The sequence below is a fragment of the Spea bombifrons genome, chromosome 12 (assembly GCF_027358695.1).
Source record: "Spea bombifrons isolate aSpeBom1 chromosome 12, aSpeBom1.2.pri, whole genome shotgun sequence".
In the NCBI taxonomy this organism is placed as follows: Eukaryota; Metazoa; Chordata; class Amphibia; order Anura; family Pelobatidae; genus Spea; species Spea bombifrons.
Window position 1 is genome coordinate 29,187,252 of NC_071098.1, and position 72,089 is coordinate 29,259,340.

Sequence of the window (72,089 nt, forward strand, 5' to 3'; positions counted from 1 at the left end):
TGATTAAAGGGCACTGGCACTTTAAGGCCAATGGACACCAAATAACACATGGCATGTGCCCAGAACCTACACCTAGCTGCGTCCTCGGAGCACCGGAAAAGGCCATCTCTGATCTCCCCAACCAGCCCACAGGGTATGTGGCGCAAAGTGGCCGATTGCCCAACAAGACTATCTGCCCCTCCAAAATGTGACATGGTGGCTATAGCCATCCTCCCTGACCTCCTGCCCTAGGATTGGTCAGTCTAGCCCAGACTACTCCAAATATTCCTGATACATTTATGCAAAACCAGAATTCCATTAAATCATCTCTATTTTTACACACGTCAGCTTCGGTGTAATTAGTAAAGATCTGAAAAAATGTGAAAATCCTAAAAGTCCAAATCCCAACGTTCCGTGGCTATGGTTAGAACGTTACGTTGGATTTACATATTTCACACACGACTAACTGCATTTATTGCCACGCGGTGATGGCAAAGAACATACAATACATTTGCTGTCACGTGTCTGTACAGGTCGATGTCTTCCTTGCTTTGGGAAGCGATTCGCAGACTTTGAGTCAACTGTCGACGAGAAGCACGGACTGTTCTAAAAGAGACTACAACGTGTAATGCACAACTGGTCTCTGCACTGAAAGAACGTAAAATGAAAAATAATATAAAATAATGTAAAATAATATAAAATAATAAAAATAATATAAAATAATAAAATAATATTAAATAATACAAATAATATAAAATAATAAAATGAATATTGCATAATAAAAATAATATTAAATAATACAAAACATATAAAACATTAAATCATACTAAATAATACAAATAATATAAAATAAAATTAATATTGAATAATAAAAATAATATTAAATAACACAAATAATATAAAATGATAAAAAATAATATTAAATCATACAAATAATATTAAATAATAATATTAAAATTGCATTTAAATGTCATTACAATTAAAACAAAAATAATTGTTAAAGGGATGGCAATCACTGTATAGGCGCAGCTGATTGGATTTGTATACGTTGAGCTACGCAAATTCCTTTGGGAGTATGTAAAGATCGATGCATAGCTTCATCAGGCATTTGCACTGTCCTCTTTATATATTATAAGATCCCAAATGGAATCATTTCCGAGCGTTACTAAATTACTAAAAATTTACTGTAATTTGATCCCAATGGTTATTAGTATTATTGATTGTTTTATATATAGCACCGTTATATTCCGTAGCGCTGTACAATGGGTAGAGAGGACAAGTAGTATATAACATAACAACTTGTAACCAGGATGCCTTACAGGCACACCAGGTGCCCTCACTGTATTAACCTCTATCACTTCAGCTGGGAGGCTGTTCCTCTCATCCATCACCCCCTGACCTTATTTAAAAAGGACATTTAGAGAGATTTTTAAATCCTTTGGCACGTAACTTTTATAACGCAATATTTCATATAGTAGCTCCCAGCGCAGCTGGATGACCAAACCCTTTCCAGACATAATTCTTGATTCACCCCGCTGCCATCAGGGGTAGATTGGAGAGCCCAGGAGGGATCTGGCAGGAGGCATCAGCGCCTTCTCCTGGACACCACAAACAGTGGTAGAGAGCGATTTGCTCAACGCCGAGAACCCAGTAATCGCTGGCAGTCGTAGAATATTGTTTTTCTTCCAGATAAAGTAGTTCTAGAACATTCTGTTCACATCTAATGGAGATAGTTGTTCCAGTGGATTAATTCATGGCAGGAATTCGGGTTTCCTGGAGAACAGGATGCTGACAACTTGGCCCGAATTTTATTAGTTGGCACGGTAAACACTTTTATTTTTTGTCTTGTGGCGTCTACGTTAAATAATCATTTTTTAAGGATTCATCACACTTTATGGAAACATCAAGGAACCCGACCAACTTCCTTCAATGGGTTTAACATTCTAAACGAAAACATTAAGCGCATCCCTCTGTTTTTGGGGCTATTTTTTTCCTTGGAAATCTTTCAGTATTTTTTAAAAATTATTAGAAATCAGTTTCATTTTTTTCTTGGAAATCTTTCAATATATTTTTTTAAATTATTATAAATCAGTTTCATTTTGTTTGGGGGGGCTATTGGAAATCTTTCAATATTTTTTTTTTAATTATTGAAAATCAGTTTCATTTTTGGTGGGGGGGTCTTGGAAACAATTCAGTTTTTTTTTCTTGCCTGGCAATTTTTGTACGCGTCCTAACCATTTATATTGGTTAAGAAAGGCTCCAGTCCCTCTTGCCAGCTTGTATACGTACCTATAAAGATAATGCTGGCCCTGCCACAGGCTGCCTTCCATCTCCAAACTTTTTAATTATCACTGATTGAGAAAAGGGAAAGCACGGTCTGTAGGCAGTAACCCAAAGATAAATTACGGGAGATGTGGGTTCCAAAAAGGGACTGTCTCTCTTTAAAAGGGACACTTTGGAGGTATGCATGCCCCTTTAAATAATAAAATGCCTCTTTTTAAAGTCTTTGCTCATATGTGTTCTTTCGACCTTGTGAACGAGCTCCACGTTCCATCTATAATTGTGAGAGGTCGCCACTAATTGGGGAGTGTGTACCCTTTGGCTTCGAGGCAGATGATTAAACATATCACATGCACGGCGGTGTTACCTTGGTAAGCACGTACCTGTCACTGCTTGTCTCAAATTCCCTCCAACCTCCACCCCGAATGCGAAGAGACTCATTAACCAACCCGCCGGCGCTACTACAAACATTCCTCTCGCGCGGTTTGGCAGGACAGTGAATGTCATGCTGGCTCCGTTCGGCGGGTCGGTAGTTCTAGTTCGCAACATGAAAGATTACACTTCAGATCTTGCTTGATATGGAACTGGGTCAAGAGAACAATTTTAATTAACAGGGGGGGTACTTAAATATTATAGGGGTTGGTGAGATAAAGGTAGATATAGGAATGCGGAGGGGTAAAAAGGGTTGTACTGTCAGCTCACGTGGTTTGGGTTGTGGGTCAACAAAGCAGTTATGGCTGACCTGGGTGTTCTGAGGGGTGGCAGGACCACCCGAGCAGAGACTTGGATGTCAGAGATCGGTGCGAGGTGCGTCGGGCAGCCCAAAGGTCAGGGGCGGGCGGTTTTAGGTTCTACCGACAAAGGTCAGGGCAGGAGGTGAGTTAGGAAACGTACTGTTGGCATGCGTGCATATCGCTCACGTCTGCCCGACGGGGGGGGGGGTGCAGGTGGTGTGTAGACTGCACCGGTTCCTCCCGGTACCCGGAGGGAAGACGCAACGGCGGCCACAACAGTTACATTGGATTGTTTACTTGTCTTACTTGGAGTTGGGTTCATCCATGACTGGGTTGATCTCAATGGGGACAGGAAGACAGGAAGTGCATTAGAGATAGTATTGGGACGAATAAAATGGAATAAATTCGTGCAGAGAAGAACTTTATTCTTACAACAGGGTGATAAGGGAGCCATAAACCTCGGTTATAAGAAACAAAATGTAACAATGCATCGTGCCAGCCCGTAGTTACACGTACATTCGATTTAATACGTTGTTGTTGATAGCATACCTTTAATCTACTTATAAACATTTTATTGTGTAGCTGGTACAAGGTCACAAATTCCCAACCATAAACAAATTGTGTATTACAGAGGAACAACACCAGGGGGCGCACCTGAGCAATAATAGATAAATCATTTGATACAAAGTAGTTACATTTTATTCAATAATCGTTTATGGTTAATATGATATTCAGATTCATATAAAATATACACAATACTATTAAAAAAAGGATATATATATTATTAAGTGACAAATAAATACAGGGATATCCATTAAAATAAAGGAGACGCGCCTCGCTGCCCAGTCCATTAGAAAGCTATAGCGATAATGATAAAAATGTCAGCGGGTTAATAACCTGGCAGGCATGAAAAGAAGAAACGTAATAAGTGTTTTTTCTCCTTCTTCTAGTGCTCTTTCACCTACTTTAGTGAGTTTAACACTTTAACAGCTAATATACAGTATAACATTCTACTTGTTTCTAGGGGGACTCTATCGCTTGTCTCACCCAAAGGGAATGCGTCTCCCATGGGTGTCATTGACATTCAAAGCACTGTGTCTCCATGGAAACCATGGAACAGCCAGACTATATAAAAAAGTAATTACTGTCCTGTTTTAAAGAAAATGATGTCCCGTAAACGTAAAGGCATGAAAACCTTTAACATTTAAACATTAATGTATGTGTAAATAGTGCCCACCATTCCCCCCCCCCAAAACTTGCACACATTTCTTTCGAGACTTAAAAATGTTAAATATCCGACGTGAATGACTTAAAATGTGCTTTTCTCACGAGAATCTTAAAAGAATGTCATGTAAGCATTCTGATGAGATCGTTTGCCTTTGATGATGTCATATTCCCACGGCCTGAGTCACTAATGCCTTGGAGACATGTGAGGGATGTTTTAGGTAACATCGGCTTTCTCTTGTGTTTAGGACATAATATGGTAACATTTTATAAATGGTGCCGGAATCAGTTTAAGGGATTCCGCAGTATCCTCGGTATTATACCTGGAGTCCGGTTTTCAAACTGGAGGCTGAAGAGATCAGTTGTGACAGAAACCAGTGATTGAATACTGGAAATTGCATTAAGGTTTTCTTTTTTAGGGACTCCCTAAAAAAGATTTCTTATGTTTTTGGGGTAAATATTTTTACCGACTTTCTAGTTATGATAATATCTGTAATACAGCAGGGTTTTAGTAGGATGCTCGCTAAAACACTCTGATTGCATCAGGTTATGACATCATAACCTCAAGGCTGAAGCAGGACAGGACTGGCAAGGGTGCCAGGGGGGCAATTGCAACCTGGGCCGCTTTGATTAAATTATTTTGTGCCACTGACATGTGTTTTACCTGCAATTCCACATAGAGCCACCAGGGGGTCTGAAGTAAAAGGGTTCCAAATACTCACGGAATGAATCCCTTCTGTGTGTTCTTTATGGGTTTTTATGTATTCTCTCTTTGCTGATCTGTTCTAGATGAGTCTGGAAAGCATACTTTAGGCATTTTGTTTCCAAATGTGCTTTAGGTTGCTTTTTAGCTGAGCCACCAGGCTAGAATTACCCCCCCCCCAGGCTGAATGTTACCAGCCCTTCCTCCGATTCCAGAACATGGAGGGTGATGGGAGAGACAGACGTGGGGCTCCCCAAATATTTCATGTTACTGCAGAATCCAGGAAACCCATTTTTACAAGAAACACCTTTATCGTCTGCGCTCTGGATTCACGTAGCGATATTAAACAACAAAGGATTGTGAGACGCAACCAGCACGATACAAACCATCAAGTTTATCCTCCATCTGCCGATCCTTGTTGGCCGGGCAGGGACCTGACTGTAGCAACAGCTGTGACCCAGATATACGCTTCGCTGCCAAACATAGTCCGATGTTTATTAGCAACGCAATAAACAAGCAAAGAAGAAAAAAGAGAGAGAGAGATTCACATATTTATTATTGTCAACCGGAGAGGGGCAAGGGACCAGTTCATGCACCTGCTAAAAAACAGAACTATTATGTACCTGCGCATGGAGAAAAACAACTGAGGGAACATCATCGTACAAATAAATATCTCCATTAATTTATTCAAAATGGCCTCGGTGTCAGACAGATATAGCTGAACCAGGGGCCCCTATAGCCTTCTCTAGGACCACTTTATGTCAGTGGGCACTATGGGCACCACCCCGTGGATTACTAATACCCGGGGGGGGCCGGTTACAGATTTTGTTTAGAGGATATGATCTAGTAAGCTGTATAGATTCAGAGGCCTTAACTGCAGAAAAATATTTTTTCTAATTTTGATTAAAGTAAAGGAACGCACGTTTTACGTATTCTGCCCAAAAGCCTATAAATGCTTTAAAATGACCCTGCCCCATCCTGGAACATTAACGTTATCATAAAACATATGTAGTTATGTACCTATATCCATATGTATTTATGGCTGTATATAGTTTGCAGAAGGTCAAACAAAAATGGTGGCGGCACTAGGCAAGGTTGACCGCTCTTCAGCTCTAAAGAACTTCAAAATTTCATTTAAAGAACAAGACTGTAAAGACTGTACGTTCAACTAATAAAGAAGAGAAAAAAGAAAGTAGAGTGCAAAATGGCCGCCTAGATGTTTCTTGGCAACTGTTTTGGAACTTTTCAACTTTTCTTTCTCTGTTTTGGACGCTAAGAGTTTAACGATATAACAGCCCGGCTCTTTTCTGTTTAACTCGTAAAAGGAAACTATGTCTTGTAATTCAATGGTTCTTTGTAAACATGTAAGTCGTTTTGATGTATCCCCATCACGGAGTGATCCTCTTCCAAACAGTACCTTTAGGAGTTTGGTCCTTTTCTTTGGGTATGATTGATGTCATATCATTGATGTCATATCCTGGTGCTCCCCTTTAGGTCATACACTGGAGGGGATACTATGGGTGTCTGAGCTGGCTCAGCATCGACCTCTACAGTATCAAATGTCTATTGAGCTGGGACCCATTGGGTGATCTATTGGGTGATCTGCCCCTGTAATGCCGCGGAGGGGTTGCTGCCCCTGGACCCGCCAGCCCATGGCAGAATATGCTGCTTGGTGAGTGTGTTGATGTATGTTTGTAAGAGCATGAATGGAATGACTGGGCATGGTGAATATGGCAATGCATTGAACACTAAGGAAAGAAGGTAACATCAGCGTCACACGAAAAGCTGAAACGGATATATAATATATATTAAACTCTGAGCGGAAGCAGTCTCGCCGTGATGCCAGTTTATATTATTTTTATATTATTTTTTTTTAATTATTTATTATTATTTAAAATATTTAGAATTACTGTTCTTCATTAAAACAAAAATTTGAAAATAAAAAAACCCAAACCCTAATAAAAAAATGTATATGTAAATACCGGAACTCCCAGCCCGGGGCACATAATGTATTGTTCAGTCTATACCAGCAGGCAGCCATCTTTGACTGCAGGATTTATGCGCCTCTATAAAAATGTAATGCTTATCACAAAAACAAAAAGCATATGATAAGTGTGGACCGCGTGTATATACGCGGTAGAAAAATAACAACGTGAAACAAAGATATCAAAGTTTCTGTTCTTTTATTATTATTATTTACAGATACCAGATCGGGGTACAGGATGTTTAAATGTATATAGCATCTCTTTCATATTTCTGTATGTTTTTTTTCCTCCCCTTTTGGGAAGTACTCATTTTTTTTTAACTACTGAAATAAATAAATAAATTAACAAACAAACCGAGGCTTTGCAAAGGAGTCCTTTTAGCAGGTATCGGAGTCTGGGTGCAGTAACTCGAACTTGTCATCACAACAGAAATACTAGCAGCTTCGATGGGCATTGACAGAAGCGAGAGGAAATTAAAATACATTTATAAATAAATAATGAACCAAAAACAAGTCAAAGTACAATATTTTACCACCTGTTTGTGACGAGGACGGTAATGGCGTCCTTTTGTGTTTAAAAGTTTTTTGTTTATTTTTATCCTGAGAGGTGGGTCATGTACGGCGCTGCCTAATGGAGCAACCCCCAACATGCGCGGTTATCATTAAATAATATCACAGCAATAACAGAAGAAAAGATATAAAGGTGGTAACGTATAGTCACAGACATAGCTTAGCTTCTAAGGCATCCCTTTTCGCAGGGCCTAGAGGCAAAGGGCCACCAGGTTCACCCCTAATCTCGTTGTACAATAACAGGGATCAAGATGGGATGACAGTTTGTTGCAATAATCCAGGTATCCCGGTGGGTAAGGAGCGGGCCAGATTTCCTAAAAGGATCGTCGTATCACTCGATAAAAAGAAGAAGAAACAAAAGTGAAGTAGAAGGTATTGGGGTACACAAAGCTTTTGCTGTCTCTGCTTATTTGACCATCTTATCCAAATCTTAATAAGTCAAATAAAATGCAGGCGTATCCGTATCCAGCCTACGAGGGTCACTGGAACAGGAGAGAGTCAGCGCGGAGGCCTAAACACCTTCTAAAAGGTCTGTAACCGAAAATGAGGGCAACAAACATTAAGCCCCAAGAGACGGCGGACCTCTGATCCTGCCTCGCTGATGATTCGCAGGTCACCACAAACCGAATTCTGGTCGCCACCATCAACCGTCAAATCGTTCAGTTTTGTTCATTCAATATGAAGAAACAATTAACGTGGTTATTCCTCAGCCTGCTACTGGAGCATCGCTCTGGGATCTTTAGCATGCGGAAAAGGAAAGGTTTTGGGCAAGAAAACCAGCAGGTTCTTCAAATATTTCTTCATGGATCCCTAATATGCTTTCCTGTCTACACACAAGCAGCCTTTGAGATGTGGAGCTTTTGAAGAAGGCGACCTTGTGTGTCCCTCACAGAGGCACAGGGGAAATAGTTCTCGCTCTTGGACTGACGTCCAAGTTCTTCTCCTTTAAAAAGGTTTGGCTTTTGCAGTTGGGAATGTTTAGCGTAAACGGGCGCTGAGGTCCATCGTCGAGCTTCTTTGTGTTTGCCCGTCGTTTTTTAAAATTTTCTGGGCTATGTTGTTGCTCCCAGTTTTCCTTTGGCCTTTCTTTCTGTCCCATCTTTGGTTGAGCCTCTTCCTCTTCCGAATAGTAATACAAGAAGTTAAGTCCAAAGCCCAAAAAGCGATCCCACAAACCCATCGGCTTGGAGGAGAGCGACTGGGACGGCACCAGCTGTGACATGGACGGCGTGCGAAAGTTGTTGTGCGTTTCGACGGAGGCGCATAGAGGTGTGTATACGGATTTAATGTCCAGAGAGAAGGAGCGCTTCAAACTACTAATCTCACGTCGATGGTCTGAGGAGATCCCCATGGAGGTAAACCGGCTCTCCAGAGTCGTTCCGGACTCCATTTTTGTGCAGGAACCATCTAGTTTGGTAGCCTCGATCGCTACCTCTACTTCCTGAGAGTTAGCACTGAGATTGCTGTTGCTTTGGCAAGGCTGTTCCCCAAACGTCTGCTCTTGGGCACACGGGCGATCGAAGCTCCTTCTGTCTGTAGGACTGACTTCAGGAGATGGATCGTCGGCTCCGGTGGGTGGAGAAGCGGCTATACTCATTTCGTATTCAAGGAGTTGTCCGAGGAAGTTAAAGTTGGGGGAAATGGTAGGTCGCTTCTCTTTAACAAACCTACGGAATAAATTGTAAATGTGCATCTGTGCTTCATTCATTGCCACGGTTTCAAGTGTTGTTCAAAAGATAAAGAACTAGCTCAAGAAGCAAATTCTGCACCTAATATGTTTTTACCTGTAGGCATCATCCAGAGAGAGTCCCATGGACCTCATAATATAGGCAATCGCGACAGCTGCCGAGCGGGAGATTCCAGCTAGACAATGGACCAACACTTTACCATTTACCAATTCCACTTTTTCTGGAGAGAAAAAAAGACAAAGAAGAGTGAGCTCTTGTTAATAATGTAACACATGCATACGAGCCTGGCTCTTATCCGCTAGGGTAAGACAATGAGAGTTACGTACCTATAAACTCAACGGCTGCGCTGAGCCAGGGCAGGATCTTCTCACAGTAGCTGTCGTTGATGGGGATTCGTAGGAAGTGGTTGTCGGGAATGAAGAGGGGCTTTGGACAGCTGTAACTGACGTTCAGCACATGAGTGATGCCGTTCTGACTAATCACCTCCTGCGAAGACATTAAAGAAGAGATAGAAATTAATGCGAGTTATGAACGATGAATCGCAAGAACATATCTCCATGACTCCATGTTTTAACTAATATTAGTATAAAAGTCCCATTTGTCTGTTCAGTAATGCTCCTTAACCATTGGGTTCCGCTTCTTTTTGATTTTCGACAATGGTAACAGTGTAACACCAGCAATCACAGACAGCTGAGACCTGATTGCACTCGTCTTTCACACATTCTGGGAATGAAAGAAGCATTTGTTCTATTTAAATTATTACGACACCGGATTAGGTGTTTGTATCCTTATCATCCGTCATCTGGCATTAACAAGCACGTGTTCCATGAACGTCGATCGAATCGACCAATCCCCTCTCGTTTCATGCACCATGTGACACAACAAAAGAAGCCTGAACGGACCGGTTTAACAGAGCTACGAGAAAATAAACCATGGCCTATATTCAGTTGGAAAAACAGAGTATTTGGCTCCAAAGTAACAATAAAAATTCTTCCAGAGGCTGAACCGAGAGGCTCCGGGAACTCCTAGCAGAGACCACACAATTTAATGATTTGCTTCACCAGAGAGTGCCAGGCGTGAGATATATTGACCACGGAAAGCAATTACGCGGCTCCAGCCTGCGATCTGTTTGGCGAATTCCCCGCCACCCACTTATATTGATGACGTCGTACCTGGTTCATGACATCATTTTGCGAGCCAAGGTAGAGGTGCGGTAGGATGCGCGTTACGGAGACGGTGGAGGTGGAGAGACAGGGCTGGGATATGCTTGTGTGCAGTATGTTGGTGGTCGTCCTTCCTTCGCACAGATTTGGGAACTGAGACGAGAATTCTGCAAATCCGCCTGGAAAACATAAAACCCAGATAGTTAGAAAAACTAAAAAGGGTTATTTTTGATAACATTTATAACGTCTTTGGACGTAACAACCTGGCGTGTACCTGAATTCTGCTCATTTTATATACTTTTAACTCTTTGTAACATTTCTTTATAACTAGAAGAAGTGGCGTTATATACAACCCCCAAATGTCCCTTGTATAAGGGGTTCCATGTCAGCCAACTAAGTTAGTTGATGACATTTGCAATGGAGGTCAAGCACAGGGTGGTTCATATTATATTCTAAGTAAAACAGTAGGGTTCAAAAGTTATCTAGTGATCAAGATTCATGTGAAGGAGTCGGGAACAAAATCAGCCGCCGATATCCAGCTGCAAATCCCATCACACCCGGTTTAATTTGGAGGCTCTGGTTCAACGCCGGTTAAAGGGACAAAGCTGATCCACTTTCAACACGCATAACGCATGCCTTCTGCTCCCTATTTTTGGCAAGCTACCCAATTTGGATGGGGCATAGCGATGCGATCACGGCATTTACCATTTAAAGCGGGATGACTGCATTGATAACCCAGCGTTTCTCAGGGACAAGTTGATTTGTGTGCGTGAGAAAATTGGATTCTGTCCTGGGAGATGGCGCAAAGCCAACTCATAATATACAGTACATATCCCGCTAAGGAGGAAAGCTCCATACCCCCCCATATATATATATATATATATATATATATATACTGTATATATGTGTAGTATATGTGAAGTCATACATAAAGCACAACGGAACACTAGTTTCACTGAATGATAAATATTTAATTCCCTCTCTCTGGGGCTTCATTGAAGGCTTTCTCCGCAGCGATGACCTCAGTCAGAAATGGATTACGGATTACGTATCACAGAATGAAATCCTATAAGAGGTTCATCCGCTGACTACCGACTCTTAAAACCTGATATCACTCGGAAAAAAAGATAAATTTAGTCAATCGGATGTTTCTGGACTGAATGGGGGGTAAAGAATCAATGAAAGCGTCAGCAACATTTTTTTTTGTCAATGACCTGCGTGCGGCTTTATCTTATTTTATGATAAACCAGGGGCCTTCAACAAGAAACCTCCAGCTGTTAAGCCAATGGACAACACTCACAGCCAGCCACATTTCTAAATGATTTAGGACTCCGACTCCCAACTTACCGCTACAGTTACCGAGAACACATAAGGTGGGATGGAGTATAGGAATACCTTTATAATTCAATAATTAAAGGAAATTTATTCTGAATTTCACTTACCTTCTAGTAAAGAAACAGACGTGTACTTCTTCTCCAGCTTTCCCACAACCAAGGACACAAAATGTCCCGCTAATATTTCATGGTTACCCTGATCATAAACCACCACCTGCTTCTCGAAGGAAGGGTCGATCTGCAAGTGAAACCATAAGGGAGAACCATAAGCTTTATTATACAGTAGAAAGGGTATGGCTCTTATAGAAGTATTGGGGTAAATTTGGAGAATCCACATTTTGAAGGAATCTGGGGCTCTACTCTATTGAACTGTGGTGGTGGTTCCTAATTGCCTGAGGACCTTCAGTGTTCTAATTCTGTTAACGGCATAGAACCCGCTATAAAAAGGTTAAATGTAGCAATTCTTGAATTCTACATTCTGTCCATATGGTCCAACTAACTCTACAATTCCTAGATGTCCAGGTTTTTTTAATTGGCCAAACTAATCTAAGGTTCCAGACAGGCTGGAGAACACACGTTCAGTGCGGTGGGGAGTTGCGCACCCCATTGACAGCAAAGGGGTTAAAGTAGGGGCTTTTGGGGCAGCTGAGTCATTCAGAGGCCATATTGATTAATCTGACTCACCAGAGTTCAAGCAGCTCTTTCCCAACTAACTTCTCGGTTGACGTGAAGCTAATTGGGAACGGCCGACCAAGTAAGATCAGCGCGTGACTCAGACTGGGGAAAAACCCAATTTGGCATAACGTAGGCATATCAGTGCTTAAACAGAGCGCAGGTTGGGGGTGTTTTACACTTTCACGATGAAGGAAGTAACGTGATCTTGTCTACTAGAAAGAGCTTTTCATTACTATATAGACTAGTTAAGCCATATTAATGATCATAATACCTGAAGCTCGCAAGCAGCTGCCATATTACTAATCCTATAACCCTGGACAAGGATAATTACCCCTAAAATGCCTCAGATTGGTATATGATCACCCCAAAACAGGATAGGTAGCAACAGGCCAGGGAGGACATTTCTTCCCAAGCACCATAGGCGCCAATGACTTCCACCATCTTTGACACTTGCTTATCCCTAACCAGAGCTCCTAGGAGCCCCCAAGGGTTGGAGACAGCATCTCGAAGGGGCATCAACCAGTGGAGCTCTTCCTAACACTCATCGATCTCCTATAGTCCCTTTCTAAGAATGATGAAACATTGTAATAGGACTAATCTAGACATTTCTATGAATTTAAGTTTAAGACTGGATATCCCGGCGTGTTTGCAGCTCACCTTTGGATGGCGTGGCAAAACAAGTAACTCTTTCAGGAGACGTTTCCGAGCCAGCTTGGAGCCACAGAGGTTCACCGAACCCACCACATGGAGGTTATTGTACTCGCTAAAGGAGCGGCAGTCAATCACCAGGACCCCTTCGCTGTCCTCTCGCAAAATCCCGGCCAGTTTTTGTGCCTGCATAGCTTGAGGTGGCTTCCTCTCTCCACCCATTATGGACGGTCTGTGGGAACACAACAACATTAAATACGTAGATTCGTGGCTGCCGCCTTCGTACGTCAGATGCACGGTATATATTTCTTACAACAACAAGAGCTCTCGGTGAGAAACACCAGCAGAGGTTGATTCTTATGGGATTCTTATGTCCCCTGACAATTCTTTTTAAAGAACCAGCAGCTTCTACTGGGTATCCGCCATATAAACAAAGATACGGCTTAGAGCGTGATAACTTAAAAATACAATGTTTCTATATGGAAAAACAGTTAAATATGTAAATATATACAAATTTTCCAATATCCTTTTCTTTTATTTCAAATGTAACGTTATTTTTAGATCGTTAGCTCTAATGGCCAGAGCTATACGCTAGCTTTGGGCAAAATATTGAAAATCGCTTCCACGGTACTATTATGGGCTCTAATGTGATCGGGAACCAAATGTTACACTTCCTGAAACGTCTCATGAGCCAAGAGTGGTCAAGTGACATAGGTCACAACGTATGTGACGTATAAATTGCCGGGAACGAGGTATTTCCTGGTGTAGAAAGCGCTACTTTCTGCCTATTTTCCACCGAGCCATTCCCTACACGTGTCTCTGATCCAACATGTCCCAAACATTATTTTCCCCGTTGTAAAGCTCTGTTAAAGCCTCATTAATAAATGATAATTATATCAGTGCTTCTTCTTTAAGTAGGCAGGAGGAATGTTCCCTGTTGCACTTCTTATCTTGAGTAAGACTAAGTAGGACACAACAGGAAGTACACAGTGCAAAGGAAATATGCTTCCCCCAGCTCATTAAAAAAAAAACCCACAAGCAATCTAAAATATCTTTAGGGATTTCAAGGCTTTAAAACCATTCACACATCTCTACGCAACCAGGCCTCGACCGGCCACAGAGCAAATTCTCATATATCTACACAGATTCTTGCAAGAGTGAGCCCGCCATCTCGGAAAACAATTTAAATGCCTGAGATAATTCGTGCCCGTTTGGTCTGTGACCATTATAATAATAATTATATTAAATAATGTTCATTAAGGGCATATATTCTGATAATAATTCATGGCAGGATCCTTCAGGGAGAAGATCTTCTAAACATAACGACCGATGCTTTCATCGTGAATGTTTCTTTTAAATACGTCTACCTACAGAGGAACAAAGACTTCAAAGACCCCAAAGAGACAAAGCATTTAATATGAACCTTCCGCAACAAAAGCGTATACATTAATCAGAATTCTGGTATATATACTGGGGTTGGCCTGATGAAGCTCATTACGGCGGCATCATTAAAAGCCTCCTCCGCTTTCCTGGTTCATTCACTGATAATGAAACAAATATGAAGGGGCTTTAAAAAAAAGACATTACGTTGCCAATCAGGAGGGCAGATGTTGGTATATATTTTGTTCTGTTTAGCCCATTTCAGCTTTTTGAGCCATTAAGATTAAAAAAACAAAAATAAGCGTACAATTTCTGCTTTTTTACTGTATATTTTTATGGGTAATGTTGCACGGTAGAAACAAAGGCAGAAAAAGGTGGGTTAAAAAAAAGGAGACGGGTTTTAACAGGGGAAGAAAGACAATGGAGGAACGACAAAGAGACAAAAACTGACATCAGATGGCAACATTCTGTTATTGTTCTATTTTTGCATCTATTTATCTTGATATAATAATGAAACGCATTCTTCTATGTAAAGGCCATCTTCAGTGCCATGCAGGACATCAGCTTGGCCTTGTAGTCAGGAAAGCACGACTGACCCAACGAATGACATCATTAATCAAACGATCTGTGACCTCGTACAAAATAGGCATTTGATTATTTCTGCCTTCTTCTGCCGAGGGATGGTAAACATTGTAACAGCGACGTCCCCTCTGCTCTGCTCTGCACTAAAAAGGGTTAAGGCAGGACCCTCCCCTTCATAAAGCCCGTTCGTAAGATAAACGGGGGTAATTGGGGCAGCGTGAGGCATTGGGTGCCGAGTAATGCCCCTTTAATTCACAGGAAAGCTATTTCCAGCAGCGGGAGTTAATGGAAGTACTTAATCATGGTGTATTTCTGCAAGGGTGGACGTAGGCCTGGTATAGCTCACCGCGCATACACAATAGATCGCGTGTTAGGTCTCTAATTCAGAGCACACTCTTCTAATTGTAACACGCAACGGCATTTATTATAAGCCAATAAAAATAATGCGGGTCTCCTTAAAGAAAATATTTCAGGATGGATTCCAAGACAGGGTTGCGAGTCGGGGAGCTTTGGCGAAAAGAACCCTAAAATATATCACAATGAATCTAGAGTGTAAGCTTATGAGTCGAGCCCTGTTTCCCTAATGTATCGGCTGGTCTTAGTCGGTCGGTTCTAGTTCTGTCGGACCCTTTAAATGTAGAGACTGTGAGAATCTAAATCTAAAATTGTAAATTTTTTCCCCATAAACGCGGATAGAAAGATTCACCAGAACACAACTTTATCCATAAAACATTCAAAGTACAGACACGAGCATAAAACATCACATATGGACGGATTACACTCATTACATAAACAAAACATCCATGGGCCAACTTATAAAAACTCAAGTTTTATTAACTTTGACCTATTTCCGAGAAATCAAAGAGGTCGAGCAAAAAAGGGATTAAAAATCCAAATTTTAGGTCTGTCATTCATTCCTTCTAGAATTCATCCTACATAAAAAAAGGACCATTGATTTTTGTTTTCATGGAAAATGTGAATGCAATTGAATTAGTCTCTGTTCGGTCTGGGTGATGAAAGATGGAAGCAATGAAAGTGGAACTGTTAATATTTTATAAGTGAAATACTCTCTCCTCGCTCAGCGTGTTCTGCAGGAAGCGCAGGGAGGACGGACTCGGGGATTTTCCCCACGCAGGAACTTTAAATAATTAAAGTCACCAACGACAGGCGGTAACCTGGTTTAAATTCTTTCATTTAAAAGGAGCCTTAAAACCGACCAGCTACAAAACAGAACATATATTATTCACTTATAAGGGAATTCCCAACATATGTATCTATAAGTCTCTATAGAGATCTGGATGATATATAGAATATCTAAATTATTATATATTTTTATAGGGTTTTTAAAAGAAAAGAAAACAGTCTGTTTTGACAGTTTAGTGAAAACATATCTTGGTAAGAGTTTCCAGTAGAAAATTAAAAGAAAAGGATGCAAAAATAGGGGTAATGTGATAAAAACTAATATTTACCCCAAAATAATGTATAAAAAAAAGGTACATAGATATCTCAATAATAAGACGCATATTTTGTATTGAGTATGTAAACTTGAAATATATATATAAGTAAAAATATATATAAAATGTCTAAATATGTATTTTTTTTTTATCTGATTTCACTTTAGAAAATCTCAGTGGAAAAAAAAAATTCTAAAAAGAAAAAAAAAATCCCATTTTCAAAATAGTGCATTATTATGTATTTGTATTTGAGATCCCATCAAAGTGTTAAATTTATTTCCTAGAATTATGAGCTATTTTATAACATATGATGTCTGAGACTATAGATAACTCGCTAACCAGCAACAGCCTTGTTTGGTATAAGCATTAGGTCATAAGTGAAAGAAAAAAAAAAAAATTAGGCGATGAGGTCATCCAAAAAACATGGACGCTTATTTTGTGATGTAATGGGATACCAGAGAGATGAGTTATTGGCTCTGAAATAATGTTTCACTGGGGCAGTTATATCTGGATTGAAGCTTCACCCTGTTACACGGGTCTGCAGGCGTTACATTGTACAGCGCTGCAGAATACGATGGCGCTATATAAACCAATAAATAATAATAATATGTTCCCATAAATCAGATTCTGCACTGCTTCGCTATGGATTCAAAATATTTAAATAAATATTTAAAATATGATTTTCTTTAAATGTCTAAATCTTAAATAATAATGGGGATAATAAGAGTTCTTGCTCCTGCATTTTAGAAGGTTTTTCTCAAATCATGAAATGAAAAACAGGCCCGGTTTCAAAATGATTAAACTCGGCAATATATCCCTGATTTACAAAAAACGAGATGAGACATTAACCCTAGGCTGGCCACAGACCTCATTTGAAGGAAAACCACATAAAGCAGAAACACATTAGTCGAACAAAAATCCCCTGTTTTAAGTCCGCAATGTGTTAACGCACTTCATTCGACAACCCAACAGAACAAAAAAATATAATAATAATAATAATAAATAAAATATAAAATATAATAATAAAATATAGTATTTTATCCATTTTCTCTTAGATTTTAAGGATTTTTTTTTTTTTTTTACGCCTCCTTTCCTTCCTTGTCCCGCTTCCAGTAATGCGCAAGATATGTGGAATTCCCGGGATTAAGGAGCCATGTACAGGAAGCAGAGAAGGTTAAAAAAAATGCATGGAGCGGCTTGAAAATATGCGGAAAATGTAAGGAGCCAAGACAGGGGAAAAGAGCAGGATAGCAAAGGGAGGGAGCGAGGCTCGATGCGGATACATAGAGAGAAATAATAATAATAATTAAAAAATCCAAAAAAAAGACGAATATTCTGAATTAGAATGATCATGGCGCAGAAGAACGGAAAAATCATTACCAACCCGATCCTTCTCAACGCAGTGAATTCCAATCAGCCGCGGATCCCCTAGGTCAGGAGCGGAGAGCTGGATACCAACAGCTGCTTAGGGGGGATTACCTCTGCTTTACCCGGCGAAATAAGACCAGCTGGGTTATTAAAAGGAGGAATGGTGCAAGGGTGGCTGCAAGCTCACAGAGGAGCTCCATACGCCTATAGCCCCCGCTGAGTCCCCTATATATATTTATCTATATATATATACATAGACAGGCATCCTGCATGGTGAGATGGTGGTACCTGAATGGCATTGATCCCAACACAATGCATGCAAACCCAAACTGGGATATACTGGTAGAATGGAGCTGCACCAGCCCTTACCTTTCCAATGGCTTTGGTGTAAGATCGCCTGGTTTGCAGCAAGGGACTCCAGCAGCAGCACCAGCACCAGCAGCAGTAGTAGTACCTGCAGGAGCCTCAGCCAGGCAGAGTCAGGAGGCAGCAGATCTGAGTTTCAGGTGTCCAGTACTATATTGTTATGATGACTGGAGCCAGCAGAGAGGGATGAGGTAATGTGATGGGAGGGAGGGAGGGAGGGAGGAGAGCCTGTGGTGGTGGTGGTTGGAGAGAGAGGGGGGGGGTTGTTAAAAATAACTCAGGTTGATGTCATCTCCAGCCAATCAGAAGCCACTCCAGGCAGAGCTGTGATGTCACCTCTCTGCCTGATTAAAACAATCCCTTGGTGGATTTTCCACTGACACACACCATTAACCCTTTCTCTGAATGACTGAATCAGCATACAAAAGGGAAACTAAATGGAGCATTATGTACGCGGGAGAAAGAATGCACACAATCTACACCGTTTATCGATACATTTAGAGATACGGAACGCATTCCATTGTTTTTATTTTCTTTGCAGAGCAACATTGTATTAATATGACCGATTTATACAAGTGTTGCAATGCAAAGAAAATAAAAAAAAACGTCATTTATAAAATTTCTGTTCACAACATTATTAACCCCTCTCTACCTTTACAGAATCTAACGGGGTGCTTAATTTGTATCTGATTAAAAAATCATTGGTTTATTGCGAAGTTGTAGCAAACGCGGTTGTTTGTACATTAATACAGCAAATCCGCTATATTTGTCGCCATGATGTAATCGCTAACGCCGCAGCCCGAGGAAGCCCTTTTACAATATTATTATTTATATATTTATTTTTGCAAATTTCAATCCCAAATTTATCTCCGAACCCTCTGGGATGTTATTGGTTAAGATGAAGCTCTGTTCGGTAGAAGCCTCCGAATTTTGGGGCAATAATTATCTTTGTTCCTTTGTGTCGGTGCGATATGCCCTCTGCTCCTCGACTGGCGCATTATTCCAGGTGGCGGTGCATTATAAATGTATCCTGCAGACCGCAGCAAATCCACTGCATGCAGCTGGCTAACTGCGTCCACGCATGGTGCCCAAGGAGCATGAAACGCGATTATTTTCTGCATGCGTCACATTTTTCCCGCTTTGCAATATATTTCGGTCCCTGGGATCCGAATGATTTCAACTATTGCTGAATTAAACAATGGTATCACTTCTAGATTGTAAGCTCCCTCGAGCAGGGCCCTCGTTACCTTTTATTTCTAAAAGTCGAGATTGTTATGTGAGGCGCTACTTGTTATGTCCTTCCTCTTTCCCCATTGTACAGCGCTGCGGCATACGATGGTGCCATACAAACCAATAAATAATAGTAGTAGATACAGAAAAAGACAGACAGGAAACAGAGTCAGGGAAGGGTTAACGCGTTCCGCGCAGGGTGCTTTTGGGTTGATGTGATGAATGAGTTAGTAACCGGACCTGGTTTATGTGCAAAAATGGCACAGTATGGCTTTTTGTGAAACAATTGCAAATATATATGTTCTAGACGGGTATTTTTTATTCCATACCTGCGATACCCTCCTACCCTGCAAACATTCTGAGCGCCTTGAAAAGAGGGGCAACAGGGGAACCTTTTCTTTGTTTAGAATAAATGTTTGGGGTTTTTTAACAATTTTTATCATCCCCCCCCCCTCAAAATTCAAAATCAGCCTGACTCGTTAATTACTATGTGTTCCCTATTGAATTCCAAAATTCAGGCAGGGGGGTAACAGTCATGGTTACAACTGCAACCGGGCCCACAACTCTAGGGGTCCAGGCGACTCCTGCTACCTTTTGTCCGCCCCTTTAAAGCCGTTGGGTGCCGGTAATAACCACAGCTAGCGGCATGGATCAAGCACTTTACCCTCTCCATGCACGCTGTGTCTGATTGATCCACTGTGCAGGAAGTGACATCACATCCACTTCCTGCATTCTAGATGAGTCTGCACACAGCACGGAGGAAGAGAGACACACCACTCCTGCGGGGAATTGGTGTGGGCAGAGGCATAGGCAGGCTGTTTGGGGGCAAAGATAGCACAGGCAGGCTGTTTGTGGGCACTGACAAGCAGTTTGGGGACAAAGTTGGCACAGACAAGCTGTTTGGGGCTAAGGTGGCACTAATAAGCTGTTTGGGGCAAATATGGCAAAGTGGTTGATTGCTGAATACACAATTTCACATTCTTTTTTTGAAATTTCAATTTTTGCCCTAATTGGGAGGCTATTTTTTTTTTAATTAACTCGATTAACTTTTGTGACAGCCCTAACAACTACAAATGTCATGTGACTAAATTCTGTAATTACTGAAAACCCTGTCCAAGGCCGTTTTCAATGTGGGGCAAGGTGGATGGGATCTCGTTAAGGTCACCTCTACTTGGTAAAACTCAAGTCGCTTATTACAAGAAAGCGAGTGACTGTCGGCGACCGGATCGCTGTCGGCAAGCAGGAAGTGCAGTCTCCCAGAAAAAAAGCAGCTTGTAACTTCTAAAGTACAAGCTGCTTTCTGATAAATCTGGGAACATCAGAAGAATAACCTAAACTCCTTCAAAGGAAGTTCAAGTTGACCTTAGTGAATATCCCCCCAACTAATGTAGGTTGAAGGCATCCACTAAATGGTTTGTTTGCATCTCTCTGTCTGCAAAAGTTCAGCCGTTGTGGCAGAAAACACGGTAATCCTGAAATGCAGGTTTTGTTTTTATAACACGCACTACTTACAGAACTTAAACAAGGATAAGTCAGGGTCCTGAATTAAAAAACACATCATACAGGGCAACAACTGGTGTAATGCATCTGTCTATCATCTAGCGGACCATGAAACGTCTGATGGGACCACATATATCAACGAGGGCCGGTATCGGCCTAAACTGCTGATATGGGAGCCTTTCTGTTCTGTCGAAACATAGAATTTGCCGGCAGATCGGCCCCATTCGGCACCCGTCTATTCGCTCGTTTCTCCTGCTGGAAAAACTCGAAACCTTAATCAGTCGTCTTGGATTCAGGAGCCGTATGCCTGTCCCATAAATGTCCTTTCGGGATGGCACATGGGCTTTGGTGGATTCTTGAAAGATCTGCCCAGAGAACTTTGCCGACTCTCACCACACACTGTGTAGAATGTTCATGGCCTTTGCTCTTCTGTGTGGTTCTTTTGTAAGATATGAGTCTCACTGGCACTTTAAATAATAACAATCACCAGTAATGGTTAACCAAGTTCATCGGACTTTGTACTTCCTCATACAACTCGTTCAGCTGCACAACGTCTTCTGGAACTTCCCACCACGGTAAGGGTTGGGTTTTTTAAAGGCTACTATTTAGTTACGACAAACTGATCCTCGTTAGGAGAAAAGCCATCTCCTATCACTTGGTTTTCTCTTCCAGAAGCTTATGGTTGTGTTCACAATGGTAACATCCTCCAAGAAACATTAGAACGTTCGTGTTTACACGGAGATAGTCATCCGATATGCATAAATAAACGCTATATTAATTCATTTGGATGATGGGATATTCCTAATGCAGGCACAGGACATGTTTATATGACATCATATCTGGTTGCTCCTTATGTTCCTGGCCAACGGAGCCCGAAATGAGCAGTGCAAGAGATGTGAACCAGAGAAGGCACGGATCTCTTGGCTTCCTACCCTAGACCGCCAGGGACATCGTACCCAACCTCTCCAGGGAAGGTGGGCAAACGCGGCGAGGCCGTAACTAATTTGTTTTAGACAGGGGGTCACGGGTAGGAGGCAAATAGGCTCGGTGGAGGAAATGGGGGCTGCAGAGCGAGATCGTGAGAAAGAAGAGGAGGAAACGATAGAGAACTTACATGGGAGACACACAAAGCTTGAGGAGCATTAAAGACTGAACAGAGACTAGTTGGGGCCCCTCACTGTCTTGATCTTGATATATATAAGTTTAATATACTTGCAGATTAAAGACACAATGTTAAATGTGTTATCTGCACTTTAATGCTTGTGATAACTGTGTGGTACCTTTAAACGTCTGGGGGGTCGCCCTTACCAACGCATAGAGGGACTCTGCAGAATCCCCCCATATGCATTTCAAGCAGCAGGGAGCTGCAGCTTCTCCGTACGTTTTTTTCTCTTCTGCGATGAGGCTGCGTGGGACGTTAAATTGTCCCTTTAACCCATAATCAAAAACCCAGATCTCATGAACCCAAAACATCGCAATCACATTGAAAGGGGACGAGGCGGGCAACCATACATCTGGGACTTTTATCCAGTTTTCACAAAGCCTTCTCCAGAGCTGACGCTCATTACGTCTGATGGGACTCTGAGTTAATGAAACAATAATACTTAATTTTTTTCCTCTGTTGCCACAAACCATGATCCGGATTGTCACACGCTCCGTAGCTGATCCTGATAGGAGTCGTAATCCAACTCCAGTCTGAAGGACACCCAGTTGACGAGCCTCATCGGCCGTGCAGCTGTCGTGTGAATGACACACGTCTATCACACGCTCTGTACACGGAATTAATGTAACCCAGCGAGGTGTGTGCCATGATTCACATCACTCTCCTCCACATACGCTCGCCATACATTACCTAATCTGTCTTAGGTAACGTCTTGTCCTTCCAGGTACAAAGATGACTTCTGTCGACACTTATTTGCCGGTCTCGGGTGAGGTAATGCGGCTACTCATAGGGCAGAAGTCAAATTTGTATTTCGGAAATTTACGTAATAAGGTAAAGTGTTTCGAGGAAGAATATTACTTTCATTTATAAACCCATTTCTGGCGTTTCTATACCCATTATCGGGGCTTTTAGGGCCGTAGAACCCTGCGATCCCCTCATACCCTGCAAACATTCTGACCTCTTAGAAACGAGGGGCCATCAGGGGAGGCAATGAGGGACTGATCCTCCTAATCAGGGACACTTGGGAGGAGTGGAATTCTATCCCACAGGATCTGCAGGCAAAGAGGGAGGATAACTGCTAAAACATAATGAATTGATCATATATGTAGTGATTGTGTAAAACTGCTTTTTAGGATATTTATAAATCCATTAAAAAAAACAAATTCAGGAAATTCACACAGATTAGTCATTTAAGTCTAGTGAGGAGGAGAGACACGGCAGATGTAGAGTTCTAAAAATGTAGGAATGCTTATCCTTAAAATCAATGGGTTTCTCCCCAAATCTTCACTGGTTTCATAATTATGTCCTTAAACATGGTTAAAAAAATGTTTTTACTGCAAGAAAAGAAAAAGAAAACATTTTTCTGGAATGAGTAATGGGAACAGATTGTGATGTATCTCCTACCACGTGGTGTCCACATGCTTCAGAGGCTTGGCCTGGGATCAGAGACACGGCCCACACGTTTAAACGTCCTGCACTCCGTCCAGAACTATTTAGCCGCATTTTAGCCCAAAAGAAACACAATTTTTTAGCAATTCATATATTCAAAAGTAATCGATAACAACCCGGGCATGGGGAGTTGCACGATTACAGTACTCAAGGGGTTACTGGCAATCTGTCACATAGATTTACAGCGTTTGGAACAGGTGGGACTGGATACAAAGACTTATCTATAGTCTACAAGGGCAGAACCGTGAGCATGCGCAGGGGCAAGCGATGGAAACATAGATAAGGTCCCTTCCGTCCATCCAGTCTGCTCGTGTTTCCTGCTGTAAAGACCAAACCCAGGGGCGTACCTAGGAGAATTTGACCCCGGGTGGATACTATATTTGGCACCCCTACTACCCTACACTCTTACACTCTAACACTCACTCATGCTCTCGCACTATCACTATCTCACACATTTACTAGCTCTCCCTCCCTGTATCCTTAACTTCCCTCCACTTCTTCTCGTCTGTTCTTCTTTCTTCATCCGCTTCTCCCTGGTTATCAACTCTGTGAACCAGGCCTCACGGAGCGCTTCCGCAAAGGGGCGGAGCCTCCGTGCACACCCTCCCTCCGGATTTGAGGAACGGAGGGAGAGAGGCTGTCCGCGTCAGGCGCGCAGTGGCTCCGCCCTTTTGCACAAGTACTCTGGGAGGCCTGGTCAACGGAGCTGATACCAGGGAGAAGCGGACGAAGAAAGAGAGACAAGAGGAGAAGCGGAGCTGCGGAAAAGGAGACAGGAACACGGAAGCGGCCAGGGAGGGAGAATTTATGGGGGACAGGAGACCTCTGTGTGCCACCCACCGGAGTGCGCACCCGGGGTGGATCCCAACTGCGCCACTCACTGACTCAACTCAACCCAATAACAAGAATATTACCCCCCTCCCCCCAATAAACTATAGAACTGTCAGAAAATTGAATGCTAGGACAGAAAAATACCCGCCTGCATTTAGGGGACACGTGGACGAGTGATCTGAACAGCTTGCGCAACGGCCAGAATGACATCACTGGGGCAGACACAATGTCAGAAGGGCTGATGTCATACGGTCTGAACCGAGACCCGCCGCCAAACCTTCAACCGCGGCTGTGACAAGTACAAAACGCCGCGCTTAGTCTGAAGAACTATTACCTTCGATATTTTAACGTGGGAACAGAATGTGAATTAAAGAAGAAAAAAAAAAAGCCAAACAAAATAATATAACAGAACGGCAGCACCCTCTGGTGAGCAGAAGTGGCATTACCACGGTTTTGTTGAAATGCATTGACAACCAGCAGAGGTGGCACTTGCTTTTCTGTGTTGATATGCAGGACTGACGTTATTCTACTTGCAAAACGGAAGCCGAATCTGATAAGTGGGTTTTATTTACTAAACTGGGAGTCTGTAGGCGAGTTCAGTACTTCAAGTGATCATATAATTAATAGTAATAATAACACAAACTTTAAAGAAGCTTTTTTCGGTCTCTACGGCAACAGCCCATGAGTGGCAGTCTTTGTGTCACATGACAATTACGTGTTCCCAATAAAATTTTACCTGGACTTATTTCTTGGAAAGGGTTCAGGACAATCAACAATAGTATGAGTTACGTTTCTAATGCTGGCTTTAATTACAGAATTGTTACGTTATTCAGCGTAGGTGGAACTGCACCTTTAACCACACAAACCCAACGGCACCCGGGCCATTAACTTTCTCCAACCAAAGGCCCTGAGCGTGGAGTATAATCTCTAGAGGTCTTCCGGCCAGGGAAGTCAACGGGTGACAAAGTTCTAGGTAATAAATATCGCAGCGGAACGTGGAACTTTGTAAATAGACCCCCGCAAGGGTAAGCAATGAAATATCATCCCTGCAGCACTCAAAGGGTTAACACCTTGGATCTAACAAATTAAAAAGTCATTAAAAGCTTCCTATAAAAAAAGCAAGGAGCACAAAACCTCAAAAATAAGATGATTTCTAGAAAAGACACTGTATTTATTAAAATAAACGTTATCCTTTTCCTCGGAGTGTTACACCTGCTGCCAAATAGGTTCCCCCCCCCCCTTTAGCCTTCCGAGAACTGCCGATACAAAGTTTCCAGCTTCTGATCCTTGAAACGCGGCACAAAATTAATTTTCAGAATTTCGCTGAAGCCTTCGCTGAGAGACGGAGCCACAAACTTACTCCTGAAAAAAATAAAAACCCCAAAATATTACAGTCACGTAATGCAAAGAAGTATTACTTTACTGAGAGGCTGGTAAATACGTGGAACGGCATCCCAGCAGAAGTGGTAGAGGGTAATACAGTGACGGAGGTTAAGACATGCATGGGATAGGCATACGGCTCCTGAATCTAAGACAAGACCAAGATTGTTTCAACATAAAGTGGGATCTGTTCCAAAATTTTAAATGGTAAAGGGGAACCCGATTGATTTAGGGGTTGTGGTTAGAGGTGTGGAAGGGGCAGGGCTTCACAGGGTTGGTCCCTCCTCCTTCCAAAGACGATCCATAAAATACATCAGGAAAAGAAAATGGGGCAGAGGATTTGGGGTGCAAATAAGGACTGTCCCCCTTAAAGAGGGGCACCTGGGAACTACGCGCCACCCGCTGAAGAATTAACAAGGCGTGAGGATTTGATGACACGACCGGGCATCATCCTCCTTGTTACTTACTTGTAGCTGTTGATAACCATGTCATTAACGGAAACGTGTCCTTTGTCCGTGTGAATCATCTCTCGGAACTGCGGAGAAAAATCGGCGTTACGGTTCTGCTGTACGGAGGCAGAAGCATCCGGATAAATCTACAACACCCTCCATCGCCCGTTACCCGATTATTGTGCTTCGCGACTTCGATGGTGGCTGTGAAGAGGAAACATCTCGCAGGGACGCCGGATTTCTGCGCACAGCTGATATACCTGCCATATGAGACGAGAATTAAACTACCAATAAGAATGCACAGTAAAGAAGAATATCCGCGGACATTCACGGTAATAACAACAGGATCAGATGTGGGTCCAGTGAGAAATCAGGCTGCCATTTTGGAATTTTGCCTTCTTCTGGATCAATGGTGGGGTTGAACCTGAAGGATTTGCAGGTTATTTCAAGCTAAATTACAATCGTCACAGGTGTTACACCAGTGGAGGTGGCTGCGCAGGCCCTGGAGTTGCTGAACCAGACCCCGGTCACCCGGATACATAAACTTCCATCCAGAGCGTCCTCGCAAGAACCAAGTTTCCAAATTGGAGGAGGCTTAAAGTTGGCCCGGCTCTTGCTTAGACGCTTTCTCTGAGTTGAGTCTTGGTGTTGAGCCCATGCAGACTCGCCCAGTTACCCCGATCAGTGTCTCTACGCTACTCCCCAGTGCTGCCTGCTTCCAGATAACGGGGAGGACAAAAAAAGGAAGCTGTGACACGACATACACCCGCCTCACATACATGTTCAAATCTGCGTTCATTCCAAAATTACATGTTCTTGGAATGTTTAAGGTCATAAAAACATTTGTGACTTTAAGTCTCACTCTGGGACACTGGTCTGATTTTGTTCAAGTAATTCATTTTTTAGGGTTGTAGTTGCCACGGTTACTATCTAGGAGTCTTGGCAAGTTTCCAGATACCTGAATAAAGGTCTATGATGTCATACGCTGGCACCTGTCCAATGACCATCATGACGAGGCACTGGAGACGAGCTCATTGCTGCTCACCTGCCGCGAGACTCCACATCCGGGTTGGTGTTATCGATGATAATGCTCTTCCCGTTTCTCAACGCCTCTTCGCAGGCGGCAACGCACTTCTGCCACGAGCCCAGCGTGTCCTGTAACACACACACGCACACGCTAAACTCTACCGGACACACCGGGAGTTAGCCGCTATCCGCCAAGCTTGTAACTTTGTTACCTACAGCTATGTAACTGAACAAGATGTTTACAAGAATGATGCATTTACACAACGACCCCTGGATCTGTAGAACCCCGCGATGCCCTCGTACCCAACAAACATTCCCAGCTCCTAGAAAAGAGGGGCATCAGGGATGGGCAACCCATGCACTATTGCCATATGGGCCAGTAGACTTTGCCACAACAAAAATGTCATCAGAAGAAATCTCACGTGCTTGCAATGATTATTATCAGCGAAGTCTTTATTATTTTAGTCGTTTTGGGAGGGGGGGTAGTTTCTTTGGATTAAAGCACAGCATTTGCCCCACAGAGGAAAAAAAAAGAAAAACATTTCAGGATCTCGAAAGCTTTGTAGGGAGAAGGAAAACAAACATCTATTTGTATTGGCCTGGGTCAAGCGTGCGTCTGCCAAGTCTTCCCTTTGCTTTAAAGACATCTGACCAGGCGGAACCCCCCGGGACGTGCAAATTAAGTAAACCCCTCCACGTGTGCTTTTCAGCCTATACGGGAAACGGTGCCAAATAAGTGACATTTTTAACCCGTTTCCTCGTTGGCCACTTACCCTGTTGGCGTAGACGTAACCCTTCGGAACCAGGTGTTCCTTTATGAAGGTGGATTTCCCAGCTGTAGACACATCAGAAGAAATCGGTTTCATGAATGCGTCGGATGACCCGTTTGATTTTGTCACAGATAATGCCTTTAATAACGCGAGCCATGAAAAGCACACGCCTTGTGCAAATGTTTGCATAAAAAGATTACTTTGTATTATAATTTCTGAACTACCGTTCATTTAAATAACATGAAATGGATCAGAAACCCAGCGCAGACGGGTTTCCAATAGCCCTTTATCACTCCCATCACTCCTGTGTTCCAATGGCCCTTTATCACTCCCATCACTCCTGTGTTCCAATGGCCCTTTATCACTCCCATCACTCCTGTGTTCCAATGGCCCTTTATCACTCCCATCACTCCTGTGTTCCAATGGCCCTTTATCACTCCCATCACTCCTGTGTTCCAATGGCCCTTTATCACTCCCATCACTCCTGTGTTCCAATGGCCCTTTATCACTCCCATCACTCCTGTGTTCCAATGGCCCTTTATCACTCCCATCACTCCTGTGTTCCAATGGCCCTTTATCACTCCCATCACTCCTGTGTTCCAATGGCCCTTTATCACTCCCATCACTCCTGTGTTCCAATGGCTCTTTATCTCTCCCATCACTCCTGTGTTCCAATGGCCCTTTATCACTCCCATCACTCCTGTGTTCCAACGGCCCTTTATCACTCCTGTGTTCCAATGGCCCTTTATCACTCCCATCACTCCTGTGTTCCAATGGCACGTTGTGTTTGCTGATCCAAGTTTAAAAGGCTAACTGATGGTCAGAAAACCCTTTTGCGATTATGTTACAGCCAGAAATGTCCTTGTTTTCCATGAAGTGACTTCAAACTTAAACAACTGATTAAGGTCTGAGTCTTTACAGCAGGAAAAATGGGCAGAGTAGATGGGCCGAATGGGGCCGATCCGTTGGAAAATTCTATGCTACATTAGATATTTTAAACCTGTCATCTATTAACAACTTTACGTGATCAAATTGTGTCCCCAACCATAAAACATCTCCCCACAAAATGTCACAAAGTGTTTTTTAATAGCACATTACATGTTACCTGCAGGAAAGCCGACTGACACAACTACCTCCGTGGAAGGAGACACCAGCGATGAGGATGGAGGATCATACAGGGGAGCGCTTGGATCCACGGCCCTCTGTGTAAAAAAAAAAATTACCTCTGAATGAGGAGCCGTCAACTAAAAACAAGAATTTTCAGCCAAAGAAAAAAAACAAAACTTTGGACCTCGCTCCGTGAGATAACGAACCGGCTATATGGAATCATTTCTTTCTCCTGGAGATGTTGGAACGGTATTCAAAAAAGGGACTCTGAGGTCAGCTGCCAGATGTTTGAGATTAAGGTAAGTGAAAATGGTTTATAAAAAGGGTCTTTCAATATTGTACATTTATATATATATATATATATGTATGTGTGTGTGTATTTATATATATATATATATATATATACATAGTAAAATAAATTGTATATTGTAAAACTTTGTAAATTATAAATGGTTGAAAACCTTTGATATACAATTTACATTTAAATGAAGAAGGTTTAAGGGGAAGACTTTTGGGGTAAATAGGAGGTGCCATAATTCACTCGCGTTTCCTAATATTTCCTCCAATAATACTGCAACGTGAAAACAATAAAAAAAATGAAACCGAATGTTTTTACGAATCCGATAGGGCCACAGCTTTCCGTCTCTTACCGGGTCGTAGTTGGGGAGCTGGAACTGGGCTTTCTTCCATCCAAGGAAAAACTCCTCCGGAGTGAAAAACTTTATTCCAAGATTCACAGCGAACTACGATAGAAGACGATTAAACGAGGCACATTTGTTTAATTTTATTATCCTACCCATATTTTAAAAATGGTTTTATGAATACACAAGCTCGCATATCACTAAACAAGAGGGGGCGCCCTGTAGAAATTTGTTAGCCCTTACCAACCGGTCGCTGCAAGAGAAGTCTTTCTTCTTACGGTCCGGTGCCCAGTTGGCAGGGCGTCCGGCAGCATCTAAAAGAGAACATAAAAATAACGTCGCGTAGAGCTCATCACGTTGAAAATACGGAAAAATAACCCAAAATCCAAAGTAAGATAAGAATCTGGCGGCATATATTCATTGCAGTGTAAGAAAGCGTCTCACCTCCCACATACAGACAGTCTTCCTTCCGCACTTGGATGCCATCATTAGCCTATGGGGGGGGGACATAATTATGTTTATACATTATATATAAAAAGACGCGCTATTGCTAAATCCTCTTGGTCTAATCTGTATCCCTGAGCATGGACGGCATAATATATATATATATATATATCGCTCTAGTGGCACACAGCTCTGGCTAATGCCCTGAAAAGTTGGTGCAAATTTGCCTTTTTTGGGGGGGGGGTGTAATTATTTTACAAACTGCTGCAGACGCTTGTTTTGGCACAATAACAGCACTTTACATTAAGACAAATCTATACATAAACTCTAACACGCCTTATATGTTTCCTACCCGGCTAATTTTATAAATGTAAACAAAATCCCGCAAAGCGGAGCCGATCGCTGCTGTTCAGTTCTGATGCTTTGTCGTTATCGCTCTAAGATCTATTCTACGTTACTTAAGAACGGGGGCGAGCAGCGATCAATCCAACCTTGTCACATAAGAAGTCCCACATTCCAGTCACAGGCTTGCGGTAAATCCCCATTCCGGTTGCCACAAATATCTGAAACAAAACATCGACAGAGACATAACTTTCATATTTTAAAAGAGAGAGATAGAGATATATATGATATATATATATATATTTATATTATACACACACACACACACACATATATATATATACACACACACCTGTACAGGAATTCCCAAATGATCCAAAACGGCTTCCGCTTTAGCTTTGAAAACTTCGGGTTTCAGTTTGCCGCGGCTGATTCCCATCTGATTGGTGAAAAAGACCACCTGATGGCAAGAAAGAGAATAGCTGACAGGGGACACGGAGTGAATCCGCTTCTTCTTTATGAGATGAAATATTATAGGACAGACGTAAAGGGACAGTAAAGCCTTCGTATAAATATAGATGCGCAGCATTACAAACTGAGAAAGGGTGCTGAGGGGCAGCAAATAATACTGCGCCCCCACAGCCCCACAACAATAAAACTAATCATATATGTATATTAACACAAGCATTACTGTCTCGTTAACTGGGAAGGGTCAGCCTGCCCTGCACAATGTATTATTAAAGTGGGGAGATCTCCAGCTTTCTTCTCACTTGTGGCCCCTGTCATCCCAGGTCACCCGATCAAGCAGGGGGAATCGGCAAACACACCTTATATCCTTCAGCTAGAAGCTCTTTCAGCTTTCTTGGCACCTCTGGATATAAAATCCTGTAAGATTAAAAGACAGATCGCGTCACGTTAAACAGTTCCCGGGCGGGATGAACTCGCACCTGTCTAATAAACCGCAGATTAAACACGAGACGAGGTCGGGACTCACTTACCTCCAGTCATCCGCGCTGGTTGGGAAGACTTTCCCCGATTTGGTCGTTATGATCGTTCCATCAATGTCAAATCCAGCAATCTAAGAGATAAACAAGTAAGAGCTCCGAGGCGCATGCTGGAGGAACGAGCGTTTGCTCGAGGGATCCGATCTTGTGTAGCAGAGGGTAATGTGGCGCAGTGAGAATGTACCTTCTGGGATACACCACACTCTCCCACTTGTGTGTTAATTACGCGACCTTAGTTAGCTTTCTCTCGGTTGAATAATTTCTTCATTTAATAATAAAGAGGCTTGTCTCTCGACAATAAATACGACAGATTGTAAGCTCACGAGAGCAGGGCCCTCTTCACCTTCCGTACCAGCATGTCTCAACTCGATGGACTTTACCATGATCTACAACACGCAAGCACCATAAAGAGAAAGCCATACGAGGTCATTACCTTGGAAGAGGCCTGAACACCTTTTCTGATAAACACTAGGAGCTTCCCGTGTTCCTCCCAGCCATCCTTGGCGCAGGGACCTCCTCTGGACTCTGCAGGAGATGCTTGGCTCGTTGCCGTCCTGTTGGCTTTGGCTGAAGTATCCTGCAGCTCCTTCAGTTTATTCGCTATCCTCTCCTCCTCCGAGTCTTCGCTTTGCTCTTCGGGGTTTCTTTCCTGATGCTTTGGCCTCTTGCTGGACGGTTTGGAACCGCTGTCTCCTTCCCGAGAGCGTCTCTTTTGGCTTTCGGAGGTAGAAGCACCAAAGAAGTCAATCATGGTTTTCTTTGGAGAGGCGGCATTAGCTGGGGTTTTGTTGGCCTTCGCATTTGCCTTCACGGCGTGCTTGGGGCTCTCCTCCTCGAAACACACCGTGTACGGGTACAGGGCATTTACCATGTAAAGAACTTGGTCTTCTTTCATCAACGCGCTCTCCCCTTTCATCAACTTGACTTCTCCAACGGACGTAGGGTTTGCTCCCAACTGCAAGACATTCGGTTAGCTCTGCCTGCTGCCCTGTTACATGTATACTTTTAAGATACGAGTAAGACGGACAGACACGGGCAGCAAAAGAAACATGCGCAAGGCTGGATATAATTCTTCAATGGTTACAATATGGAAAGGAGGTGGAAGAAGTTTACTCACTGGATCTCCCTGTACCGGAGGAAACAAACAATATAAACAATATAAACAATATAGACGAGTTACTTACCTGTGTGACACGGAGCACTCTTTTCTCAAAATTAGCCATGAGCTCCACTGAAATACAAGAAAATGATTCTTTTCACATGAAATCATATTATAGTAGCAATGTTAATATATATATATATATATATATATGTATATATATATATAATATAGTGTGTGTGTGTGTGTGTGTGTGTGTGTATATATATATATATATATACACACACATGCTTCCAGATATAATAATAGGTTATATACCGGTAATCTATATAATAAGACAGGTGTGATATGACAGTTCTGATTAAATGTTTCACTTGTTTGCACTTGTTGTACAAACTTAACACATAGTTTATAAATATCTTCCTACTGATACATTTATTATATAAATATCTCCCCATAGAACACAATATATAAGCATGTTATATACATGTTATATACACGTTATATACACGTTATATACATGTTGTGTCCCCAAAGCGGTGACCCGGCTAATATCTGTTCTATTACACAAGACCGAAGACTGGGTCCGTTCTAAAAAATATTAATTGCCCTTTTCTGTGCAAAGAACCTTAGTAGAGAATTGGATTCTTTCCTGTTAAGGTTGTTTGGTTTCTATGGCAGCAACCAATCAGCGCCTTGCTTTTGTGCCACATGACAATTTTGAGATCCCAGCAAAAAGCGCCAAAGTTTTACTTGATGAAATAATTATTTTTGGAAACGGGGATTCAGCAGCACCATTGCTGTGTTTAGCGAAAAGAACGTTTGGATTCAGCAGAGTAGTATCTCGGAGATAGCGCTCCTTTTTATCAGAAGGTTACGAACACGGAGGGGCTGAGGTTTACCTTGGTTTTTGGAACATTTCTTGTCCGCTATGCAGGTGTCGGGTCCTCTGCCCAGGATAACCCCGGCGCCGTTAGGAAGATCGATAGGACGGTGCTTCCCATCCGCGCTTTTCAACAAACACTTCATTCCAGCTGGACAAAAAAACATAAGAAAAAATCATTAATGGCTGCAGAAAGCTTTTGTACCCCCAACATTGCAAACTGCCAAAAAGGGGCACTGGTTAGGGGGTGTGGTTAGGGGCTTGACAGAGGGTGGGGCTTTATGAGACGCTATATGTCACTTTGTGATTTATTTATGTAGTCGATAAAGGTATTTAGAAAGTGTTTTATTGGAACTATTACATTTATAAAGCCATCTCCTGCTGTTTCTATACACATCGTCGGGGCTTTTAGGGCAGTAGAACCCTGCGATACCCTCATACCCAGCAAACATTCTGACCTCCTAGAAAAGACAGACAGCAGGTTTTGGGGTCCTAAAGAGGGACTAGCATTGCTAAACAAGGACACTTGGCAGGTACACTTTTATTTAACTTGGCCATTTGAGCATGGGCTCGTGCATCTACCTAAATAACTAATATATATATATAGGCCAGCTTTTATGCTAAGCAAATGTCCCCCTTAATTAGGTACATAAAGTAATTTAAAGCCCCCGTCTTTTCTGTCTGATAGGTTATATAGAGATGTTTCCATACGTCACACAGAAACATAGAACCTGCCGGCAGATCGGCCCCATTCGGCCCCCGTCTAGTCGCCCGTTTCCCCTGCTGTAAAGACTCAAACCTTAGTCAGTCGTCGGTCTCGTCTTAGATTCAGAGCGGCTTTATGTCTGCGCTCCGCGTATAGAAGTCACACTGTATACGTGTTTTGGGAGTCATATGGATTTAACTCGGATTAATAGCCCCTGTGACCCCGCGAGGTGTTGGCAGCGATGTTAACGAGGCCAGCTGGGGGTATTAGGATGAGGGAAATGAGTGCAGGTGAAGCTGTGAGCTGGGCTCCCGGGGCAGATGCCTCCGACCTAACCGGCGGGACACGTGAAAACGGTGCTCCCCGTGCAACGCAGACACGGAGAACGTTTACAGATGGAATTAACCACGTGCTTCCCGCGCCGCGTCATACCGATCCCCATAACGACACAAGGTGCGTATGACATGTATATGCATGACTTAGAAGGCAGGGGCTGCTGTGGGTTCTTTACTAAATTTCAGCTATTACTGAATACTAGGGCATGGAGCCGGTCCTTGGCGGCCGGTGTCTGTTCCAGTGACCCCCTAATGGTGGTCAAATGGCTTTATCCAGAGACCCTGATATTGGGGTGAAAAAAACCCTGAGACTCGTGGCAAATTCCGAGACTTCCCAGGTTTATTATTATTATTATTATATATATATATTAAATACTGTATAGTATACTGAAGGTATCCGTGATGTTACACAAAGCAGAATTGTTTGATTTAAGCCTACATTCCATTGATACCCAGTAGAATGCCACTAAGTTAGACGTTACAGTTTAGACTACAAATCCCATAATGCTTCGCGAGCTGCTAATACATTAAAGCGCCCGGTCTCGCATTGTAAGAGGCAATCGGGATATTAAACGAGGTGTGGGGGGGGAAGCATAAATCCCTCTGCGCCGGAAACGCTCACAAACCTGCCCGGGATCCGAGTACCGCAGGCTGCTCTACTCTACTTCCGCAATCTGCAGCTCGGAGGTGTCACGCTATTTAGATACCGGCAGGAGAAGCAGCCGGCACAGAAGGTTCCGGGTCTTGTGTGTTGCATTACAGTACAACTTGTATTGGTGATCATTAAACCGCTGGTAACTACTGTTTTGAATATTAGTATTTATATATTATTGTATGTAGGATTATTAATGTTATTAAACATGAAATCCCATTATAGAAAATGTCAAGATAATCATTAAAAAATGTAGTATTTGCTTTCATGATGGATCACCAAAACCTGGGTGGGGAATGACCAACCATGGTGTTGCTTCTTTAGAGTTATTACCGGCCTACGTTAAAGCTGACGTGATCAGGGGCCGAATGGTGGAGAGTTGTGGTAGGCAGTCGGTGGGACTGGAGATGGGGCCATCTTGCCGAAGTTTAGGAGAGTTGGCAACTATCTAGTAATGTATCCTGGCCTAGGGTGGCAGGTTCAGGGGGGACAGTATTCGCCTTGCTGCCAAGGGGGTGATCATGCCCTGTGTTATCCCGCTGGTCAATGGGCCGGTTACAGGGGATATCTCTGCTCTCCCCAACTGGCCAACTTGTCGCCACCTATGAGCACACACAGAGCGCCAGGATATGACATCAGATCCTCTGTGTCTAAGCAGCATGGCACTGAGGACGCTGCATGCCTCCCAACTGCCCTGCCTTGTGTGAGACAGTCCCATTTGAGTCTTAGGGCCTCCGTTTGATGGTGAGTCTAAGCTCATGAAAGTGTCATATTTTCACAAATGGTTTATGCTCTATTAAGAATATGATGTGCAATATGAGTTGGCCACCCATATGATGATTTTTTTTTAATTAAGTGTTTTAAGGTATTCTGTCTTTTAGAAAGTTTGATGGCTTCAAAGGCTACTTGAATCCAGGTGATTATAAGGTGCAGTACTGCTGTAAATTCACCAGATGGTGCAAGAGGCTCAAGAGCCCCAGAAAGCTGACGGGTGCCTCGTAAGACACCGGAGAGCCACGATGGAGGCAGATGGGTGGCCACCAAACAGCTGGAAAGCTGTACCCCTCACACCCATATGGCAAGCAGACATGCATAACAATCCAAGAAAGATGTGAAACTATTTGGGGAAAAAAAAGAAGCGATGAAAGTATAATTCCGATCCGTGATTTAGAATTCTAAATATCCTTCGTTTACTAAAATTATTGTAATCTGGGACAATGACGCCGTTTGCTTTTGGTGCCCCGTATAGTAGAGATGAGATCTTGTGCGATGTGTGTAGAAATTTCTACGTCTCCGAACTCTAAAGTGCTCTGCGTGTAGCCAAAAACAGCCGGCGTTTAATGATGATGAACATTCTGTGCTGCTTAGTCTGGTACCAGACGTGCCTTTTTTCTAAAGAGTTAATAGGTGTCTGAGTTGCTAGATGTGTTAATTACTCTTTATGGGTGAGGTTCCACTTTTTTTTTCCCTTTTCTCTGAATTGTGAGAATTTTGTAATATTACAATTCACTTTTACATAGAAATGTATCCATGATGTTGACATAAATCATCAAAATGTATCTCCAATTAGATAGTCTCTGATTACTGCTCTTGGTATTGTTTTGATTTTATATAGAAATATATTATTTTATTTTTTATTTTTTTATATTTTGGGGGGGTTATAATTCTTAGTCCCTTCATGATCTAAAGAGAAAAGTTGAACCTTCAAGCTCCACTGCCTAATCCTACAAACGTTCAAACATCCCACCCAGGGCTGTGGTTCACAAAAGGCCCAACACTCCATGGTCTCCGCGGTAAATTGCAGGGATAGGCATGGCTACTCAAACAATAGCCCGGTAACGTCTGTTATCGTGGGCTGCACCCGTAACAGACACCTTGAGAAGCTTTGACAGTTTGCCCCGCACCGGGTACCTGCTCAGGAGAGTCTCCAATTTATCTCATTGTGCCAACAGAGCGATAAAATCTCCATCAGGGGAGAACCTAAATGCACATCTCCTCTGTATGGGAAACCAACAACCTCTCCTGGACCTCTCCGAACTCTAAGCTAGGATGCTTGGTTACAAACTAACATTTTATTGTTACATTGTCATCTAATCTGGGTTGCTTTGGGTCATTTTGGGGGGGAAAATGCAGTAAAAACCACCATTGAAGAAGCAGGTGCCAATTACTGATCAACAGATGTGATGGTGGTGGTTCAGACATGGATGCTGTCCCATATGAAGGGTGATCATCGTTCCATGTCTAGTAGTTGTCACCAGGGAGTGTAAATACCCCCCACGCTGATCCACAGAGGGTATCTCCTCTGTATCTTTATAGAGTTGAAGTTCATACGTTCCTTTTAGTATTAAAATATACTTCATTGTGTGTTTTTTTGGAATGCTGGTCAGCTGTTTTTGCCCTGACTTTATCCTTTTCACCAAATTGGCTAATCCAAACATAGGGACAAGCCCCTGATTGGTTGAAAGGCTCCGTTGCCATAGGTCAAGGTTTTGACAGCACGTTTTACACGACCATGTCAAGGTGCCCTGATTTCTGGCATTGAAAAGTGCATCAGCGGTGAATTTCTGTCCTAACTGTCCGTGTCCAAGAATATAACATCACCCCACGGCCTTTAACAACCGGTGTCTGTGTGACTGCGGAAGCCGAGACCTATTTGGGTCAAGTCTGGCGGTGCCTGTGGTTTCACTTCTGCGGCTGTGACAAAAATAGGTACTTTGACGGGGGAATAAAAACCCCAAATATCTGACAAGGGGAAGCACTGTTTTGCTATTTTAGACTCCGGTGTTTTTTCGTAAGACCAGATCCGTGTATTTATAGCCGTAGAAGAAAATATTCCAGCTGGGTTCTGGATGTCTAATTGCCCGTCTTAAGCATGTTGGTTATCGCCCCCCGATAGAGCGAACGCAGGGACTCGGGGTTTTATGAGGTCTCAAACCCCTGTGATCTGTTTGGAAGACTTATTAGCTGTCTGTATGATTAATCCTTTAAATGCCGGGAGTAGTTGTGTCTCCTGAGAGCAGGATCAGGGACTGGCTGCTGTGTAGATCATAAAAGTAGGTGTGGGGTATTTGGTGAAACTCTATCCGTGCTTCTAAAGTCGAGCGGCCGTCAGAAACAATGTTTCATGCGGGGTTACAAAGTTGTTCGTTGAATTTATTTGTTTGGTTGGACATCTGTAAAATATTTCTCCTTTTAGAGAGTTGGGAGATCTGTCGTTTATAAGGCAGGTGTAACGTGGAGTGGTCATTCCCCCCCCCCAAAAAAATTCCACATTTATTCCTATGTAACGGTGTTTTAGGGGGAATGAGATCTATACGTATACTGGAAAGCAACCCAAGGTGTATACAACACGCAGCCACGGACTGGCGCTTTAAGGCTACCGGCAACGCGTTCTTGGACGTCTCCAGCATGCGTGTACCTGGCTGGCCGCGCTCTAGAAGGACGGCATTTGCCGCGTGAGCAGCGGTAACGCTTTGATTGCGTTTGGCAGGAATAACCGCTGGCGGTGGTGGGGTTGAGTGGAAGGCGATATGGCAGTAATCCAAGGGCTGAGGGGATCAGGAGAGCGAGGGCTGGGGATTAACCAACCGCCTCGAGACAGAGTAGTCTCTGAGCAAGATGAGGATGAGCCGGTGCGACCGTCTCGGACAGTGACCGGTTTCCTAACCAGGATCAGGCGGTCCCAGCACGACCACAAAGCCCCCTTAACATAGCACATAAGGCAATGCGCTTCTTCTGCGGCATCCTCTGTGTGAGTTCCTGGAAAGAGTCCAAACAAAACCCAGAGGTGGGAGAGGAACTTCCTGTCCAGAGTCTTTTGCAAGGCGGAGTCAGACTTTTTATGTAATTTTGTCACCCGTTTATGTCACCTACAGGCATTTAGAAACATTATTCAGTTAAATATATTCTATAACCCCATTCCCTGCTGTTTCTATACACATTATCGGGGCTTTTAGGGCTGTAGAACCCTGCAAACCCCTCATACCCAGCAAACATTCCGACCTCCTAGAAAAGAGGGGGCATCAGGGGAGGAATGAGGGACTGCTCCTCCTAAAGCAGGACACTTGGGGAGTATGCTTTAAAGTTAGTGATTTGTTATCCAAGGGTGATTTTTACAAATTGTGTCGAACATTTTTCTGAGGCTGTTTAGGAGAGCGGCTCGTGCGTGCGCTGACTACAAAAGGCTCTTTATATAAATCGCGAGCGGCGTTTATAGAGAAACCACTAAAACTCGTTTCGCTGCACATTTCGGGTCGTTCTATTAATAGCGTTTTTTATTTTTCTCCTGCATAATCATGGCATTCTAGCTCCGGTGCTTTATTGCTAAAATTAGAAGTAGCACACACTTCCCGTTAGTTCCAAAACACACATAAAGCTATATAGGTTAAAATAGTCTTTTTTGGTTTGTGTTAATAGGAAAACATAGAGAAAAAATGTGAATTAACTGGAGAAAGTTTGCTGTAAAGTTCTGGTAACGCAGCAGGAATCACATATTTGTGGTTAGTCCGGTTTATTAATAAAATGGTTAATTATCCCGATATGAATGACATTCTATTTATATAATGAAAGCAGATTCCATGGTGGGATTGTAGCCTTGGGAGCTTACAATCTATTAGATTCCGAATGCCTTTCTCTATTGGGTATCTCTGAGGTTCGCTTTGAATTGAAGACTGTGGATGAAATCGTTTGTCAGAAGCGATGACTGACGGGGAACACAGAGATTTTTTTATTGTTTAATGTAAGGGCCAGTGGGGCCACTGTTGGATGAACACCCCATGATGCCCTAGGCAACGGACCGATTTGATAGATCGCTTATCATACTTGTATATCTGCCACTGCCCCCCCCCCTTCTGGCCATAGGCACATGCACCCCCCGCTATCCATGGGGCAGAGGTAGGGCTCAGCGGGCGATGGGGATTTGGGGCCGCAATCCTGCGGTCCCGTTTCATTCTCTGGTGACACCACGCCCCCACCTGTCTCCAACCACGCCCCCACCTGTCTCCAACCACGCCCCCACCTGTCTCCAACCACGCCCCCACCTGTCTCCAACCACGCCCCCAGCAGTCATGATTTGGGCATATACAGGTTTATATAGCGCCATCATATTCCGTAGCTCTGTACAAGGACATAACGAATAGTCTGACGCGTTACGATCAGCCGGCCGGCGCCCGTCCTTAAGTGCTTAGCATGTTCTGTGTTATTGACGCTGCCGGCTGGGCGTTATGGTAGTTGGAGTTCGCAGCAGCCGGGCTGCTAATCTTTACAGCGTGCCAGGATATTGAATGGCCCTCCCTCGGGGACGGGAAGGACTGTACATATGTTTGCATGTAGACAAGTATTTGAGACCTAAGTGGTCTCTCCGGGTCAGAGAGCAGCCAGGCAAGGTTACAATTTCATGGACGCGTGTGCCGGGGTTCAAAGGGGACAGCTGAGGATTCCCTCATAATAATAATAATAATAATAAAGAACAAAGAGAGCTTTAACCATACTGGCATAAAGCAATATTTACAATTACTAAAGCCGGTATTAGTATTTATTATTATTATTATTATTATTATTATTACTTATAATATTATTTAGTATTAGGAATCATGCAGAGAGAAAGCTTAAAATGAAACGCCCCCCCCCCCCAATCTCTAGTTTAGCTTGGGTGACAGTAAATGTGGACATCAAAGGGTTAATACTTGGGAGCCATAGCTGCCGCCTATATATCTATAGGTTCTCATCGCCTTCTTAAAATCCACATGATGTGATGCGCTCCTTATGTCCTGTCCGTCCATTGTACAGCGCTGCAGAACATGGTGGTGCTATACGAGTCAATCATTCGTAACAGCGTGTGTGCGTGTGTGTCTGTGTGTCTGTGTGTGTGTGTCTGTGTTATTATTCTATATTGCAGTCCTAACTTTTATTAATTCATGTGTATACAAATATAAAAAATGCGGTTCTGCTGCGTATGCTCCATAACCTTCGTCTGGGAAAATCGGATCACAATAGCAAATCTTCTTTTTTCTACGATGCAGAGATGATTCTATTACACGCGCTGCGCATGCTACATATATATAAAGAAAACCATTAAGGAAATAAGAAACAGTTGTGTTTTATTTATATATATATATATTACATCTAATTTACTGGCCGGCGTCCCAAGCCCCCTTACTTGCCCTTTAACGTCGCTGTTCCAAGTAGTGAGAAGCGGTGTTGGGTAACTATGTTAATAATGATGTCATAAGTACGTGGGGGGGGCATAACACTTTGTTCTCTAACGTGAAAAGTCCGTCCCTGATAAACCTTTTGACACGTTGGAAATAATACGATTTTATATTAAAAACCCGGTAATTTGACTCGAGTTGACTGCTGGCCGTGAAACAGACGATATGACAAACGTGCTGGAACGGAGCCAGGGGCCGCGGAGTAATTGTTTTCTTCTGCGGAGGAGGAGTGCGTTAATACCTGTCCGCTGCCTGCCAGGAAAGGCTTTGTTACTCGGTGTGAAATGTATCCAGCTTGCTGCCGCTTTGCCTTTTGTATAGAATCTGCCTTTTCGTACCCTCTATAGAGCGTTAGAATCGTTATACAGAGTCTATAAACGTCTAGAAATCCTTGATGACGCGCGGCCGGGGAAGGAACTGTCCCAGATTATAAATCCTAACTATATCTATAGAACGTGTCCGCCGATCGATGACGTATCGTAGCCTAGGGTGTCACGGAGGAGGCAGTCCACCTGGTGTGCTGATGCTCCAGGAGGCACTAGGGTATGATGACTTGTCCTGGTCCTCTTACTTCTGGAGGCCGGTCACAAACCTGCGCGAGTGGAGGCTCACTTTCCTCACTCTCTATGAGTTGACGTGGAGGAGAGCATTATATCTGGATGAGCTGGCCTAGGGTCACACCTAATGTCTGGCTCGTGTAAGCCGAGCCGGCACAAAGCTCTCTCCGCGTTGGGTTTTTGGTCCTTGGGAACCAAGCTCGGTTCATGCCGCGCACGGGTCAGATGGTTCTCCTGGAGAGAGCACAATGGGTCCTACAAATTTAGGTATTTATGAGGATTCCGCCTGGTGAGAGAGAGATTATAGACCTCCGCACGCTGACCAACCAAACACTTTTATATAAAACATGATACGATTCGGTATAAAGACAGAAAAGAAGAGCTCGTCGCACCCTATAGGAACCGCTGCGCCCGAGGATTGTCGGACCCGAAGGAAGCTACTGCCGTCGTGCTGTATTAGAAAGGGAATAGACCCTAACGCTTTATATATATATATACGTACCGCCTTGGCCTAAACTCTCCGGCCCTCAAAGTGTTACAAATATATATATATAGACATTTCTGGTTAATTTAGCCCGGCCTGAAGTCGGAAGCTCTGTCAGCTATAATCGCGTCCCTCTCGCAAACCGTCCTCCCCGCAGCCTTCCTGGCACCGCGCGCTCTGTAACCGGCTCCATGTGGGAAATGACTGCATCCCTACGCTGCCCTCCTATATATTTACTGTGACCGCATCACCGTTTAAACTCGCGGCCCTTGTGGAGGGGGGGGTGCCGTCTGGCAGCCGAGTCCGTGAGGCCGGGGTCCGCAGCGAAATCCGATCTTCACGTGGAATCGGATCGTTCGGCTTCTAAACGCATTGTGGTGATTTCCCCGCTTTTGGGGCTCTTTTGTTTCCGACGGGCTCCGGTATTTTGCTCGGCAAAAATTTGCTGGTAATTGGCGGATGACATCTTCTGCCAGACCTAGCATGGGGTGGAAAAAATATATACCAATGTTTCTTTTTTTTTATTTAGATTTTTAATGGGATCTGTCATCTCCAATGTTGGATCATCATTGCTTTTCCCAAAAATACCCTAAATAAACCTACGTAATGGTTTATCCTTTTCTCTTTATGTAAACGATTATTCCTCCCCATTTAAGTTACATCTGACCTATTGTTAAGTTGTTGATTGGTTTAGGGTTTTTTGGGCAAGCAAATATTGATAACTCTTTGGATTCTATGTCCCAAAAATATCCTTCCTGGCGTTGATCTGGGATGGCAAAGCCTCGTAGGTCAACCTCAAAAATAACTTGAAAGCCTCTAAAATAAATGGCAGGCACAACGCTCTCCGATTCTGAGGTTTAAACCGTTCCCCTGAACACAGACCCAAGAACTAGAGTCAGCTGCCTGGGGCCGGCCCTCAGGGCCACCAAACTGTCTGTAGATAACAAAGGATTGGGGAAAGTGAGCATCCCCTGGACAGCTCCGAGTCCCTGAGCCACCAACCAGCTGCGTTTCCATAGAGTGTAACACTGTTACGGGACGGCTATGACTTAATGAAGACTATAATTCCCATCATCCTCTGAGCGTCCAAAAGCTGGCTGTGGAAAGAGACTGTATGAGTTTTTAAAAAGTTTTGGGTCCTCCTATAGAGTTACGTTATAGCGTTGTCGTTTAGATAGCCCCCCTTTAACTCATTTTGCTTACGGCCCCTAAAAGCTTGGGGCCGCCGCTAGGCAAATAGTGGCTTTTACCCTGTACAATGTATAGCTTAATGAATGAATGTATAGCTTAATGAATGACGCTGACATCCTCCTTACAACAGCATGGAATAAAAAGCCAGATTTAAATCCCCCTCCCGGCCAGAGCTGATGTTGTGGGCAGGGAGGGCAATAAAACAGCCTTATCCCTTTTTCTGCCCCTGCTTCCCTTTCATGCTCCCCTCCTGCTGATAACAGTTTGTTTACGGCCCTTTGTTAGGCTGCGGATTAGATTAGTGAATGAAGCATCTGAAGAACTTCTAACAGCCCATGGAAATTAGGACATTCTGATAATGACTTCTCAGCCCAATCTGGAGGCCGGACCCCCATTAGAGACCCCATGCAGCCTCCAGGGTCACTGGGCTTTAATACACATAATTACGCGCCTGGCATCTATAGAGTTAAGACATGTCCGCCAATTCAGGGGTGCAGATCTGGCTTGTCTTGGGTGGGTGCCCTGCTTTTTGTTTTGTGAATGTACTTTACAGGACCCTCTGGCAATTAACTGGTTAAGATTTCTGGTTCATGGAGGGGCTGTAATTCCTGCTCATGGTGTATGAGATATGGCAATACAGAACATTCTGACTGTTAAGGGGTTAAGGGTTATGGGTCATGGGAGTTGTAGGGTGTTATTGTGGCAGTTAAGGTTTGTGGATCATGGGGGCTGTGTGCTGTAATATCCTGGCAGTTAAGGGGTTAATGGGAGCTGTATAGTGTATTCTGGTATCTTAATACCTATGAGGCTATAGGAGCTGAATACACACACACACACACACACACACACACACACACACACATACACCTATACACATACATACACACACCTATACACATACACACATATATACACCTATACACCTATACACATACACACATATACACACACACACACACACACATATACACCTATACACACACACACCTATACACACACACACATATACACCTATACACACACACACATATACACATACACACACACACATATACACCTATACACACACACATATACACACATACACACACCTATACACACACACACATATACACCTATACACACACACATATACACACACCTATACACATACACACACACACACATATACACCTATACACACACACACATACACACACATACACACACCTATACACACACACATATACACACATACACACACCTATACACACACACACATATACACCTATACACACATATACACCTATACACACACACACCTATACACACACACATATACACCTATACACACACACCTATATACATACACATATACACACACATCAGATTCAGTTGGTGGCAGTTGCAGGATTGGGGCATCAAGCCCCCCCCCCCCCGGGTCAGTGTTTGGGGCAGGAAGAGTCATTAAACGGACAGTTGCTGCCTTTTTGTGTCCCGCTCCCCATTCATGCCCCCGTGGGGGGGGGGTTATAGTTCATTGTAATGCCCTCCGTCACCCTCCGGATCGGGTCAATTGATGAGCCATTGGAAGCCCGGATCAATCACAGCGGACAAAGGCAGCCGGGGATACACAGGGGACATCTGGCACCCCAGCTGCTGCAAGTACAGCCCTGGCTGGCTGAGAGTGATGGGAGCTGGGGCGCAGGATATCGCCCGAATTGGCAGCTGATTATATTTATTATATATATATACAGTGTGTGTGTGTGTGTGTGTGTGTGTATATACCGGTATATACGATCTGTTACATCTCTATACACTGCAGATTGCTTTATCAGTCCCTACATATGTAAATGTGTATCACATGTGATACTCGGCACACACATACATGTATCCATGTGCTGCCACCCTCATGCCCTTTCGCCCCTTGCCAGTGCAGATGTGTGTGGGGGGGGCGGCAGATCTGGTGCGGGGAGGGGGGGGGATCACTCGGCGCCAGTGGATCCCGAAAGGCGGGGGATCGTGTGCCTGAGCCGGGAAGGCAGGGGCAGCGGGAAAAGCCGGTGTCAGAGAGGGAAGCGGAGAGCCCGGGCAAGAGGGGCAAGAACCAGCACACTATGGGGGAGGGGGCAGGTTCAATGAGGTATCGAGCAGCTGGCACTGAAAGAGTCAATCCAAGATTTATTGATCGTTCTGTAATGGATTAATTTGGTGATATTGCAATCTACAAAAAGGAAAAAAAACCTTTAGGACCCCTCCCTGCTTTGCAAATCCCCCCCCTGTGCTGAAACGGTTAATAGGGAGATATATATTTTATATATTATTTCATCTCCTTGTACATGGGGTGGGCGATGAAATGGTTAATAGCTTCTATTTGTTTCAGTTACATTGTAATATGATAAACTCGCTTGATATAAAACAAAATAAATGTTTGAAAATATAAATCACAATAAAAAAAAAACAACGAATATTTGCGATTTTGCAACACTTGCACTTTATTGCCTGAATACTAAGGGTTCTCAGGCCTCCTGTTGGAGAATTGGGATTGTTTGCAGTTATGAATGCGGTTCTGTGGACTGGAATGGGATTTTGTAGCTTAAAACTGTTATAATTTAATTTAAACACTAATAATTACTATAAGTAATTAAATACACCAAGTGTGTGTGTATAATATCTATCTATCTATCTATCTATATATATATCAGTGAGGCTTAATGTTTAAAAATATTCCTTATTATCTACACTGCTTGAAATTCACTTAAATGTTTTCGTTTTGGTTAAAATGTGTGTGTTTTTTTTTTTTTTTATAATGCTGACATTGTATAGAAAGCAAGTAACTATTAACATTTATTTATTAAATATTTGGCGATATAATCTCCCTGTGATGGATGACATCATACAATCACAGACAGATTGTAATTAAGTAAAGATAGGGGGATAGTGCTAGTTTTTAATAAAAATAAATATATATTTTTTTTAAATTGCCAAAGTGTATATTTGAGTTTAGGGTAGAAATGTAACTTGGTTTAATACAGGCTTGTGGCTGCATTATCCTTCGCTTTACACTAAGCAAAGCTGGCTGATGGTGCTGGGAGTCTTAATGTTAAAGCCACAGATACTGCTGGTTCTTCTCCCTGATTGGTTAACTGATACGAGACAATACACTTTCTTTTTTGCTCTCCTTTTGCTTTTTTCCCTGCTCTTTTTGTTTTTATCTCCCATCTCCGGTCCCGTTTGGACGTTTCCTAGTTTTGTGTCTCTCTATTAGAGGCTATTCCTCAAACGCTTCCTTTTATTCGTGTCCTAAGAGATAAAGCGGATACACAGGGGGCACTTCGGTTAAACGATGCCCCTGGGTCATCCTGTTTAACACTTTAAGCTCCAAGGTTGCGTAAATTCCTCCGGCACTGAAAGGGTTTAAGGTCGCTTTGGCCGGGAGAGCCAATCAGGTGCTTATCTGCCTAACGGTTACCCATTAACACCCTAATCTGCGGTGAGAGTGTGAAGGTATGTTTGCACGCGAACAACACGCTCCTTTAGCCCGTGGCCCCCGGTAAAAGTGCGTAACGTGACACTCGGCCGCGCGCTCCGAAAACAACGAGTCCTGGCGTTCCTTCTCAGAAAGACGGTTTTAAAACGTTCTAAGGTTTTATCACCATAGCAACAACAGACTGGCCCTGCTGATTGTATCCCCTTCTGCCCCTTTGTAAGCGGACCCCAAAACGGACAAATCTCTACGCGAGGTTTAAAGAAATAGTCGGATGAAAACCAGACACCTGTGACTTCTACATCCAAACATTATACGAGCTGGGGTAACCTGTCTATATCACCCGGACCACCGCCGCAGATCCCGCCAAGCCATGTGTCATCACCACCGTCTACTGATACTGTATTTATGAGAGGCTGGTTAGTAAATGGAACTGCCTCCCAGCAGAAGTGGTAGAGGCTAATACAGTGAGGGGATTTAAACATGGATGGGGCCGGTCTGCCAGCACGTTCTATGTGTGGTCTGGTTTGGGTTAAACGGCCCAGCTATGTCATCGGTTACACATGTTATTGGAGGTGATCGGTTGATGTGTCCCTGGTGGGTCACAGTGCTGAGCTACAAGTTGGTCCAGAAGTCATAGATTGCAAGCTCTTTGGAACACTCTTTTGGATGCATTATTTTCTTTTACCCCCCCCAACGTGTCATTTGTAACCAACAATAGGGGTCACTGTAGGTCCCTGGGTAATAAACGTGTAAAAGGCAGCCGTTGAGAGCAACGCGCCCCTAGCTACCCAACCCATAAAGGATGTGAAGTCTTCCGGCCGTTATCTCCGAATCTCAGACACCTCTTAACCCAGATAACCCCTGCAAGTGGGCATCTAACGAGAGATTGTCCAAAGTGCAAGCAATGTGTCACGGGGGTCACCCCTCTGTCCTTTTATTGTCCTTCCATCTGCTGCATGTTACCCCAAAGCCGTAAAACAACTAAAAAGAATCAAACTATAAGAAATAAATACCCCGGCTCCCGGGTTTAGAAGATCTTTGCCTACAAGGTACGGGATGAGAATATGATCTGGATTTTATTTATTTATTTTATCTTTCTAAAAATTATTCTAGAGTGTAAGCTCCTTCGACCAGGGACCTCCTCACTTGTTATGTTATATATTATATTACGTGTTGTCTTGTTTACCCATTGTACAGGGCTACGGACTATGATGGCCACATGATAAAGGTCCCCAAAATAATAGGGTAATGGGCTAATGCAGCTCCCATTCTCTCTGTCTCCTTCTCTCTTTTATATTTGTATTTGTTTTATATAGCGCCATCATATTCCGTAGCGGTGCACAGGACATAACAATTAGTATAAAATATAACTTAACACACAGCCATTAATGACTAAACCTTGGCAACAAAAGTGAGTGCACCCCTAGGTGGAAATGTCCAATTAGCTGCCACCCCCCCTGGTGTCATGTGACTCGTTAGTGTTACAAGGTCTGAGGTGTGAATGGGGAGCAGGTGTGTTAGATTTGGTGTCATCGCTCTCACGCTCTCTCATACCGGTCACTGGAAGTTCAACATGGGGCCTCATGGCGAAGAACTCTCTGAGGATCTGAAAAAATAATTGTTGCTCTACATAAAGATGGCCGCTGCTATAAGAAGATCGCCAAGACCCTGAAACTGAGCTGCAGCACGGTGGGCAAGACCATCCAGCGGCTTCACAGGACAGGTTCCACTCAGAACAGGCCTCACCACGGTCGCCCAAAGAAGTTGAGTGCAGGCGCTCAGCGTCATATCCAGAGGTTGTGTTTGGGAAGTAGACGTATGAGAGCTGCTGGCATTGCTGCGGAGGTTGTGGGGAGTCAGACTGTCAGAGCTCAGACCATACGCCGCACACTGCATCAGATTGGCCTGAATGGCGTCCCAGAAGGAAGCCTCTTCTAAAGATGATGCGCAAGAAAGCCTGCAAATGGTTGGCTGAAGACAAGCAGACTGAGGACATGGATTACTGAACCACATTCTGTGCTCCGATGAGACCAAGATAATATGATTTGGTGCCGATGGTGTCAAGCGTGTGTGGCGGCAACCAGATGAGGAGTACAAAGACAAGCGTGTCTTGCCTACAGTCAGGCATGGTGGTCGGGGTGTCGTGGTCTGGGCCTGCATGACTGCTGCCGGCACTGAGGGGCTACAGTGCATTGAGGGAACCATGAAGGCCAACATGTACTGTGACATACTGGAGCAGAACATGATCCCCTCCCCTTGGAGACTGGGCTGCAGGGCATAACGACCCCAAACACAACTCCAAGATGACCGCTGCCTCGCTAAAGAAGCTGAGGGTGAAGGTGATGGACTGGCCAAGCATGTCTCCAGACCTCAACCCTATCAATCATCTGCGGGGTGTCCTCAACTGGAAGGTGGTCTCTGATATCCACCAGCTCCGTGATGTGGTCATGGAGGAGTGGGAGAGGACTCCGACGGCAACCTGTGAAGCTCTGGTGAACTCCATGCCCAAGAGGGTTAAGGCAGTGCTGGAAAGTAATGGCGGCCACACAAAATATTCACACTTTGGGCCCGGTTTGGACATTTCCACTTAGGCTGCACTCTTTTGTTGCCAAGGTTTAGCCATTAATGGCTGTGTTGAGTTATTTTGAGGGGACAGCAAATGTACTCTGTTTATACAGACTGTACACTCACTACATTGTAGCAGAGCGTCATTTCTTCAGTGTTATCACATGAAAAATATACTATATATATATATGCATGTGTGTATAATATATATAATTAATGACCGCTCTTCGGTGCTTTCACTTCTCTGTAAGCCGCGGGGAGATCCCTGGGTTTTGTCGCAGAAACCTAGCCGAATGTGCCTTTTCACTCCTTTTATATTACAGTCCTCAGTGAAGATTTCCTCTTTCCAGCTCATTAAGTCTCTTTATTCCCCGATCTCCTCCCCGTCCACGCGCACGGAGCTCCAGGAACGTGCGTCTTCTATAGGATTCCAGATACACCCCAAGCCTACCGGGGGGGGGGGTCGTCGCTTGTATTTAGGACAATTTAATTACACTTCGCTCTTAAGACCCGGCCTTTATTATGCGAAGTAATGGGAATTGCCACATATATTCCAGTATATACATATCTGTGTGTGTATATGTATATATATATATATATATATATATATATATATATATATATATATGTGTGTGTGTATATACAGAATGGTAAGGCGCTCCGTTACCTCTTCTTGTCCTCGTTTAATCCTTATTGGTACAATTAATTCTTTTGTTGGATAGAAAATTAACACTTAAAATCTGGTCTTCTAAAAGCCTGTAGCTATAAAAACGCCTTGGCTTTTACAGCAAATTGGAATATTCGTTGTTAAAAAGGTTATGGGTACAAATACATATTAAATAGGGGGGTTGATAAACCGGAATGTGTATCCATATTTGAAACTTTATATCTGGGGCAGGTTGACCTATTTTTATTTATTGTAATGGGTGTAAATGTATTGCGCAGAGAGGTTTAGAAGGCATGTAAGGCAGTTTTCCTCTACTGCAAAGGTGCTATATAAGCGGAACAGCCTCCCAGCGGAGGTGGTAGAGGCTAATAAATGCATTGGATCCGCATATGGCTCCTGAATCTAAGATGAGACCAACAACTGATTAAGGTTTGATTCTTTACAGGAGGAAAAACAGGCAGACTAGACGGGCCGAATGGGGCCGATCTGCTGGCAGATTCTGTTTCTATGACTGGCTATCACTGGTTAAATCTCTTTATTCCTGTAAATATTATACATAGACTATAAGCTATTGCAGGCTGAATATATCCAGCTGCTGCTGAACTAAAACTCCTATAACTCACAGCAGGTGCATCGGCGCTACGAAAAATTTTTTATCGCTACTTCAGTTTTAGCGCATCCTACAACTTTCAGTATTGAAACCAGTTAATAATAGATGCCAAAAAAAGGAAGTATATACGGAATTATATCACCATTCATATATTATGGGTGGATTTGAATGTATCATCAACAAGTAGAGTTAGTGCGTATGTGTGTGTGTATATGCGATATAATATATATATATAATGACCGTAGCCATAAGATGATATTTACCTGCCAGACCCATGAGTTGTTACACTTGGGGCCCAAAGCAGATCATGGACAAGCTATCAGATCAGACGGCTATTACCCCACATTCGTATTTGCGTGGCCCAAATCTGGAATCCCCATCTAACATCCAGAAAATTTAGGACAATGCCTGGATTATATTAATTAAAACTAAAATAAAATTTATCTCTATAATCAAATCCCAAAGGCTCCAACAGTGAAACGGTGATTGAAACTAGTGTTAAACTTTATCTTCAATAATTGGATTTATCCCTAATTCTGTTTCCGGAGATAGATTTATCTCAAGGTATTGAATACCAACTCTCTCTCCCTGCAGTAGAATATAAGTGAACAGAACACATTAATGTATTTTATATCCCGTCGTAGAATCTAGCCTTATGTGCTAAGACTAAAAAGCCCGTTTTGGGCACAAGAAGCCAAGATTTGAAATGAGACCAGAACGTCTGCCAATAGCTTTCTCTCCAAAGTTCCGTGTTTCAACAACCGTCGCTGTACTTGTCGTCGTTGAGAAGTTATGAGGATATGAATAGAAATCGCTGGATTGTGTCATTTTTTTCACAGCTAGAATTTAAACTTCTTGCCGTTGCCAGTTTGAGCCATAATAATATTTTTGCATTATATTTGTTACAATTTTCAGCTGCGGAATCCTCTAACTCGTGGGTTAAACATCGCTTTATTATTTAAAATTAAAATAATTAATTTAACAAAAATGTACAAGCATTTTACACAAGCTTATTTTTTTAATGTTTTTATTATATTATACATATATAAATACCTGTGTCTTGATACATAATGCCCTTTTAATACACTGTTAATTATCTGTTGGCATTGAAGACCATCTGCTCCTATAATTGTGAATAAATAGGAATGCTGGCTGGGGCAGAGAAACATGTATATACTCCTCTTGATTAACCTTTAACGCAGAATCCCTGAAAAACAAAACATAAAAAAAGGTCCCTTGGGATACATGCAAAAAAAAAAAAAAAAAAGGATGAATAACGCATAATAGGAGGCACAAGAATAAGAAAGGGGGGGGGAATCACTACAGATACCTGTTACATTGTTACACTGCTAATGCCTCCTCCTTCCACAACCCACAACTAAACAATAAACAAACAAACAGAAAATAGAACGTTGCGAATCAAAACAACAGCTCCTTAGTAAGCTCAATTGAAAGGGGTATGGCTGGAGGAGCTGCTCCATTATCTTTTTCTCCACCTCCCTTTTTTCTTTCTTTCTTTTTTTTTCTTTTTTTTTCAAGGAAATTTAAAAAAAGGTATAAGAAAGAAGGCTTGCCTCCACCTCTGCCCCCTCTCCAGTTTTGTAACCTGGCAAGTCACTCTGTATATTTTTTTTCCTCTCTCCAGTTGAAATGAATCCTCCCTCCTCCCTATTCCTACTGTCTCCTCCTCACTGCCTCTATTCCCCCCTCCCCTCCTCAGCCCTACTCCCTTTCTATATAAGCTCCCGAAGCCCTTGCCTGGACATATCCACTGAATACTCAGCCGCAAGACACGACTACTGCCTGGATACACAATAACACAAACAAGGAGGAGATGGCTACCTTTAACATCATCTTACAGGATGACCCCATGCCAGTCCTGCCCAGGGGGTCTTTGGGTGGCAGTGGGAAGGGAGCATGCAGAAGCTTATTTGGACCCATAGATCACGATGAGCTGAAGTCTGAGCTTAAGAGGCAGCTAAAGGAGATCCAAGCATCTGACTGTCAACGTTGGAATTTCGACTTTGAAGCTGGTACCCCACTGAAGGGCGTCTTCAGCTGGGAGCCCCTGGACAGCAAGGACATGCCTAATTTCTACAGGGAGAGCAGGTTGTACCCTTCCAGCTCGGCGCAGGTGCCCAGGCAAACCCAACAGCCTCTGTGGGACAACAGGATCCCCGTGCCAACGGAGACCAAGGAGGAGAACCTGGCGGAGGCTGTTGGAACCCTGGAGAACACAAAATTCGCAAAGGAGAACGCAGAGAAAAGTAGCAGGAGGTGCCAAGCAGTCAAAGTGCCATCCAAAACATCCACGCAGCTGAGGAAACGGGAGATTAGCACTGCCATAACCGGTAAGATCACTTCTTGGGGAACATGTAACGGTCATGGGGTACCTTCTAGACATGGAAACTGGGGTGCCAAGCTTTCATTTTACCCCTGGCATTGATGATAATGATGCCCCCCACACACAACTACCCCTTTAACCTAAAATTTGGGATTTAAATAAAAACTGCAGTCCAAAAATTCTGCCCCACTTTGACCTCTTGTAGAAGAAGCCTTGGCACTCCTCATATTTTAGTGTTTCGTTGGTAAATCGTAGTAAGAGAATTCAAGGTTACGGGTTTAAAAATACATATATTTGTGTTTTTGTTTTTTTCTGGAATCTAATCAGAATTGTTCTTTTCATGTCTCGGCAGATTATTTCCCAAAAAGAAAAAGAACATTGGTTCAAAGATTTGACAGTCTGAAGGGCAACCACCCGTTTTGCACTCTGGAACAGACCCCCAGGAAAAAAATCAGATGAATTTTGTTTGGTGAGTATTACAATTTGGGTGGGGTGAAAAATACACCAAAAAATTAATGTTTTTTTTTAATGTACAAAACCATTTGTCACCATCCAAATATCATGTTTTCCATGTCTGAAACAAGCCGTCCCCAAACCATGGACAGTTTGGTTTTTCTGGGGTGGGATACAGGGAAGGGTATTTTTTTTTATATATTTTTTTGTTTTTGAAAAAAAAAAAATGCAGCGTTGCTTTTCTAAGGTTGTTTTGGTTGTAGAATGTGGGAGTTGATGAGTGCACATGAGACTTGTTTTTTTTTTGTTTTTTTTTTCCTTCCAAGGGAGTGTTACTCAATCACGTTTAAGCTCCTCCTTGGAAAGTTCTTTATAAAAAAAAAAAAAAAAAAAAGTTGCAAAACAAGCTATACTGGCGGGAAAAGGAGCTACAAGAAGAGAAGAAGTGGGGGGGAGGGTAAGCTGAGCTAGCGAGAGCCTGCACCATAAACAAGGGCAGGGTCTGCTAATGGCTGAAGGATTTCGTCTACTACTACTACTGTCATCGTTTTTTACTAATTTTTTTTATAATTTTTTATATATTTTTTTTACATTTTATTAAGGCTCTGTGCGCCTGCTTTACTTTTTTTTTTATAACCCAATTTATTCCTGATTTTTATTTTTTTTAACAATGTATTTTATTATTTGTTTTTTAGTTCTGTATTTTGTGAAAAATCACTGAAAAGAAGAAGAAGAAAAACAACTACAAGACGCGCATACCTCCTTCCCGAAACCCAGGAGAGAAAAATACAATTTTATTTTTTTTTATTTTTATTTTCGGGAGTCGGTCTGCTGCGGTCCGTAAAGAAGAAGAGGTTGCGGTCGGAGGCTCCTTCTCGGGGTCTGGAGGTTCCTACACAGTTCATAAGGACTGTTCAAATGTTACGCGTGGTCTGTGACGCCTCGTTGTCACACGATGTGTGACCTACACATTTGAATGCCTACTGTAGCATTTTTTATTTTTATTTTTTTTATTTCATTTTTTTTCAGAACAAAGATTTTTTTTTTTTTTTTTTGGAGGGGGAGCTAGAGGAAGCTGAGTTGGCAGGGTCGATCTACCCTTCTGTATTTATGCTGTGAACGTTGACTTAAATATCTTTAAAGTTTGCGACTTAACAACCAATAGACATGTCCAGAGGATGTAGGGAGCATTTCATAACGTGTTATCATGTTTATTGTTTTTTTTTTTGCACTGTTTTTTGTATTCTTGACTGTTAAAATGCCACCATTATGTACAGCAAACTTGTAACATAAAGTATAAAAAAAAAAAACCTAAAAAAACCCCCCTAAGTTATATATTTATATAACATGTTGGATTACTCCAATGTTAAGCCATAATACTGGCTACAAAAACCGTTTATAGATGTTATACGTATGTCTCCTTTTGGAGAGATAAAAAAGTATGTGTTTCGTAACTATGCGTACAGTGTTCTATATATATATTTTTTGTTTGTTTGTTTTTTTTCCCCAAAAAAAATGTACAGATTATTGCTCTATCTGCGAAAGAAAGTAAAATATATGACTTTTATACTTAATTTTGGTGTTCTCTTCATTTGAAAGGTGTCTTGGAATTATTTAAGGGAAGGGGGGATTTAAAAATGGACCCCTGCATCAAAGAATTGCATTAGATATGAAAGCAGGCTATTGCGCGTTTCTTATTAAGAACTAAACATGGGAATTTTAGGTTGTAGTGACGCGGGCACTGAAAGGGTTAGAGGTGGCAGAAGGTCATTATGTCGTCTGGTTTGAAGAAGGTTCTATATCCCAGTCGGTTTCATTCTTTGAGTGATGCTGTCGCCGAGTTGTGATGCGCTCTGGTTAACGTATGGTTAATTTCTGGGTTCTGGCTGAATAAAGGGCCGTATTGGATTGCAGAAATCTGGGAAACGCATTATGATAATATAAGCGATTGCACTACTGAAAATCTGCCTCCAAAAAAAACCCTAAACTCAACAAAAATAGCAAAAATTGCAAGTTGAAATGTTTTTTTTGTTTTTTTTTTTTGCACTGCTGTATTATACCGAATACAATGTGTCGCACGTGACTTTTGTTTGTTGTTCGCAAACCACAATGCCCGTCGTGCAAGCAAGCGTCTGAAAATTATATGTTCGGGACAGTGGGGGGGGGGGAGAAATACAGGGTAAAGACTTTTTTGCGGTTTATTTTTTTTACTTAAATTTGTTAAAATCAGATATTTAAGGTTTGACTCTTAAATCCTTTGTGAAATAGATATCAAGATAAAAAAAAATAGGGATATGCTTCATTTTTTTAGTAGTTTTTTTCACTTTACACTAATTATTTTCATTTTCTTTCGTGTATGTGGGGGTACGTTTTGTAAAAGGGTCGAATCCTTTGGGGACAGCTGGTTGCCTGTGATTTTGCATTGTGTGCCCTTTTCTGAACCTGGCTATCCCCCACCCAATGATCCCAACCCCCCCCCTTGTCCTTATTCCTTACCATTCATTTTTATAGCTCCTTGAGAAAGCGAGTATCTGAAGATGTCTCCGGGACAGATGTCTATGTGGTCGGACCGAGAAGCTAATGAGAAGTGCTGGACCGGTAACAATAGCCGGTGGTAAAAGCCAGCATCATTTGGGAATAAACGACCCCATCTGATGATTCAGATCTCTTCTCTTTTTGACATCACAGCTCGAGAATACAGCTGTCTCTCAGTATAACCCTTTGCGCGCCACATGGGACCACGAGAGATCTTCTGCATATAAGCCCTCTTTCTAGGCTTTAACGAGCGCAGATTTTGCTTTTTATGGCACCTATTCCACAAAATCTTCTTTTAGCCGGTGCTAAACTTGCTGTTAACGTACGGCGACTCTTTGGAAACTCGTGAGTGGTGGGTACCGTACAAATTCACCGTTCCCCGAGCATCTCCTGGCTTCATTGAGCTGTTACGCTCCCCAATGACTTAAATGATGGTCTGTGGGCCACTCGGGGCCGTAGTGAATGCAGCTTTAGTGAAAACACCTCCTTTGTTACTTAGTTATAATCCAAAGCGGTGACTTTACTTTCGCATGGACTCGGCCCTCCGTACCTTCTCTTCCTGAATGTTCTCATTTGTCATATAGCCAATTTGTAGAACACTTTATCTACCCTACTGCCACATGGTATAATTTGTATGTACCTTAACTGGCGCTATGAAAGGGTTAATATGTGCTTATTCTAAGGCTTTGAAATAACCCAAGTTTTGTCCTTGGACGTAGCATTTTCCCCTCTCTGTATTCGTAATGTTTAGGTGATAAGTCCCCTTAAAGCCTCGCTTGCCTATGAGCACGATTTCTCTTTCATGTATATTTTATTTGATCTGAAACCTGACAGGAGCTTAGTGCTTTCTTTGGGAGAAGAAACTGGGACGGGTAGGAACGTGATGGAACCAAACCGCCTCAAAGAGAAGGGATTACGAGGCCAACGTCAAACGTATTATTTACGGAACCAGGGCCATCGTTAACGTGCTTGGTTCCTCTTACCAGAAGTCAGTATCCCAGGTCTTCATCTACTATGAAAATGTTTGAGACCTTAGATGACCCTTCTTCAGTTAGACCTCCAAAGACGGGAACTCTTGAGGTCTTCAAAGCTTCAGTGCTGTCACATAGTGTGTCACTATGTAAAAAAAAAAAGGTCCACCAGAATATAATTTTGTGTCGAAACGGCCTAAAATATTTTGTTCCTTCACCTATGCATCAACAAACCTAAAAGCAGGGCGCCAGGGTCAATTTATATAAAGAGCCCGACCTCCAGCCATAGAGAGCATTGGGTCATCCCGACTGGTATTCTGGAGATGTGCCACAGATCACCAGAACATTGAAAACCCAACATTCTATAGTTCTAGAATCTCAACAATCCAGTATAGTTCTACCTTCACAGATTAGATGTATTTTTAAAACCGTATGAACCAAGTGTAACAAGTTCCACCAGAATCCGTTCTCGATTTTGATCCATACATTTCCCTTTTTCGAGTTACATTTTCTGTACCTCGAATGACCTATTTATGCAACAACCTGTTTATTGGCCATAATTCTCCGAAGGCCACAAAACTCCCTGTTTATTTTTAATATTTTTTTAAAATATTTTTTTTCCCCCCGAATTTAATTGGTTCATTAATTCTTAATAAATTCGACCCATGCTCCCAAATCGATGAATAGTCCTGGCGTGTTCGTGTTCCTCTGTAACAGAGGTTGCGAGATAAGTGAATACAGGTTTATTTGCACAATTCAATGCTTTTGAGTAAACAGTAACGCTTTTCGCGTGTGATTTTGGCCTTCGGTGTTATCTAAGTCTCTCGGCTCGGAGTTAAGGGTTTTTTTTGTTTTGTTTTTTTTTTATTTTAATTTTTTTACCGTTGAATACAAAACCTGGAAGGAGAAAATAAAAGCCCTCCTCCCGGCCACGAGTTGTAATACGGACGCATTTCTCTCGCTGGTCTGTTAGACTCTATAATCTCTCTCGTGCCAGCAGAGTGGTTCGGAGAGCTCTCGAGGTGTGGCTGTTTGAAACGTTCTCTAAACCACAGGCTTTTTTAGATCCTTGTTTTTTAAGCATTGATTTTCTGGTCGTTTGAGGTGACAGAGCTTGGCAGGGTAATCCGGGGAAAGTCAAGAACATGTCGAAATAATTATAGGACTTTTAATACGGGCATATTGTATAGATAAACCTAGGATTAAGAGTAACCCCATCGACCGGGGGGGTGGGGGGAGTTAAAAATAAAACAAAGAAAAATCCTTGTATTTTTTCTGAAAAAAGAAAAAAAAAAAAAAATAACAGTAATAACAAAAAATAGTTTTTACGAAGTGCTCACCCGCGTGTTTCTTATTCTGTGGTTAACTTTGATCAGAGGGATCCTTCCCCAAAATGTGATGAGGAAGCGTTGGCGTATATTGTCCCATGTGGCGACATCCTGGTGGCGCCTTTGCGTCTTTTTCACGCGTGTGTATGTTTATACCCTGATTCTCTTATGGGTTCTCATGGCGTCTTTATGGATGTGGATCACACAGGGGTGACATTTTTATTACTCAGCCGTCGGCTGCTCTTCTGGTGGTCATTGGGCATACTTTGTTGGTCTTCAAGGCTCTTGACCTCCGCTTTTCTGTTGACTTCACTGGTTTGCCGCCCATCCCGACCCTTTGGCTCGTGGTTTGACATCGAGTTAGTTTGGCAGCTAAGTCCTAAGTCCGGAGGTTCAACCAAAGGGGACATCTTGTTATAGGCAGAAATCTTTCTCTCTTTCTCTAGTCATCTCTAAGAGTCCTACCTTGACATGGAAACATTATTTATTGGGCCATTTTATAGCAAACAGGGGCTGCCATTTCTTGAACCTCATCTCTTCATTTTCTGCCCGGTGACCTTGATTTGAATCTAGCTCGTCTCTGATTGGCTAGCACATAAAAGCCAATCAGGATTTGCCTTTCACTCCCCAGTATATAAAATAAATATAATTTAAGTATAATATAAATATAAGAAATACTGTCACTCAACTTTCATATACTTATTGTTACTTTATTTTACTCATATACTTTATTTTTACACATTTTTTAATAAATCAGTAATATATATATATATATATATATATATATATATATATATATAGTTCTTCTTCCTAAAGAGTACATTGGAAATTCATGTGATTTATGCCGTGATTATTCATTTTAGTTTTTATGTTCTCTTAAAAACGTGCTTATTTTATTACCTGTCATCAAAAGAAAGCGTGTTACATGTGAGTCTGCGTTTTATTAAAGTGGAAATATCGCTCAATAGCCAAAAAAAATGCATACATTTCAGATTTTTATCTGATGAATTAAACATGAAATTTTAATGTCATTTTCGAGAGACCTGGCTTTCGCCTGCCTGTCTGCGGAGGAAAGCAGTTGATGATGTCTTGGTCTCCTGCCCCCGCTTACCTAATCGATACGACTTCTATTTTGGGTTCTTGTGTAAGGGGGGAGGTTTTCGGTCACAAAGTTACCCCTTAATATTCTTAATATCTCAGTGTTCCAAGCTAGTCGTTGTGTTAGTAAAGATGATACCTACGTTGACTAATTGAATTGCGTTAGATTGCAAGGTTTGGGGACTACTTAGGTGTCTTCTTCTGGGCAAAAGAGAAGACCTAAACCCTCACTTAGCCAATAAAAGCGTTCTCTTTACCAGATTTGCTCTTTTTACTATAATTCTCTTCTATTATGTCTATTATTGATATACTTGCTCCACTACTAATGACTCAAAGAAACATCTCTAAACTTAGAGGTTCCTCCAGATCATTTATAGGGTATGGGGTCACCTTAGTCTCAGCTGCCACCTGTTACCTGGACCCTTGTCCCCCCTCTTGATCTGTCATGCAACAAGGACCATGTATGTCCTAATGTCCCATGATACGTCCTGGAGGACTGAAGTGATGTCCTTAGAGACTCATGGGTCCTGAGGAACATCGCTTTTGTCCTTCAAGGGAGCATCATGGAGCACGGCTATCACCCAACTGTCTTAATCTTTGGGGTCCCACTTTTGACGCAGTCTCTACTCAGGCACCCTTAGGTTGGGCTAGGTTGACGTGTAGCTCCATTTTAATACCAAACCGTATTGTACAGCCCTTTTTTTTTTATTATTTGTATCCTTTTACTGACTTTTCTGCAGTTGTTGTTTTAGAGACGAGAGGGACAGAGGGGTTTAAAGAAATCCCCAAGGAAACCAAACCATGTAACTCTTTATTAGTTTTCAGACGATCCGCGGAGGATCGAATTTCTACTACGAGAAATTTAGCCCGTAAAGTTTCCATTCCATACGGATGTATATTTCTTTCTCTTTTTTTTGTAAGTGCGGATATTATTGGCCCTGTGCGTAGTAATTTCTGTTTTAAACGGCAAATTAAAAGATAGGACGGGGGTTTTGAACAATTCCACTTTTTTATTTACGATCTGAAACGCCATCAAGATAAGACATGTTGGAATGCCTTTGGGGTGGATATATTTATTTCGATTTATTGGGCCAAAAGACAAGATTAAGACAAGATTTATACGCGTCTTCATAAGTGTGGATGATGGGGAGGACCTAAGGGGTCGAAGGTGGAATGTGGCGAGATTTACTACCTTTACAAAAGTTCTCTGGTCTGTTCCTTTAAGTTGTCGGAAGAGATGTTACCCAAAATTCTATAAATCCGTCCGTAAGGCCAAACTAAGCATACATCTTACCTCCAATTTAGACCCGGTCTCAAGTTACATCATGACAAACCCAGACTTACATCATCATGCCTTCTTATTATGATTTTTGATTTTTGCAACCAGCCCCGGACCATGCATAGTTCAACGGGTGAAGAGCCTTTTGAGATGCAACCATACATTTTACAGGGCGAACCAAGCTCTTCTTGCAAGAGAAGCTCACTGGTGTTGACCCTTCATGATGCTTAATGGAGTTCGTGAGATGGATCCGTGACTCTTCGTTAGCGGAACCCCCCAAGAAACTCGACTTACATCATTTCCCCTAACATCCCCTTTTTCTAGAACCTAAACTAAGTGAGGACCATATCTGCCCAGGGCTTTAAAGAATAAAGCAAAAGGGATGCTCAAGAATCAATGCTGGCTTAAGATACCAAGAATGATATTCGGGAAAGATTATTCTCCCCGTCCGTAGAGTGGTTCTACCATAATCTTAACCTGCTTCAAATGAAAAGGCGGCTGATCCTTCAGGAACGGCTGTTTTCTGGTGTCACCTAATGCTCCTTCCCTGAACCACCAGGCTGTAGTGTACGGGATAGATCGTCAGTGCTTTATTTAGTAATAAATACTGTATGATGAAGACAATGCTGTGTAAATATGTTCTAAAATTGGGAGTATTCAGATGTTTATAGGTACTTTTTTTAACTTTTTTTGCACAGGTTCCCCAAAAAGCAGACAACTTCCCCACCACGGCTTCGCTTGGCCACGTAGGTCATGGAAGGAGCCCTCAAGGGTTGAGCGCATCCACCCTACACGAAGATGGAGCAAAGAAGCAATGGCACCATCTTGAATTATCCATAAGCACCAACGAGCTCTACAGGACAGACTTCACGGAAAAAATGAAGGCTTTGCAAGGTAGGATTTTAATTACATTATAATGTATTATGACTTGCATTGTACTTGCTAATGTATAACTCAAAACTTGCCTAACACTCAAGCTTCATGGCAACCATACCTTTAAGTGTCCTGCGCTATGGGATCTGCTCTATAGATACAATGTCAAGGTTCTAATCCCGGTATTCTAATACCCATAATGCACTGTGCGCATTCCCAGAACCAATTGGCGGCCATCAAGTCGTCTCTACGCCAGGAACATCCAAATGTCCGTACTTGTCTTAAGCAATGTATTTTAAGGAAAAACAGTCTTTTAACACGTGCAGCGTCTGTGATATTTTGCGTCCGTCATCAGCTCGCCATCCCTCCCGACACTTGCACCGCGACAAAGACGACTCGGGGATTGAATGTCACGGGCACGTGGACGACAGTCGTGTCTGGGCTAAAGTCTGCGGTCGCAGCTTGGAAAGCTAAGTCAGTGATTTTACAAAGCGCTCACTTGGGATTATAGGCACGCTTCTGACTTACCCCTAGGTGCTGAGTGGGCCTGTCACAGAATTTAGCTCAGCGCTGCTTTCTTCGGTGGCTTTCTGACCTTTGCTAAGCCTTAAAAAATTGGATTTGCGGATGCTTTCCCAAAACAAGAAGAGGAAAACGTACACAGAGCGGGGGGAAACAACAAAATAACAGCTACCTGCCGCCTGGAAAGGAACGCGTAGCTCCAAAAGGGTTAATAGCTTATAAAAGAGCATTATTAGGGTATAGGAAACATCAATTTAAATGGCGGGGCAAAGAATAGATTAATTTACTGTTATACAAAATATATATATATTTTTTTTCATTCAGATTCAGTTTTCTTGAATCAGAAACAATAGTTATGTTTAGATCTTTGGATGTTATAGAAACCGGCTTGTGGTTTTTAACCGTCTATGCGTCATACGTTGGCTACTGTTTGTGCTTGATCTCTTTTTATGGATGCGCTTCCTTGGATGTTTTACATAGAGGTCGGTCAGTCAGCTGGGGCAGTGCGTTTCTCTAAGGTTCTTGTAATATCTGTCCATGTCCGCAGCCCAATCTATGTCAGCAACTAGCCTTCTAATTCTTTATAGAATTATCAGGCCCAGCTTTAATAATGAGAAGACGCTTCTGGTTGGCTGATGGGGTAGAGGCTTCTTTTGGGCCGTAAAAAAAAAATGAACGAAAGAGAACATTCTGTATCAGTCTGAATATTCCAAGTCTCCTTGGGCTTGTTGTCATTTGTTTTCTTGAGGCTTCTGGTTCCTCTTCCTACCTGACCAGCTGCGGTCCCTGTGCAGCTGCTATGTTTGTCCTGTGGCGCAGGCATATCTGTGTTATGGTAAATAGTTGGCAACAGCTGAACGTTTCCAACCGTCTTCAATCCAAAAATCAATGGTGAATGAGCAAAGTATTTGTTGTTGTGGGTTTTTGTGTTTTTGTTGCAAGGCTCCTCACAGTTCTATTATGTATTGCTCAGGATTGAGCTACCAAGAGACAGGGCTCTGTCCACCAAACGTCGCGTGATTGTGAATGGGAGAACTCACTCGAGTTGAGTTGAATGAGATGTTGCCTTTGGAGAACTGTCAACTCAACAAGAAAATGCTTAACTCAAGTCAACTCAGCACAGCCCCACGTTAAGTTGACTTTGCATATTTAGATGTAGTATGGTTGACCTTCGAATAGTCAACAAAGTTTGGAAACGTGAGATTTCAGCCCACCTCTTCAGAAGAAGCAACGCTGACCCGAAAATAAGAGTGACAAGTTTGACAATCGCCTTGACCTCCGACTCATCTGCTGAATCGAATGACGGCCTCATCTGTCAAACGCAACGTCCATGGCCAACTTGACTGATGGCAACCAACTCAACATCAGTCGTGGTCAACTCAAAAGCCACTTGACTCTTAATGAATAGAAGACTTGTTGATTGGGCTGGCTCATTCGAGTTGTTGGGGGGTTTCGAGTTAAGTCATCTCATTATCTCTGTTGACAACTACATAGTACTATACATCCCAACTGGAGAAAAAGATTCTTCCTTAATTACGACAGTTATAACCATAATTATGATCAGATCCCCGTATTAAAGTTAAGCAGGCCTTAGGAAACCCTTACTCTCACCATAAATTTATCCTAAACTGGCCTTTCTGTCGGCACCGCGTAAAAACCGTTGATTAACTATGAATGTCTATAAAAGTTTTTAATATAGGTTTTACTGGTTAACCCTTCAGGAGAAAACTCAACTAAATCAAGCCTCCCCTCCGTAGAAAATTAAGCCTATCTGTATTTTTTATTACACGTCAAATAGAACGAGCAGAACATAATATTAGAAGGTTAAGAGTTCAGCGTTTGCTAGTCTCTTAGGGACCGCTAAATGGTAATTACGCCTGTTTCTTATTAAAGTTACAGGAGAACGAAACTGCATAAAAAAGGGGGAGACATTTGCTTATACTGCATCAGGAATGTTCTGTGTTACCCCTGCCGATGGTCTCTAGCTTTACCCTTGAATTTCTTTGGCTTTATTTATTGTTGTTGAAAAAGAACTATCTTGACAATTAATTGACTCAATGGTAAAGTTCCACCAGCCAATCAAGGCACGACATGAACCAATGGTAAGTCATAGGGTGAGCCCGGCTGCGGAATGCCACCCTTTTCCGAGGTCCAGAACATTCCTAGAAGTCTAGTATGCGAGAAACATGATAGGACGTCACCGGGTACAATATATAGAAAAAAGTATCTAATGACAAAACGTTTTGAAACGTCTCGTAACGCCTCTACCAGATGGACCTCCGTTGGTTTGCGGATGTAATGTTCCTCCGTAGCTCCTTTACATGATTGGGCCACCTACGGAAACGTTGGGTCAATCTTGGCCAATTGTAGAAACTCATTCCCAAAGAAAGTAATGTCTCTCTTTATATTCCTCTGCTGGGTATGTCTACAAGAATGGGTTTGATTAAAAATTATTTGAGATTGAGGGCTGGTGACTTCTTATAAAAGGTCCCGGGCCCCGTTCTGTCTTTTGACCCAAAACAGAGAGGACTTTCTATTCTGTCCGCTTGCTCTTGGGTTGCTTGGATCCATGAAACTCTGGCCCATTACTGGGCCGTAGTGTAAGGAGAATGGGTTTCCATTGGTGGGTGTATAGGTTGTAAATGCCCCTCTTGGTAACGTTTTTTGGTTATTGCCAATATGTAGGTCATGTTGCACTCGGAGTGCCTAAAAAAAACACCCTCGAGGGCAAAGATCTTGTGTCAAAAAAAGGAAAAGACGCAAGAGTTATGAAAATATGAATTTTTCTGCTGAGCAAACAAGGCGTCTTACTAAATATGTTTTTTCTTCGTAAAAGACTCCAGGCTATTCACAAGGCACTGCGACTTTACAACAACATTTCACGCTCACGGCTTGACAAAGAGTCACGTGATTTGGAGCGTTATCATGCTTGTTATTCTAGGAAGGCCCAGCAATAAAACCATTGTGTGTTGACAGTGCGGAGTTTAGGTCTTCGGAGTTCAGTTGAAGTGTAGCGGGTTGATGTGGCCCTCGGATGAGTGCACCTGTGGGTTAAAGTTCACCCAGAAGGCAAATGGCGCTAGAATGCCTCGGCTTCATTCAGCAGTTAATGCACTTTAAATAATATAGAGGATGATGGGTGATTAATATGGCGGAGAATGAGGACGGCACGATCTAGGTCGATTTTTCCGTCCTTTGTGTCACTTTTTAATACAAAAAAATAGTACCCTAACAAAATAAGTCAACTAACACACATGCACAGAATGAACGGAGTAAGCGTGTGTGCGTGTGTGATTATACCTTGCAGAATCTTTATACTCAGTGGTGTTTCTAGTGATTTAAACTTTATTTTTTTTTATTATTAGAAGAACAAAAAAACAAAAATTAAAGAGTAAAATTAGATTTAAATATTTAATTTAATATAATTATAAAATCATTAAATATGCTAAATTGCCATCAAGCTAGAGCAGGGATTCTTAACCGGAGGGTATCCATGCCCTTTGGGGTTATGGGAACCAAATGATGGCGATATGAGACTGGATCTTGATGTTTTTATATAAATATGATAGATTTCAGCTGTTTTGTTCCTAGCTAAAGAAAAACCAAGGTATCGAAATCTTAAAGTCATACTGGTACCTAATAGGACTGGTGATGATGATGATTTCAACATATTGGGTAATCCATTGGGGGTCTGTAATTGTAAAACCTGATCTAGAATCTTAGATGAACAAATATGTTTGTTACTTGTGACCCAAGAAAGGTCCAGACACGGTAAATCCATGAGAAATAAAAAAAAAGAAGCAGCGGGGAAAGACCGTTACATTGTGTACTTCTGTTATAAAGAACTAGTTTTTTAATACACCTGTAACAGGTCCCCCCGGTTTTGAGCAGTGCGTATCAACCGCACTCTGATGCCCCATGTCCACGGAGGGCCCGTTATACAACACACGAGGGCCTTTAGCTGGTTTATCGAGGAGTACACTGCTGTCCTTCATCTGCAGCTCTTGCTGGGTTATTCTTCCTGGGTTCGTTGTCCTGGTACGACCCTGCCGGAATCCAGCCCTGTTTATTTGTGATCTGGCGGCACTTCTGATTTCTTTTCCACTTTGGTCTTTTTGGCATCTTTTTGGCTAGTGCTATATATTATACATCGGGCCTTGGATCAATGTGCATACAGTTACTTTTAGATACACCAAAAAATGTAATTTGTTTACCTGATTCCATATTACCGCTTAGTAAGGAGATTTGTTGAGTCCATTATGGTTTTTTTTCCTCTTTTTTTTTTTTTTTTTGCTTTTTTTTTGGTGAATTTTAAACCCATTTTATTTTGGAGAGGACGTTCATACTTGAATACTTGAAAGTAGGAATGTTCTTGAGTTGAAACACATTGGGTAAAGAAGCCAACGCGGGTTTAAAGCGGTGGTATGAAGTTAACCTTTTGATACAGTTTAGAATGTTGACATCAAAGATGGCCCGTGTTGGATTTTTGAGGGGTGGCAGCCAGCTACATCTTCGATATCGGCCACGTCGGCCAATCTATTGCCTCGAGCTCTACGAGGTTTGAACAGCTGTGAAAGGGGGTTTATTCTGTCACAACAAAGCCCCCTCCCCTTCCCCCACCGACTGACTGTGTAATGGAGCTTGCTGATGCATGAGGCATTGGAGAAAGCTAATGAACCCACCCACCCACCCTCCCATTCAGCAGATGGAGGGGGAGGAAGGGTAGCGAAGCAGGTGGATGGTGGATGGGGGGGAATGCAGCAATGCAGTCAAAAGCTCCAAAAATAAAAGACCTGGTGGTGCTGAACTGGCTAGTCTGGGCATATATAATTACACGTATATCACAAAAAAGATGAGGCTTAGGAGGAAACTTTACCCATCGTCTATAAAACACACCTGTTTTCTGTATTATTTCTTTATATACTGTTACCAGTGCGTGTGACCCGGCGCATGGAGAACAATGCCGTCCCCAACCAATCCCTCTTGAATGCGTCTTAATGTTAGACGTAGAAATGTAAACCGGGGGCGCATAAGGATAGTTCGGCTTCGCCAGGTCCTACTCTACGTCTTCGCAAAAATCACCATCAGCCGATTGTATAAAAAAAAATCTCAGCCACAGAATGGATTTGGAAGAAGCAGTGGTAAAATTATGGAACGTCGAAAGGACAAAGAAGGCCAGACCTTTACACAGCCCCAGACAATGGGCATCTTTTTTTGTTTTGTTACAGTAATGGCTGAATAACCGACAATGGGGGAAATCCTTCTTTGTCCATGAGACGTCTCGTTCTCATTCTGTTACGCAGTGTGTCTACAAATAAAGATTAATTTTTGGGACAAAAAAAGGTTTTATAGCAAATGCTGAGTCTTTGAGATGAATGTATCAGCAGAATTTAAAAAAAAATATCTTTTGGGTAGATTTACAAGCGTACTTTACCAAATAAATAAAATAATAATAATAAAAAAATAATAATAAAAATAAAATAAATAAATATATATAATATGTCCTTTTGACGTTCCATATTATATATAATGGTATATATATGTTATAAAGGGTTATACATTCAATTATGTGATTTAAAAATTATAATTAGAATTTTGTGAGATAATGGCAAAATAATACATTTTTACTTTTATAAAAAACAATAGGTAATAGCTCATGGACAATAGAAAAATAGTAGCTTTCTTATATACTAGAATTTATAAGTCAGACAAAAATGCAAGATAGCTAAAAAAAAAATGCCTGATAATGTTCTGTAATCACAGGGACATTTACTTTATTCCCATCGTAAACATGGAATAAAAAACACCCTTCATATTTTACTTTTTCCGCAAATAAAATTAAATAAAAATAATTTCACCTTGTTCTATTAGCGTAAACAAAAATAAAAAATAAAAAGTTGCAAAAAGAAAAAGATATATAATTTTTTTTTCATAAAAATGAAACTGTCAAATCCATCATTTGTAAAGGACCAGAACCCCCCCCAAAAAAAACATAGAAAGAAAAATATCCCGTATAGCAAACGTCCATAAAAGAGGCATTATCGCGCAAACAATTCCTTTTCTTTAATCTGGTGTATAATGTAAAGTATAAGTATAATTGTAAAGGACTTCTTCAGGAGCTCCTTTCATAGATTTTCGCTCTCGGATACCAGCTGGTCCGCTGGCTGCTATTTAGCCCCCTCCTGAGCACCTGTCCTATTCCCTAAAGGGCCTATGTGATTGGACAACATTGCACCTTGGGACTTTTACACCTCCTGTATCAATTGCCCACCTTTCTTTGCGGGAGTATGAGCTTCTCCTTTTTTGTTTCCTTGTGTTTATACGTTTTGTTATTTTTTTGTATTCTACCTTGCATAATATCTTTAGCCAAAGAACAAAAAAAAAGAAAGAACAATGAATATATTGTTTCCGCAGAAGGGTTACAAGGCGGCGCTTGCGTCCCTTAGGTATAGATACTATGCATTGTATGTTTCACTGATACAAAAAACGTTATTATGTTCTTAAAAAAGTAAAAAAAAAAATTATAAAAAAAATTATATATATATATATATATATAATTTTTTTTATTATTTTTTAAAAAAATTCTAATATGGTATAGATTGAATAAAGTTATAATAAAATTATTACTTCTTTTAACTTATAACTTAAAAGGCATAAAAAAAATATATAAAATATATTTGTCTGTGCATTTAATACATTTAAATGCATTTAAATTAATGTTGCTCTCGCTGAGTGGATGCAGTAATTGTAATATCAATAAGAGAAACTGGTTGCAGAGCTTGACTATGGGCCTAAATATAATTGAATTATTTAATTTTGACCATACATTCTGGAATAGTCAGACAACCTCTAGAAAAAGTATAGAATTTATGTGCAAATTTTAGAGAAAACTAAAGATTTTGAAGACATTGTCTCAAAGTTCAATTATAAGTAGAAAATACTATATATATTTTTTATCTATAAATTGTCTGATTGTGTATTCGGCCACGCTTTTGTTTTTTTTCTTTAAAAAAAGGGATTTTCTTTGTTATTTGTAAAAGCTGTAATCTCGATGTGCTCTATTGATCTTAATAGGCTTCTGTGTCTGTCCTGGCATCAGGGCAAGCTTGTGAGAAACACAGCTGGCATCTGCTACACGAGGCTGAGAACCTCCGTGCTTTTTTTCCCATAGGGACCGTATTGATTGCATTCTTGTGAGCCAGCTTTGTGGTGGGCGCACACTCTCAGCTTCTGTGCTGGTGCTGAGATGAAATTTGGGGCATCAATAAGTATTTCTTTTGTGGGAAAATTTAAGGAATCAATTGAAACACCTTATGCTTAAAATGCTTTGTTACTGGATCAGTAACATGTTTAATATTTTTTTATTTATTTTTGTAATTGTTTTTTGGTATGTTATAAATATGAGTAACTATTTTATTTTAAAATAAATTAAATGTTTAAATAAATAAATAAAATTAAATACATATTTTTTTACATTTAATAAAATGCACATTTAAAAAAAATCTGTAAGGATCATTATTTTTCTAATATTACTTATGATATATTAAAACATTTTAGTATAATAAAAATTATATAACAAAAAGAAATATATAATATAATTATAATGTAGTGCATCGTTAGATTATTGTTTTCTTTTTTGGTATTTCATAGTATATTATGTAGATTACAAAATTAAATAAAATATACCTAAAAAAAGGACAACTATTTGTATCAGCATTGAATCAAAATAGGATTTTTTTATCTTTGGTCTATGATAAATTTTAATAATAATAAAAATCCAAAAAATCTATCGTAGCAGGGGGGGGGAGATTTAAAATTTGCCCAAGCGCTCAATTACCCTTCCATGTTGGAGCCAAATGCTAGATTCTAGAGCCAGACAATGCAACGGAATAATCTTCAGATACACCCCATTATACCGCATTGTATGAGCAGGAGAGACAGGAGATGAGATCTGTAATGAAAGGCAGGCAAAAGCAATTGGCAAAGTGGACAGATGGCGGAAGATTAAGAGAGAGAAGCTCACAAATGAGCCGTAGGTCTTGGATTTAGGGGTAGAAGCATAGGTGCATCAAGCCATGCATTGTCTCGTCGGTTTGGGGTAAATAAAAGAGAAAACAAAAGCAAATAAAGCATGATCGATCAATCAGTCTCCCTAGGAAGAGAACCACTACTAGCAGATAGTCCTCATTTTTATCAAATATTATCCAATTATATTTTATTTATTGATCGGGTAGTTTAGTAAATCGTTTAGGGTTGGCGCCTCCTACGGCGGAGCTTTACGTTAAGCTTATCTTTGAGATACAGTTTGGGGATTCCATGTTTCCCTTGGGAAAGTGCACCGGGGCAGCAGACGTTTGGCTTGGGTACGGCCCCGTAACACAGAACCATCTGGCCGCTGTAACAAGCGATAACATCCAGATCGGAGAGACTTTTATGAGGGCTGGTGTGTGTGTGGAGCGATGGGAACGCTGGCGAGAACCTTAATTAATCCTGCAATTACAGCACGACTCGGCTTGGTGAGACTGGAATTTCGAAGCAGGAAAAGCGTGTATTACGGGGCTATCGTGGAAATGTAATAAAGGTGGCAATAGTCTAAGGGGGCATCGCAGCGGTTTCCTCAGCAGAAGATACGTGTCTGTGTCTTTGTCTTTCTGTACGTGAGACAGAGACGTTATAAAGGTGGGGGCTCCTGTCATAAGATACCCCGTAACCGAGAGGCGTGCATTGTGTGAAGGGAAGCCCAACTCGCATATGGCAGACCTTCAGCAAAAAGGGTTGCGTGTTGATGGAGAACCTCGGCACAAAGGTCGATTCACCTTCAATGTTACTAAGCCAAGGCTGACTTACTTGGTCCCAATAAAGAGACAGACAGATAATGAAATAGATCCTGGGGTATTTCAACCTTAATTCAGCGGCGTTTTCCGTAACCTTTCAGGACCATCGTTGTCTGGAAGCATCACATGTTTGGCCGTTGGGTCCATTGAACCGAGTGTTTAGCCAGGTTTTTTAATGTGAATTATTTGATTTTATTGTTTTATTAATAATGTTTGTTTTTTTGATGATTTGGCATTGAGGTTTATAAAATCTTTGGCCTTCTATTGAGCGTCTCATTTTTCTGGTCGCATATTGTTCTTAGATTTTGAAACAAAAAAATAAAATAAAAATAATGTGGTGTAAAAAATATTCCCCGTTAATACTGATGTGTTGCCTCTTTTAAATAACCCTTTGTATCTATTGTATCAAATGTACGCATATAGTTAGATTCACCGAGAAAAAGAAGGAATTTCACCCAAATATCATTTTCTTAGTTTATTTTATTGGCAATCTAATCATCAAAATAAGTTTGTATCAAAGTGAAATGACTATTCGGAATGGTAATGGAACAAAAAAACAAGACCCTCCCCCAGCCCCCCTAAATTGCATATATAACAAATGCAAGTAGTATTATATTTGTAAATGTAAGTCAATTTTTTTTGAAAAAATATAAAAAAATATACCAGAATTATTTATTGGTATATTCATTTATTGGACGGGTTACTACGATGCAAAGCTCGCTGTTTAAGGGTTTTTTTTTAATTAGTAGGAGAAGTCTTTTGATTTAATGTGTAGATATTTTGCTAATATAGGGTGCTTTGGGGGAAAAAACCCTGAAAATTTAAGGACACAATGAATGAAAAAGGTCAAATGAAGGGTGAACTAATAAATCAAAAAGGACTAAACATAAAAAAACCCCAAAAAAACTAATTTGTTGTGAAATTGTGATTTGCCGATTATATTACAGCAGCAAATTTC

At 42.0% G+C, this 72,089-nt stretch overlaps 3 protein-coding genes across 4 annotated transcripts; 1 reads left to right on the plus strand and 2 right to left on the minus strand.

Moving 5' to 3' along the window:
• Positions 1 to 7,086: 7,086 nt before the first annotated feature.
• Positions 7,087 to 18,365, minus strand: LOC128470189 (dual specificity protein phosphatase 8-like). The gene is made up of 7 exons (XM_053452032.1): positions 18,136 to 18,365; positions 12,992 to 13,214; positions 11,768 to 11,897; positions 10,335 to 10,504; positions 9,489 to 9,648; positions 9,259 to 9,382; positions 7,087 to 9,141 (listed from the first exon to the last, which is right to left on the minus strand). The coding sequence occupies exons 2-7, from the start codon at positions 13,202 to 13,204 to the stop codon at positions 8,361 to 8,363; spliced, it is 1,578 nt and encodes a 525-aa protein (XP_053308007.1). The 5' UTR covers positions 13,205 to 13,214; positions 18,136 to 18,365; the 3' UTR covers positions 7,087 to 8,360.
• Positions 18,366 to 25,446: 7,081 nt separating this feature from the next.
• PNKP (polynucleotide kinase 3'-phosphatase) lies at positions 25,447 to 35,178 on the minus strand. 2 transcript variants are annotated; one of them, XM_053451788.1, is made up of 17 exons: positions 35,117 to 35,178; positions 33,469 to 33,600; positions 32,652 to 32,698; positions 31,901 to 32,422; positions 31,462 to 31,541; positions 31,291 to 31,348; positions 30,816 to 30,923; positions 30,613 to 30,684; positions 30,122 to 30,170; positions 29,921 to 29,991; positions 29,687 to 29,779; positions 29,035 to 29,131; positions 27,933 to 27,994; positions 27,179 to 27,288; positions 26,306 to 26,393; positions 26,152 to 26,219; positions 25,447 to 25,666 (listed from the first exon to the last, which is right to left on the minus strand). In XM_053451788.1, the coding sequence occupies exons 2-17, from the start codon at positions 33,593 to 33,595 to the stop codon at positions 25,546 to 25,548; spliced, it is 1,773 nt and encodes a 590-aa protein (XP_053307763.1). In that variant the 5' UTR covers positions 33,596 to 33,600; positions 35,117 to 35,178; the 3' UTR covers positions 25,447 to 25,545. The 2 variants fall into 2 exon arrangements, with proteins under 2 accessions (XP_053307763.1, XP_053307764.1); XM_053451789.1 differs by lacking the exons at positions 32,652 to 32,698; positions 33,469 to 33,600; positions 35,117 to 35,178 and adding an exon at positions 32,501 to 32,619 and having other exon boundaries at positions 31,901 to 32,443.
• A 17,480-nt stretch (positions 35,179 to 52,658) lies between these two features.
• On the plus strand, positions 52,659 to 55,265 carry LOC128470389 (cyclin-dependent kinase inhibitor 1B-like). The gene is made up of 3 exons (XM_053452267.1): positions 52,659 to 53,245; positions 53,591 to 53,707; positions 54,387 to 55,265. The coding sequence occupies exons 1-2, from the start codon at positions 52,729 to 52,731 to the stop codon at positions 53,695 to 53,697; spliced, it is 624 nt and encodes a 207-aa protein (XP_053308242.1). The 5' UTR covers positions 52,659 to 52,728; the 3' UTR covers positions 53,698 to 53,707; positions 54,387 to 55,265.
• The last annotated feature ends 16,824 nt before the right edge of the window (positions 55,266 to 72,089 follow it).

What these genes read in the sequence shown, in the direction of transcription:
- LOC128470189 (XM_053452032.1), bottom strand. Translation starts at nt 13,204, where the DNA reads ATGGGTGGAGAGAGGAAGCCACCTCAAGCTATGCAGGCACAAAAACTG. An exon ending in TTTTGCCACGCCATCCAAAG is followed by an intron (nt 11,898 to 12,991) that starts GTGAGCTGCAAA and finishes TTTCACTTGCAG; the next exon opens with ATCGACCCTTCCTTCGAGAA. An exon ending in GTCTGTTTCTTTACTAGAAG is followed by an intron (nt 10,505 to 11,767) that starts GTAAGTGAAATT and finishes TATGTTTTCCAG; the next exon opens with GCGGATTTGCAGAATTCTCG.
- PNKP (XM_053451788.1), bottom strand. Translation starts at nt 33,595, where the DNA reads ATGAAGTGTTTGTTGAAAAGCGCGGATGGGAAGCACCGTCCTATCGAT. An exon ending in GAGTGCTCCGTGTCACACAG is followed by an intron (nt 32,423 to 32,651) that starts GTAAGTAACTCG and finishes AATGTCTTGCAG; the next exon opens with TTGGGAGCAAACCCTACGTC. An exon ending in GATGTGGAGTCTCGCGGCAG is followed by an intron (nt 26,394 to 27,178) that starts GTGAGCAGCAAT and finishes CTCATATGGCAG; the next exon opens with GTATATCAGCTGTGCGCAGA.
- LOC128470389 (XM_053452267.1), top strand. Translation starts at nt 52,729, where the DNA reads ATGGCTACCTTTAACATCATCTTACAGGATGACCCCATGCCAGTCCTG. An exon ending in GATTAGCACTGCCATAACCG is followed by an intron (nt 53,246 to 53,590) that starts GTAAGATCACTT and finishes ATGTCTCGGCAG; the next exon opens with ATTATTTCCCAAAAAGAAAA.